This window comes from Phascolarctos cinereus, unplaced genomic scaffold, assembly GCF_003287225.1.
Source record: "Phascolarctos cinereus isolate Bilbo 61053 unplaced genomic scaffold, phaCin_HiC Scaffold_4;HRSCAF=312, whole genome shotgun sequence".
Lineage (NCBI taxonomy): Eukaryota > Metazoa > Chordata > Mammalia > Diprotodontia > Phascolarctidae > Phascolarctos > Phascolarctos cinereus.
In genome coordinates this window covers 715,787,498-715,859,401 of record NW_027555847.1, presented here as the reverse complement: position 1 = coordinate 715,859,401, position 71,904 = coordinate 715,787,498, and positions in this window count along the sequence as shown.

Sequence of the window (71,904 nt, the reverse complement as noted above, 5' to 3'; positions counted from 1 at the left end):
TGAATAAGTGAATGAATGAATGAATGAAAGTGTTTATTAAATGTTTACTATGTGCCAAGTACTGAAGATATAAAGGGAAAAAAACAGCTTATCCTGCCCTCAAGGAGCTTACATTTTAACAGGGAAGATAATATGAATAGGTGAATGTTGAATAGAAAGGAAAGGAATGGAAGGAAACAAGTATTAATTATTTCTTACTATGTATCAGGCATTGTGCTAAGCACTGGGAGTACAGGTACAAGCAAAAAGAAACAGTGCCTACCTTCAAAGAGCTTACATTCAAATGGGGGAAGAATCCATAAAAGGAAGAAAAAAGTTGGGGGTGGCAGGAGAATAGCACACAGTGGGTGGGGTGGGAAGGAAGGTACCCAATGAAACCCAGGAGCCAGAAACAAGGCTAGGGGGAGGAGGAGATGAAGGCCAGTTTGGACCCCTTCCCAAAATGGAAGGAAGTCACCAATGGAAGCTGGAGAAGGGAAAGAATCTTATAGAGGGATACTCCAAGCAGGAAGAATGATTGGATGTTCCAGGGTGAGTTTGGCTGAGTAATTGGCAGAAGTTCCAGGTTGAGATGACAGCAGAGGCATGGAAACCAGGAATGGCATTGGGAGGGGAGTGAAGGCAGTTTGGGCCAGTCCGTAAAATGGAAGCCCCAGGAGCAACTCACCAATGGGAGAAGGGGGTATAAGTTAAGGAGGAATGTTCCAGGCTGAGAAGGTCCCGGGGATGGTGGAATGTTCTAGGGCAAGGAGGCATTCTGTTGCTTGACACATTCTTTCCAGAAGCACAGCGTTATTGCAGAAGAAGCGGAATGGTAATATTGATGATGACAGGTCCTAGAGCTATTGGTCAGCAAGAAGGCAGCCAAGGTGAATGTCTGGAGTCACCTAGATACAGTGGGCAACAGTGAGCTTGAACTTAACGATTCTCTAATCAAGACAGCTGAACACCCCATCCATTTCTAGAGTTGAGTGGAAACAGCTGTAGGTAAGTCATTCACATCCCCCTCACTGAACCTCAGTTTTCTAATCTGTAAAATGGAGATAATAATGCCTGTAGGATCCACATTGCTGTGTGAGGGTCCAATGAGTAAAGAAATACATGTAAACCATTTGGTAGCACTTAAAGTGTGATAAACGTGTCAGCTCTTTTTACCTACTGAGAAAAGAGGATAACAGATGGATGGCCTGGAGAAGAAAAGACACAGGGGGATATGAGAGCTGTCTTCAAGCATTTGGAGGGTGGATGTGGGGAGTTCAGACCAGTTCTGCTTGGCCCCAGAGGGGAGAATGAGAAGTAATGGGGGGAAGGCTGTAAAATGCTCAGGGCAGGATTGAATTCGATTCAAAAAGCAATTATTAAGTATCTCCATGGGAGAGGTGCACTGCACTAGGCACTGGGGATTCAAAGACCAGAAGAAATAAAATGAACAAGAACAGTGAAGTGCTGTCCCTGCTCTCAAGGACCTTACGTTCTCCTGGGGAATACAAGCAAGTAAACAGATAAGTAACTAGCTAGCTAGAGATAGGTAGGTAGGTAGATCAATAGATCAATAGAGAGAGATGGAAAGATCAAAGGATGTGTATATATACATGGAGAGAGAGAGAGAGAAAGAGAGAGAGAGAAATGAATAGATAAGGATGGATAGATGGATCAATAAATAGCTAGAAAGAGATAGGTAAGTAGGTAGATTGATAGAGAGATGGATAAATGAATGGATGGATGGACAGAAAGAGATGGAGAGAGATGGATAGATGGAGAGCTAGACTTAGAGATGGCTACATACAGAGATATGTAGATGGATAGATAGAAATGGTTTCGATGGATGGATGGATGGATGGATGGATGGATAGATAGATATCTGGCTAGATAGATAATGGATAAATAGATGGATAGAGATATAGATAGCTATAGCTAGCTAGCTAGATGATAGAGCATTTATTAAGTGTTTACTATGTGCCAGGTACTATACTAAGCACATGTAATGCACAAATAAACAAATAAGATCATCTCTGCCCTAAAGGAGATTGCATTTTAATGAAGGAAGATAAGACATAAAGGGGAGTTGGAAAGGGAAGAAGGGGCACACAACATGGGAAGATATGGCCCAGCATGATAAAGAGAAAGCTCATCTGGTCATTCCGGGGGTAGCACTCAGATAATTTTTGGAGGCAAGAGAGACAGACAGAGACAGAGACATACAGTGATATCAAGATACAGAGCTATACAGCAGGGGAGAGAGAAAGAGAGACAGAGACAGAGAGACAGAGAGAGACAGAGAAACAGAGAGACAGAAACAAAGAGTCAGAGACAGAAGACAGAAAGAGAGACAGAGAGAGAACAAAGTGGACTACGGTGTCATTCTTGCCCTTGTACTCCAGCACCTGGAACCTAGAAAGCCCTCTGCCTGACATCCTGTCCAGCTCTAAGAGTCTTGGATTCAGTGGTGAGCCAAGCATGGTCCTGGTATTCCCTCAATATTAATATAACCAGAGGGAGGTGTCCTTCCGGTTGGGGAGATCTTCAGTGGAAGATTTATGAAAGGATAGGAGCAAGAGCCGCAGAAGGGGAGAGGGTGTGGATGGGTCTGGGTCCTCCCTGGTGGAGGGAGCGCCCACCTTGACAAGAACTGGGGATGTCTATATCACCTTGAGCAGTTAGTGGGGGGAGAGGATGAGTGTGGGTTGCAACACGGTGGACTTCAGCGCTGGCAGGACATAGCAGTAAAAATATCCCAGAGGAGGTTGGAAATAGGGGGATACTTAGCACCAGGCAACCTGCTCTTGGTCCTGTGCCATTTACCACTTTGGTCCATCTTGAATAAAAGCCTGGAGACCCTGAGCTTGTCACATTTTCAGATGACACAAAGGTATTCTGGGTGAAGTATAGTGAAAAGAACACTGGCTCTGAAGTCAAAGAGGGTGGGTTCAAATCCTGCTCATTTGACCCTGGGCAAATCACTCAATGTCCCAGGACCTCAGTTTCCCCCACTGTAAAAATGAGGATGTTGGAATCGATGGCCTTGGGGTCGTCAGATCTATGTTCCTATGTTCTCAGTCACAGAGTTTTCCTTCAAGATTCGGCTCAAGTCCCATCTTCTGCAGGGAAGCCTCTCTTGGTTTCTCCCTACCCCTACTTGTAGCTGCTGCTAGTGTCTTCCTCCCTTACTTGCCTTCCATCTACTCTGTTTATAACTTGTGTGCTTAGTTTAGTCATTTTCAGACTCTTTGTGACTCCATTTGGGGATTTCTTGGCAGAGATACTAGAGTGGCTTACCATTTCCTTTTCCAGCTCATTCGACAGATGAGAAACTGAGGCAGACAGAGTCAAATGACTTGCCCAAGGTCACACAGCTAGTAAGTGTCTGAGGCCAGATTTGAACTCAAGAAGGTGAGTCTTTCCAACTCCAGGCCCTGCATGCTACCCACTACACTACCTAGCTGCTCTATAACTTGTATATACCTATTTATTTAAATGCTCTTCCCCTTCAACCCACTAGCACCATCATACGGTAAACTTCTTGACTGTCTTTTGCCTATCTTTGTATCTCTAGTACTTAGTACAGTACCTGGCATATAGTAGGTGCTTAATAAATGCTTCTTCTTGTTGTCAGGCAGGATCACTAACACTCTGGGTCCCTGAGTCATGAGCCAACAAGATTTTGATGGACTAGATCATTGTATCTACTAAGATGAAATTCATGAAGGATCAATGTAAAGTCCTACAGGGGTTCAAATAATCAATTTCACAAGTCTGCCTTTTTAGGTAGTAGTTTGTCTAGCACAGAACTGAGAGGCCTACAAATGCAATGTAGGTCAACATATGATATCGTAGTTGGAAGACATCCAGAAGAAGGTGAAAGTTGAAAGTCTTTGCTGTGTGAAAGTTGGTTGAAAGAACTGGGATTGTTTAGCCTCAAGAAGAGAAGACTCAGGGAAATACGATAGCTTCTTGCAAGTATTTGAAAAGTTGTCATTTTGAGGAGAGATGACACTTTTCTGTTTGACTCCAAGAGGAAGAATCAGGATCTGTGGGGGGAAGTCACCAAGAGGCCTGTTTAGGCTAGAACTTCTTGACAATTAAAGCCATCCCAACAAAGAGTATCTGTCTCAGGAGGTAATGAGTTCCCCATCACTAGGGAACTTCACACAGAGAAAGGAAAGAAGCAAGGAGGGAAGGAAGGAAGTAAAGAAAGAAAGATGCAAGGAAGGAAGGGAGGGAGGGAGGAAGGAAAGGCAGGAGGAAAAAAGGAAGGATGGGAGGGAGGGAGGGAGGGAGGAAGGAGAGAAGGGCAGGAGGAAAGAAAGAAGGAAGGAAAGAAGGAAAGATGAGAGGGAAGGAGAGAGGGAGAGAGGAAGGAAGGAAGGAAGGAAGGAAAGAAAGAAGGAAGGAAGGAAGGGAGGAAGGAAAGAAGGGAGGAAGGAAGGATGGGAGGGAGGGAGGAAGGAAGAAAGGAAGAAGGGAGGAAAGAAAGAAGGAAGTAAACAAGCATTTATTAAATGCCTGCTATATGCTAGACACTGGGCTCAGCACTTTACATATATTATTTAATTTGATCCTTGTAACGTTCCTGGGAAGTAGGTGCTATTATTATCCTCATTTTGCAGTTGAGAAAACTGAAGCAAACAGAGGTTAGGTGACTTATCCAGGATTACATAGCTAGTAAGTGTCTAAGGTTGGATTTGAACTCAGTTCTTCCTGACTCCAAGCCATTTCTGACTCCAAGACATTGCACCACCTTGAGGCTGGGGGACCACTTGTTGAAGATTTTGCAGAGGGGATTCTGGGTCAGGTAGGACTGGATGCTGTCTGAGACCCATTCCTACTCTGAGATTCTATAAGCTTAATAGACCCCTTCCCCCACCTCCCCATTTGCTCTTAGGCTGTATAGTAAGGCGGCTAGACACCAGGTGTATGCCCATCATTCCAAATCCCTAGCTTGGTGCTAGGGATTTCTGAGTTTAAATTCAAAGTCGTCCAGACTTAAAAAAATTAAAATAAAAAAAATCCAAACCAAAAAAAGACCAAATCATGACATTCTCCAATGCAAGGATATCGTTTGCTTTCAGAGCAGTTCAAAGAACCATCATCATAGAACTTTAATAAACTTTCCCTGAAATTACCCTGTTCTGCGGAGAAGGAGGAGGAGGAGGCGTTGATGGGAGAAAATTTCGAAGCTTCAACCTCAACGACTTCCTCGTTCTTTCAACTGTTTTGGGGGAGGGCCGTGGGGGGAATTTCATATCTGCAGATTGTGACGAAGTGGCTATTTTTAAAATCCCCCCTTTTTTTGTACTTAAAGTGCGTGAATCTCAAAACTACCACGTTAAAAAAAGTCAGAAATCTCTAAAATTAATACAAACAGGAACAGTGTGAGGCACAGGCCCCCTACTTAATGTCAGGATAGTGTGGGATTAGCACCTGGCACCTGACCCCAAATCTTTTCAGAGGTGGCATGGATGGGGTCAAGGCATTACGATGTTGTTGTGCTGTGTGGTGTGGTGGAGAAAACACTGAACTGGGTATTCCAGAGACTTGTGTTCTAGGTCTGTCTCTTCCCCTGATGTAATGGATTGAACGCAGGGCCTGGAGTCAGGAAGACACATCTTTCTGAGTTCAAATCTGGCCCCAGACATTTCCTAGCTGTGTGACCCTGGGCAGGTCACTTAACCCTGTTTGCCTCAGTTTCCTCATCTGTAAAGTGAACTGGAGAGGGAAATGGCAAACTACTCCAGTATCTTTGCCAAGAAAACACCAAATGGGGTCACAGAGAGTCAGACGCGACTGAAAACAATTAAATAACTTCCCCAGACTTCATGGGGAATGACAGGCAAGACAATTCTCCTTTCTGGGCTTCATTTTTTTATATGTAAAATGAGAAGATTGCTCTACATGACCTTCAAGGTCTCTCTGAGGCCTGGCATTCTATATTCTAAGGTCCCTCCCATTTCTGGCATTCTATGCTTGGAGCTCTGACATTCTATGTTGCACTTCCAAAGGGCCAATCTTGGGGGTGCTATTGAGCCCTTAGTCTGATGTCAAAGGACCTGGCCTCCAACCCCAACTCTGCCAATTACTCTCTGTGTGACTTTAGGCAAGCATGTTTAATCTCTGGGGGCCTCAGTTTCCTCATCTTTAAAATAAGGGGTTTGGGCTAAATGATCTTTGAGAATCCTTCCAACTGTGTGACATTAATCACTGTTTTAAAAGGGATGGTGAGGGAAACTCCATCCCTCAAATTTGCTGGATTGAGGCACTTCCCATGGAGCTGAACGCCAGCCTGGTTGCCACTGGTCAGCAGGTCTCTTGACGTATAACCAGAGGCTTGGGCAGTCTCTTGGTCCTGGTCACTGGGAACTGTGTTGAAGGTGATAGGTGAAAGAACAGAAAGATGCTGATCATGACTCTCTCCCTCCCTCCCCCACTCCTCTTTCTCTCCCTCTGCCTCTATCTCTGTTTTTCTCTGTCTCTTTCTCTCATCACTTGGGACTTAGCATCTCTTCCCTGAGACTTTCCAGTGATGAAATCTTTCTCATCTTCCTCTCTCTCAGAAGCAATGGGGACTGTGAGCCCCATGGCAGTGAGAATATGTTCACCTTGTCTGGGTAATCCTAGACGTGGACTAAAGGCTCCTAACCGTTTTCATCTGAGCATAGGTGACTGAATAGCAACCTTGAGATGGAGGTTTCCAGAGTTGGCTTCAACCTCATGAGCTCAAAAGGTCTGACTCATTAAGAGATCCAGGAGCTATCAGCAGGAGGGCTTCTTGAATCTGCTGCTCTTCTTGGAGGAGATGACCACTGATGTGAGAATGAACCGTGCATAATTGCTTGGACAGAAGAGAAAACCTTGAGTGAATCACTAAGATAATGCATTTGGAGGGGAATGTGAAATATCTGTTTAGGAGCCCTCAACAATTTTCCAATTTTTAAGTAGAAACCTGATACAGTATATAAGGAATGGTGAGTTACTGTTAAATGTTTCAAGCACTTGTTAAAGTGCACTTATGTGTTCTTTTTGTTTTATGTATTTATTCCATAAAGCAAATAGCTGACCCTTACCCAATTTACTTTGCACACTTGGTACCTTTCTAGAAAGAAGACCCTTTTGGGAATACTCTAGATACGAACCATTAGTAAGCTTTGTTTTAGAGATTCTCTCCAGAGTTCTACTCTAAGGTGGGGGCGTAATGAGCCAGGATGCATTTTGATCTCTGTCTTTTAAAGGTCAGATTCCAGCCAGGCCTGAACGTGGTCTTTATTATCCCAGAGCCCTAGTCCCTTGGTGGAAAAAGAACGTACCTCTCCCCTTCCTCTTGGCCCGTGGATCTTTCCATTCTGATCTGACATTTTATATTCTCTAGGTCTGTAGGATTTTACCCAGCTCCCTTACTAATGGAAAGGAAAAAAAAACCCATCCATTAGTTACAAAATCTTGCAATTGAAAGGGACATTGAGGGACATCTAGTTCAATCCATACCTTACCAAGAATCCTTTTTTTTTTAAAAGCACATTCTCATCACTAGAGACCCCATTTTTACTTGAAGGCCTCCAGTGATGGGGTACTCACTACCTCCTTGGGTACCCCATCCATTCCATTTTAATATAGTAGCACAGAGAATGAATGATTTACTCAATCCATTTGACCAAAAATGTGTTGAAAGGTAGAAGCAGCATGTTATAATCCATCAACAGAGGTTACATAAACATAGTAGAAAGATCACTGGATTTGGATGGAGTAAGGGAGTCTGAGATTGACACCTAACTTTGTAAATTTCAACTTGGATGACCTTTAGCAACTCACTTAACCTTGATGAGCCTCATAATTCTCATCTATAAAATGAGGGAGATGGATTAATGTTCCAAGGTCTTGTCAAGCTCCAAGTCCATGCTATTCTGGTCCTCTGGTCCCACCTCATTCTTTCTGAATTTAGCTTCCCCGGGGGGTAGAGAGCAACCCTTGAACCTTACTCTCCTCGTTGGAATTAGTTCAAAGAGGGAAGTATAAATGCACATACACACACAGCCTCAGTTGGGTATAGAAATCTATCTCATTTACCAAAGAAGTAGCAGAGAGGGAGGATAAGAGAAAGGGGGGGGGATAATAATACAAGGGAGGGAGGATTAAGGGAGACAGTGGTCAGAAGCAGAACAGACTTTTGAGAAGGACAAGGCAAAAAGAAGGATGAACAGGAGAAAATAGAATGCTAATTAATAATTATATAATCAAAGTTAATAATCATAAATGTGAATGTGAATGGGATGAACCCACCCATAAAATGGAAGCAGATAGCAGAATGGATTAGAAACCAGAATCCAACAATATGTTGTTTACAAGAGACATTGGAAACAGAAAGACATATAGAGTTAAAATAAGGGACTAGAGCTGAATCTATTATGCTTTAGCTGAAATGAATTTAGCCTCCCCAAGTCAAAGGAAAACAGATTCTGTGAATTTAGTCAATAATGATGGAAAGAACTTCCTGTCAAAGAATCCCCTGGCTCTAGTTAAGGATAACTGAGATACCTTCATTTCTTCTATGCCTATTTTTTTCTGGTCTGCTAGGCTATAGGGAATCTTGACTCAGTTCAATTCAATTCAGTTCAACTCAACAAATTTTAGGTTTTTATTACATAGACATACAGATTTAGAGTTGGAGGGGACCTTAGAGGTCATGGATCTACCCCAGTAGAATGTAAGCTACTTGAAGGAAGAGGCTGTTTCATTTTTGTCTTTGTATCTTCAGGGTTTAGCACGGTGTTAACACACAGAAGTGACTTGTCCAAGGTCATGCAATACTACGTAGTAAAACCAGGATTTGAATCCATGATTTAACGGATTCTCCATGGCTCTCAATGTCTTCATCAGCAAATAAGAGAATAGTACTAGATGGTCTCAGAAATACTTTCCAGCTCTAGAGAAATGATTCTGTGAAGTCCTTTAAGCTTGGAGACTCAGTTTCTTCCTCTTTAAAATGAGGGGGTTAGGCTAGATGACCTCTGAGCCCCTGTTTAGCTAGGCAAGAGCCAGGTTCAAATTTTGATGTTTCATAGCTATGAGACACCTCTGTAAAACGAGGACAACCATACCTGCAGTGATTTTCTCTCAAAGACTTATTTTGAGGATTGAACAAATTGATGTCTTGAAATTGCTTTTTAAATCTTAAAGCCTATAGGAATGTCCATTGTTGCCGTTATTACAATATGCACAGTTTTATGATATGCGTGTTATTTCATTTGCTGCTAAAGTAGCCCTCTGGAGTAGGCAGGTCAAAAGCCATTACCTTAATTTTATAAAAGAGTAAACTGAGGCACAGAGTGATGAGTGTCTTGCTTAGAAGTCTTATGGAAAGTGTCGGTGATGGTTTGCACACTAGAACTTGGCTCTCCAAATTCCAATTCAAAGATCTCTCCCTGGTGCCTCTCAGTAGCCCCCTGGCCCTAACTGTCGACCTCTGGTTCTACCTGAGATCGGTGAAATGGAGTAATAAAGGGCATAGCAGCAGAAACTTGAGGGTGAGTCCCTGGATCCATTATGAATTAGTCAGATGGGTATGATCAAGTCCCTTCTCCCAGAGCCTCAGTTTCCGCATTCTATAAAGATGGCTTAATGGGATCAGCCATTTAGAGCTGGAAAGGAATCCCAGACATCGTTGAATCTGATTCTATCATTTCACAGAGAAGGAAAGAGGCTCAGGCCTTTCTCTCACACACAGCACATCATTTCCCACCCCCATCCCTGGAATCTACTTCTTCGTCGTCACCTCTTGTAATCCCCGGCTTCATCCAAAGCTCAGCTCAGATGCTGCCTTCTACATGAAGCCTTTCCTCATCCCCCCCAGCTGTAAAGGCCCTCTCTCCCCAAACTTTATTCTTCTTCAGTCATTTCAGTCATGCCTGACCCTTCATAACCTCATTTAAGGTTTTCTTGGGAAAGGTTTGCTATTTCCTTCTCCAGCTCATTTTACAGATGAGGAAACTGAGGCAAACAGGGTAAAGTGACTTGCCCAAGGCCACATAGCTAGTCAGTATCTGAATCCGGATTTGAACTCAGGACTTGCTGACTCCAGGCCATATCACTGATGCTCTATCCACTGGGCCACATAGGTCTCCAAACTACTTTGTACTCATTGTAGACGCAGTCTGTATATAATTCTATGGCTATGCAGTTTACACTATTAAAAATTCAGACTCTTTCACTTATGCCTTTGTGTACTCAGTGCCCAGAACAAAGCTTGGCACTTTGCAGGTGCCTAATAAATGCTTACTGATTGATTAAATGACTTGTCCAAGGTCACACCAGTCACAGATTTGAACCAAGGTCCTCTGACCTCAACACCATCCTTTCCATTCTAATCCTTCCCCAACTTCTCTTGCAGTGTTGTTGTGGGGGAAAGATACGGCAAACACGAAATCCCTTTAGCCAGGAAATGCATTTATTAAGCACTTACTGTGCACTAGGCACCATGCTATGTTCCTTTAGAAATAGGAGCACATGTCATTGAGGGCTGGCGAATGGGGAAAGGACCAAGTGAGGCAGTGGGTAGAGTGTCGAGCAATGCTACAGGTCTGTGTAAATGTCAGTTCTTGTTCCCACTGGCTGACGGAAGAATTCCTAGGGAGCCAACTTGGTGGTGTCATTGGCAAGGGTCATCGGATGGTAGGATCTCAGAGATCATCCTCAGCCAACACCCCTCCTTTTGTATAACAAATCAGGCTCAGAGAGTTTCTCTGCATGTCTCACCCAAGGCCACACCAGCAGGAAGTACTAGACCCAGCAGTCTCTCCCATGCTGAAGGCTGTGTCCCTTGAGCTGCTCTGTGTAGCTTGGGTTAAGGTCAAGGGTGGCTGCTCACAGAAGATGCCAGCAGCAGCTAGCTTAGGCACACAAGAGAGGCTGGAAGGGCCACGCTCTTGGGAGTAGTAGGAGGGACGAGGGAGACAGGATTGCAGCATCATTGAGTCTAATTATTCTTGGCTCCTTGCCTGCCCTCATACTTCTTCTATGAGGAGAAATAACAAAGAGCCTTTGAGAGACCAGTCCAAAAGACACCGGATCATTGACGTATTTTTGTTGACTCTCCTCCCGGGTCCCCACTGATGATGTATGAAACATTTGTAATGGGAACTATTAAGACAAGTGCAAAGTCAAAATATTTTAGGTTGAGAGGTCTTCGAAACTGTCCCTGGGACAGAAGCCCCTCCCAATCATGACCCATGACTATGATGGAGATCCTTCCACCAGCATGGTCCAAAGAGTAGGTGGGTTTTCCTTGTAGAAGCTCTGGGAGGCAGTACATCTAGGCCTATTCTATGACTGGTGCCACTAACATCCCTTTTGACTTTAGGCAAGTCACTTCCAGATGACCCCCAGGTCAGCTAGTTGACAAAGAGGATAGAACCCTGCATCTGGAGTCAGGAAGATCTGAGTTCAAATCCAGCCTCAGATGCTAGCTGTGTGTCCCTGGGGAAGTCACTTAACTTCTACTGCCTCAGCTTCTACAACTATGAAATGGGGATAATAATAGTACCTACCTCCCAGAATTGTTGTGAAGGTCAAAGGATATAATATTTCTAAAGTGCTTAGCACTTAGTTGTAAAGCGCCTGGTACACAGAAGGGATTTAATAAATGCTTGCGTCCTACCTTTAATATTTAGTGATGCTAAGATCTCATCTAGTACTGGTAATTATTGTTGTTCTAGTATTCTGTGTTCCAAGTCCCCTTCCAGCCCTGACATTCCACGTTCTAAGGTTCCTCCCAACTTGGATGGCCCATGATTGGCTGTGCCACCATAGCACACGTGGTTTTCTGGCCTCAACCCCTCCTGCTTTGGTCCCTGAAGTGTGGTTTAGGGAATCTCCTTGTGCCACATCATTAAGCCCTGCCTCCACTTTGGGACTCCAACTGGAGAGCCCCTCTCCCTATTTTCTCCTCCGTTCCCTCGGCCCCAAAGAGGTACTTCCTCTGCCCCTCTTGGGTGGGTCAAGCCTCCGCCTTTGTCATTTCAACTTCCTCTTTTCTCTCATTGTCTCTCCTCCCCCATCCCTTTCCTCTGTTTCTGTCAGAAGAAGAAAATGGAAAAAGGTTTTCTTTAGACTTGAGTTAGAGCAGTGTTTGTGGGAGGCTCATTAATTCTGAGCTCCTGTATAACCATGGCTAAAAATACATTGTTCCTCAGCCGGATGCTTTACTGTGCAAAGAAAAGATGGCAGCCATGTGGACTTCCTAATATGGAGACGTGTGGTCTGGGAGGCACTGTGCTGGGACAGGGAAAGGTGAGGTCTCCAGGACTGGTCGAGGGGGGCCACTGTGGCTTGGGATTTGGACTATAATAAGGACTCACACCCATGAGGTCTCAGGGAATGTCCTAACTGTAAAATGAGGGGGTGGGACGTGGGGGGCTCTTGAGTCTCTTCTAGAACAGTCTACGTTCTGTGTTCAAAGGTCCCACGCTATTCTCACATTCTGTGTTCTAATCGCCTGCTCTAAGGTCCTTTTCACCTCTGCCATTTTCAGTTCTAATATCCCTCCCAGCCCCGACATCCCCTGTTCTGAGGCCCCTCCCAGCCCTGACATCTCCTGTTCTGAGGCCCCTCCCAGCCCTGACATCCCCTGTTCTGAAGCCCCTCCCAGCCCTGACATTTCATTTTCTAAAGAACTCTTCTGGCTCTGACATTCTCTGATTCCCAGGATCATAGATTTAAATCTGGGAGGAACCTTGGAAGTTTTCTTCTTCAGCCCCTAGTTTTACAGATGAAGATACTGAAATCCCCCCAGAGCAGGTGGTTTGCCCAAGATCCTGTCTCCTCTCTTGTCAATGATCTAATCGGCTCCTTCTCTTTGAGTTTCTTTTTCTAGTGGGATCTGCCTCCAGCCTTCTCCCTTCTCCCTCTGACCTTCCTCCCATCCTTTTCCTCATCCAAGGAGCATGACCGGATCAGAGATCCAGGTCCGAAGTCCAGATTGTCTCCCCTTCTTGAGGAGTGGGGCTGCCAAACCCACCATCTCGTTTCTATGGAGAAGCTCTGGCTTGAGTTTTCATCCTGGCGGTCGAACTATCCATCTGTAATTGGCAGCATGTGGGCCAAGATCGATAGGACCTCTTAGTAAACGGGTGATAGGAAACATAATTAACAGTGTTGGGAATTTAGTTAATTGCATTGGCTAAGGAGTGTAAACAACCTAATTTGGGGCTTTACTTTTGGGTTTGTTTTGGGCTTAATTGATCGTATTAAGGCTGTAACCAGGACAGTAATAATTTAGAGGTGTGACAGAATTAAGGGCACTCCAAAGGCCAGGTTTATTTATGCTCAGTCCCTGTCACCCTTGAAGGGGATCTGAAGCTTGGCAAGGCTTTCGATCGTGTATGGTCAAGACAGACCGTGGGGGATGTGTACGTGTGAAAAGTCCAAGCAGCAAGACTTCAGTGGAATGTTGTTCTGCTCCCATTCTTCAGTGGCCAGATCTCCTAGGAAGCCTTTGCTGACACCCTCCTCCCACCTTCTAGTTTAGCCCTCACCACACCCTCCACCCCTTCCCCTTTTCCCCCTGCCACCCCCAATATTACTGATGTCTCCTTTCTCTGAATCCTACAGCCCCTATTAGCATCATAGCTTCAGAATAGAAATAGACCTCTGAGGTCATCTTAGAAAACCCACTCATTTTACAGATGAGGAAACTGAGGCTCGGGGAAGTGCCTTGACCAATTTGCTAATGATTGGTCATTTACCTCCCAATTCTGCCCTGATGTCTGTCCTACATGACATAGTGGGAAGAAGGCTGCCCTGGGGGATCAGGGGCAATTTCTGGGTGAATCCTGTCTAGGAGATGTTTTATCAGCATATTCTTGAGTAAATCCCTTTAACTCTCTGATCCATTTGCAGAATGCCCAAGTCATCTACTGCCCTAGGCTGTTAGGAACAATGTGTTTCTGTAAACGTGAACTCATTGACAATCAATCAATCATTCAATAAGCATCTATTTAGTGCCTACTGTATACAGGAGCCTGGAGCAATGTGTGAGAAGACCGGGAAAGTAGGAGGATACCTGAAGAGATTTAAATGCCAGACAGAGGAGTTGATATTTGAACCCATAGTTAATAGGGAGACACATCTGTTCATTGAGTAGATAAGTTTTTTTTTTTTTCCCACAGAGTTAAAACAGTGATCATAGAATCAGAAGAGACCTTATTGGATGATCCAGTCTGTCTCCTTAATTCCTGTAAAAATTTCTTCTCCAACAATTTGGAACTATGCCCAACGGGCTACAAAAATGTGCATACCCTTTGATCCAGCAATAGCACTTCTAGGGCTATATCTGAAAGAGATCAAACAAATGGGAAAAGGACCCACATGTACAAAAATATTCACAGCAGCTCTTTTTGTGGTGGCAAAGAATTGGAAATTGAGAGGATGCCCATCCATTGGGGAATGGCTGAGCAAGTTGTGGTATATGGATGTAATGGAATACTATTGTGCTATAAGAAATGATGAACAGGCTGACTTCAGGAAAACCTGGAAAGACTTATATGGTCTGATGCTGAGTGAAGTGAGCAGAACCCAGAGGACTTTGTATACAATAGCAGCCACGTTATGCAATGACTAAGAATGTTAAACTGAACCCTTCTCAGCATTACGAGGATCTAAGACATGTCCAGAGGCCTCGGGATGTAAAATGCTGTCCACATCCAAAGAAAGAACTATGGAAGTCGAATCACTATCACTTATTTTTACCTTCTGTTGAGTTTTGTTTCATCTTTCTGATGGTTCCTCCTATTGGTTTTAATTTTTATTTACAACTTCACTAATGTGAAAATATGTTTAATGGGTATTTAAATGTCAAACCTATATCAGATTGTGCGCCGTCTTGGGGAGGGTGGGGGGAAGGAAGGGGGAGAAAAATTTTCAACTCAAAAGCATATGGAAGTGATTGTTGATAAATCAAAATAAATTAATAAAAAAAATGGAAAAAAAAGAATTTCTTCTCCAGATGAGGGTTTTTAATATGGGGTCTGTGAACCTGGCTTAACCCCCCCCCAATATTTTGGTAATTTTCTTTACATAATTGGTAACCTTTCTACCCATGTGAAAGTAGGGGATGGGATTTAATGGCAAGTTGGAAGGAAAGTGCTTTGTAAGCTTAAGTGACGTGAAGAGCCCTGGATTTTGAGTCAGAAGACGTGTTCAAATCCTGACTGCCACTGTCTCACTGTGTGACCATGGGGAAGTCACTTCCTTTCTTTATGTGACCTTGAGAAAGCTCTCCCACTTCTCTGGGCTTTGATTTCACTTCTGTAAAATGAAGGGACTTAGCACAGTGCCTGGAATATAGTAAGTGCTTAATAAATGCTTGTTGACTGACTTTAAGGTCCACGAAAGCTTAATGTCTCATGATTCTGAAGGATTGTAGAAATGGAAACCGGCATTTCTCTTTCTTTCCTCTTCTCTGTCTCTCCCTCTGTCTTTCTTTCACTCCCTGACTCTCTGTCTCTGTCTCCCTCCCTCCTCCCCTCTCCTCTTGGCTCTTTCCCTTTTCCCTTTTTTCTTCTTTCTCTTCTCTCTCTCTCTCCTTTTCTCTCTGTCTCTGTCTCCCTCCCTCTCCTCTCCTCTCCTCCTCTCTCTCCTCCTCTCCTCTCCTCTCCTCCCCTCCCCTCCTCCCCTCCCCTCCCCTCCCCGCCTCTCTCTCTCTCTCTCTCTCTCTCCCCCTTTCTTCCTCCTCTCCCTTCTTCTCCTAGCTCCCATCCTCTCTCCTTACTCAGGTCCCATCTGCTTGTCTGCTTTAGATGGGGAAACCCACTGGGTAGGGACAGTGTCCAATCGTTGCTTGTAGCCAGACCCGTCTTTATGGCAGGCACCCAGAATGGGCTCCCAGGGAGTAGGGAGAGGAGAGAAGGGAGGAGGCTGGGGACTGCTCTATGGGCAGAGTACCCAGCCTGCTTTGATAGCTGTTTTCTCTGGTGGCGGATGGGTGTTGGAAGCTGGAGATAAAGCTTAAAAACATCCACTGAAGGCCACAGTCTTTTCACTTGAGAGTCATTTTCCCATAATCCTTCGGATTGGTAAAGTGATGGGAATGTAGGTTTCCAGAAAGGGGAAGGTGTTTTCCTGAGTTATTCACACAGTAGCTGAAACTTCAGTCATTCAGCCAATAAACATTTATTAAGTGCCTACTGTGTGCCAGGCACTATGCTAAGCTCTGGGTCACTTTTCCACTCTAAACTTCATTTTCTTCATCAGTGAAATGGGATCATAGCTCTAAATAGAGATGAAGGGAACTGATGCTGTCTTCTACACCAGCTGCATTTTACTGATCATGAAGCTGCAGCCATACAATTTCAGTGACTTTCCCAAGATACCTCCAGGTAGTAAGTGGTAGAGGCAAGGTTTGAACCCAGGTCCTCTGAGGATTGTTATGAGGATTAATTAAGATACTAGAGGCAATTTTTTTGCTCTGTAGCTTTTCTGTGGTGTCTGACTCTTTGAGGTTTTCTTGGCAGAGACATTGGAGTTTGCTATTTCCTTCTCCAGCTCATTTTACAGATGAGGAAACTAAGGCAATTTTGTTGTTCGGTCATTTTTCAGTTGTGTCTGACTCTTTGGGGTTTTCTCGGCAAAGATTCTGGAGTGGTTTGCTATGTCCTTCTCTAGCTCATTTTACAAATGAGGAAACTGAGGCAAAGAGGGTGTGTGACTTGCTCAGGGTCACGCAGCTGGTAAGTGTCTGAGACTGGATTTGAACAGTCTTCCTGGCTCTAACCACTACACTACCTAGCTGCCCCTTCCTGGAGGCAAAGCATTTGGTAGACCTTAAAGTTCATACCTGTGATTTCATCTGTGTGGAGAGCTCCCAGGACTAATGAATTATTCAGTGATCACTTTGAAAAGCTAAGTGACCCGCCCAGAGTCACACGGCCAATGTGTGTCAGAGGTACTGTTTGAACTTGGGTCTTTGTGATTCAGAGGTTGACTACTCACCCCCACTATGCTGTCTGTTACCATGATCGCCATCATCATTAGCAAATGCTCTTCAGATTACATGTCTAAATCCCTCTGCCCCTAGATTAGGGACAGAGGGAGGAAAGGATGGAGAGATGGAGGGATGGAAGAAGGTGGTAGGGAAAAGACAGTGCCTGGTGGGTTTTCCCCGCAGGAAAAGCTGGCTCCAGGCTTGTCTTTCCCCAAAGATGGACGCTCGGGTTTGTGACAGGACTGGAGGAAGGAGGGGCGGGGCACCAGCCATCAATTCCCAAGAGCCTGGACTTGCGCTAGGTCCCGGCAAAGGGAAGGTGAATGCTGGGGAGTGGGGGGTGGGCAGGATAAATGATGCTCAGGCAGCAGGCCTTCAAGCCTGCCTGGCCACATCGACCTCAGCCCCAGGGGCTTGTGCATCTATCGATCAGAGCCTCACTCTCCTCCTGACGGGGCTGGGAGATCTGTGTCCACTCCCCTTGCCGCCCCCTCTCAAAAGCCCCGGATGGGCAGGTGAGCAGGCCATGGGCAGGCTCCCCAGGGCAGCGGCCACTTCCTGCCCCCCTCTTCCTCCTTCCCTACTTCCTCCCAATCTTTTTCTTTTCTCTTCCTTCTTCCTTCCTTCCCTCCTCTGTCTCTCCAGTTCTCCCTCATTTTCTTCCTCCCTCCTCTGCCTTCCTCTTTTCTCTACCTTCTGCCCCCTTTTCTGGCCTGGGCAGCCTGGCTGGGCCTTGATCAGGTTGTGTGAGTGTGTGTGTGTGTGTGTGGTGTGTGTGTGTGTGTGTGTGGTGGGCTGGAAGTCTCCAGCAATGATCATAGTGTTAATTATTGCCACATCTGGGTTGAGGTTGCCTAAGTACAAGCCAAGTGCTTTGTTTATGGACTTGAATTAAGCCCAGGCACATGTTTCAGGAGAACCCTTTCAACAGCCCAGAGCTTTAAGGAGGGGCTGAGCGGGATGCTGGGCCCTCCAGCCATCAGTCGCCAAGGATTTACCAAGCACCTACTGTGTGCCAGCCTTTGCTGGGGCTTCAGAGAAGGCCTGGGCCCTGTCCTCGGTCTGGTTCCTGCGCTGGCCCTGCCGCCTGCTGGGTGACTTTGGGCCGATTCCTTCCTCTTCGGATCAATTGCCTTGTTTGGAAAATGATGGGATGAGATTCTCTAAGGTCCCTTGGAAGACAGGGTTGGAGGATGTGGCGCTGTAAGGGCCCATGTAGTCTAACCCTCTGAGTTTACCCTTCGGGGTCAATGAAGCTCGGGGAGAGAAAGGGAATTGCCCCGGTCACATGATAGGAAGAGCGGGATTCGCACCCAGGTCCATTGCCCTGAATCCAGTGTTCTTAGAGTGCCCACAGGGTGATGGGTTGCGAGTTGGATTAGTGGCAGAGGGCAAGGGTTGGGTTGCTTTGGGTCCATCCTCTCTTCCCTACTTACTGAGGCCAAAGTCTATCTCCTCCTCTGAGGCCTGTGGGCCTCCTTGGGGCTCTGATCGGCTAATGTCCTTCACCCTCAACCTCAATCTGTCCAGCTCTAGACTGGAAAGAGCTCAGATAGTCCAACCCCTCATTGTCCAGGTGAGAAAACTGAGGTCCAGAGTGGAGTGACTTGTCCAAGGTCATCAGATCATAGGAAACAGAGTCAGGATTTGAACCCACATCCTTGAGGTTTCATGTCCCACTCTTTTTTCCGTTGTGTCAAGGGGTCAGAGTGGACAGATCTCAACTATCAAATGGAGCCAGTAAGATCATTCAATTCCTAGGCTTGTTGTGAGGATCAACTGAGGAAATCTGTAAAGCTCCTACTACAGTGCCGGGCACACAGTAGGTCCTATATGAAGACTTATTCCTTTCGCCTTCCCTGCATTCTTCAAGCATTTATCAAGTAATAAGCACTATGCTGGATATCACGGATGTGAAGACAGAAAGGAAGCCATCTTTGCCTTCAGAGAACTTCCATTCTGCTGTGTTCTAAGGCCTTTTAAATTCTGCTGTTCAAGTTGTCCCTCGGGGCTAATGTTCTGTGTACTAACTTCCCTTTCTCCTCTCAAGTTCTATGTTCTAGAACTTTTCATCTCTAATATTCAAAGTTCCATGTTCTAAGATCCTGCCTAGCTCTGACACTATTGTGTACCAAGATTTCTTCCAGATTTGACATTCTATGTTCTAAGGTACATTCTGGTTCTGGCATTCTCTTTTATCTCTTCTGAGGGTTTTTCCAGCTCTGAATTCTATGTTCTAATGTCCCTCCCAGCTCTGATATTGTTTTTAGTTCTAAGATATCTTTGACATTCTGTATTCTAAGGTCTCTTTCAGTCTGATATTTTCTGTTCTAAGGCCTCTCCCAGCTCTGAATTTCTATGTTCTAATGTTCCTCCCAGCTCTGATATTCTATGTTTTCAGTTCTAGGGTCTCTCTGACATTCTGTGTTCTAAGGTCTCTCCCATTCTACCTTTCCATGTTCTGCGTTCTAAGGTTTCTCCCAGTTCTGACATTCTAGGACTCTACCATGACTGGGAACACCAAATATGGTGCATGTGCTTGGCTCAGTGGACAACAGCTTTTGCTTCTAGTCCTGTGACAGTAATGCCTGGGTTTCCCCACCCAGCCCATCAACTTTACAGACTCAGGCCCTCCCTCCCTCCAGCTCCCCACCTTCCAACAGGGCAGGTTAATTCAAGAAATCTGTCCTTTTGGAGCAGAGGGGCTGGGCTGCCTCATAGACCATAGGATGTGAGAGTCATTTCACTGATGACAAAGATGAGTCTCAGGCAGGGGCCTGTTCACGGTCCCAGGGCTTACACGTAGAGTCTCCATTCATAGATGAATCTTCTCATTTAAACTAAGGGCTTTAAACACCAAAGTGGTCTGGCAGAGGCTTGTTGGGGATGTGCGATGGGGCTTTCTTGTTTTCGTCCAGCCTGGACTCAGTGCTTCTGAGGTCCCTTCCAGTTCTGAGGGTCTGATGTTTCCATCATCACTGGCGAGGGACCCTCCAACTATTCCACTTAACCTCTTAAGGGCTTGTACCTTCTTCTTAGGGCAACAGATCCCATCCTTTCACCTCCCCTGCTGTGAAAAGCAGGAGTCCCTATGTCCTAAAACTACCTTTCTTGAGCTCTCAGCATCTCTGCCAATGGAATATTCTTCCCTGGGGGTGGTGGAGGGCCCCCCTTGGGGCCGATGGGTTGTTTCTGGGAAGGCGGATGGCGGAAGCTGGTAGCCTCATGGAAGCAACTCTCTGAGCAAGCTGTGATTCTCTGCCTTTCTGCCCATTCCTTCCAGAAGGCCTTCAAGCTTGCATGCAAGCTTGGGGAGCAGAATAGGGAGGATGGGGTGTGAGGGAGGAGGAAGAGGAGGAGGAGGAAGAGGACAGCTGCAGCAGTTAGCAAGTCTGTGGGGCTCTTAGCAGCTTCTAAACCATCTGCTCAGTCAACCAACAAACAGCTTTTGGGTTCCCACTCTTGGTCCAGTCCAATATGGAGGCCTGACTTGGGTGCAAGGGCCTCTGCCCTCAAGGAGTTTATCGTCTAGTCCTGAGAGACAGGACATACAACCCTGATTCAGGCGCTCTGCTTAAAACCCTTCACAGACTTTATTTCTTCTGCCAAAAGAAGCCCCGTGTCCATAGCTCAGCCACATGGAGGCAGTTAGACTGGAAGGTCCTTGAGGGCAGGGCCGCCTTTGTTTTCACTTGTATTTGCATCCCTAGTGCTTAGCACAGTGCCTGGCGCATAGTAGGCACTTAATAAATGCTTAGTGATTGATTCTGTAACTGGTTCCAGTTTGCTACCTGAATAGGTGAGTCAAGTGGTTTGGACCTCCTTTTATTCACCTGCAAACTTCATTTCCTGACTTCATATAGATTTTGAATTGGATGGGGACTTAGAAATGATCCAGACAGTGATTTATCATCTGGGTCTCATGGACCTCTTTGTCAGTCCGGTGAATCCATGATAATAACTGATGTCTATACAGCTCCTACTATGTGCCAGGCATTGTGCTAAGCACTATTATCTCATTTGATCTTCACAAGAACCCTGGGAGGTAGGAATTATTATTTTCCCCATTTTATAGATGAGGAAACTGAGGCAAACAGAAGTTAAGTGACTTGCCTAGGATCACACAGCTAGTTTATTACTCAGGCAGGCCTTGAGATGAGCCTTCTGGGGATACTGTCTTTAAGCCAAGATTAACCTTAATGTCAGACTTTCAGGCACCTTCGTGGTCTGGTTCAGATAGAGGCATTCTGGTGCCTGGCCCCCCATACCATGTGGGTAGGCACCTAGTTCATCCATGTTTAGGGAAGCAGACTGGCCCAGTTTTTAGCCCTTGAGACCCTTCCCTGGAGCTGAGTACCCTGGTGGATTTCAGTAAAGAATGATGGAATGAGTGAATTCTAAGAGGAGAGGTAGCTTAGAGGGCTCTGGGCAAACAAGCCCGTGGGTGAGGGCCGGGCAAGGGGAATTTGATGGTCAGCACTTACAGTTTAATAGACCCTTTGCTCTGCAGTATTAATTTTATTGAGTTTGCGGGCCTAGCTCCAGGATGCTTTTCAGCCTGTGGAATTCTCATAGGCTGCTTTCCCTACTGCCTGGAAATCCCATTTCCTCCTTGCAGTGTTCTGGGAGAAAAGGCAGGCTTTGGGGTAGAAGGAAGCATTGGGAAACTGAGGCTAGAGGAGACCCAGGCTCCAGGTCTGTGCAGGGAGATTGGATGACCATCAAAACCTTTGAGGGGGGTCAGGTGTGTTTCTAGGTCTGTCAAAATGGGTTCAGAACGGGCAGGTTTGGTGAAGAGCCAGTGGTGAGGAGAGGGTATAGACTGAGACTCTGGTCCTGACTTAGAGAGGGTGTAGACTGAGCCTCTGGCCCTGGCTTAGAGAGGGTGAAGACTGAGCCTCTGGCCCTGGCTTAGGATGGGACTGCCGTAGCTGGTCTTGAAACACAGAGGAAAGTCTAAGGATTCATGTCAAAACCAAAACAAATGAGACAGGGTCCCAGCCATTGGTGGCTCACAGTCTGGTCAGGGAATCAGCACTCAGCGTTCATTGTGATAGGAGGCATTCAACCAAACAACAATAATCACCACCAGGAGCATTTCTACAGTGTTTTAAGTTCTGCAAATCACTTGATGTACGTTATCTCAGTTTATGCTTACAACAACCTTGGGAGGCAGGTTGTTACTGTTATCCTCATCTTACAGATGGGGATACTGAGGCTGAGAGGGCCTAAGTAACTTGGCCAAGGTCAGAGGGCTAGTGTGATAGTCACAGAGCCTCAGGGCAGGAGGGGTCCTTGGAGGCCATTTTACAATTCAGATGTTAAATTCGATCTGTGACATCTGTGACAAGTGGTCATTTGCTCCAAGTAGGGCCCTAATAAAGGAGACCTTCATCCTCTCAGCCCATTCCTCTTTTGGAGGGATCTCATTGAGAAGAAGCTTTTCCTAACATCCAGCCCAAATCTGTCTCTGCTGCTTCTGCTCCTGCTCCTGTTCTCTGAGGCCATCAGAGTAAGCCCCTATAGTGAAACAGTCCACTGGACTTGGGGGCCCGAAGTACTGGGGTAAAATCCTGTCTAGGAGGAGCCTTAGAACAGGGAATGTCAGGGCTGGGAGGGACCTTAGAACAAAAGGACTCTCAGGGCTGGGAGGGGCCTTAGAATAGGGAATGACAGAGAGGGGAGGGGACTTAGAATAGGGAGTGACAGAGAAGGGAGGGGACTTAGAATAGGGAAGGTAAGGGCTATGAAGGGGCCTTAGAACAGGCGATGGAGCCATGAGGGGTCTTAGAACATATCATGATCAATATCACAGCAGGAAGAGACCTTAGAAATTGTTTAGGCAACCTATCATTTTACAGTTGAGGAAATTGAGGCCAACAGTGGTCGAATAGATTGTCCTAGGTCACATATTAGTTAATGGCTGAGTGAGACTTGTATCTAGAAGTGGGCCAGGTTGGGGAGGCCCTTGGCTTCTGGGTTTGGGGGCTCAACTTGAGCTGGCAGGTGGTGGGAGCGGAAAGGCGATAGGAAGGGAGCTTCATCCTGGCTCTCGTCGGAAAGTTGGCTGGAAGGAGCAGGGAAGTCCATCTAAGCAGGTCAGTCGAGGGGTCAATGCATTGGAATGGACTCCTTGTCCTGAGTTCTCCGTGGTTCCATTTCAAAATTCTTTCCTGAGCTGATAAATATAGATAGATAATAAGTTACTGAACCATAGCAGAGGTTTATGAGCCAGACATGCAAGAATGGTTGAAAGTTAGAGAAAATGTATTTATTACAACACTTTTCATGGGCAAGTTATCATTTTGTCAAACTTTATTAGAGAAGGTAATTAATGCGCTATAAAAGGTGGTAGAGCATGGCCGGGGAAAGAGCGGGCCCTTGCAAATCGGCAGCTAGTGGATTTATGGCCCCTCGGTTTCTCATTTATTCATCTGGAGAATGCGCACAGAGTGCGTTATATATGAGCTTGGTGGAATAGACCTCTCCCCTGCTCTTCCACCTCCTTTCCCTCCTTCTTCCCCCTCGGCCCCATCATCCAAGGGGCCAGGGTGCTGCCTGCCCACCCATGGGCCCAGGGAACCAGGAGCCCACCGCTTTATCTGAGTGGCAGAGGCAGCCAGAGCTGGGGCCATTAGTCTTAGCTAGTCTCAGGAGTCCACCATCTTGGCCATCCCAGTTGTCTGCATGGGGAGACCTGTGATGGGTTATGAAGTGGGGAGAGGTCCCTGCTACAGGGCTTGGCTTAGCACATCATGGAGGAAAAAGCCCTGGGCTGTCAGTGAGGTGAGTTGGAATCTTGTTGTGACCCCGACATTGAGTCATCGGTGAATCTGGGTAACTCTTTTCCCCTCTTTAGGTGCTCATCTGAAAAATGATGGGGCTGGGCTACACTGTCTCTAGCGTCCTTTTCAGCTTCAAAATCCTGTGACTAGATTATTTTTAAAGTCCCTTCATAGAATTATAGGCAGAGATGAGACGTGTGATTATACTGGTAGAGGGAAGTCCCAAGTGAGGAAATGCCTTCTACCTATGCAGACCAGGGCATTCTCTGTACATTATAATCCTGTGGGTCTGTGCTTTGTCCTTCTCAAAGAAGGTCATGACATCAGGAAGATGTTGCCATGACCTGCAAGTAAATTGGATTTAAATGAGGGAGGGCTGTGCAAAATCACCAGCCTCACTCACTTTCTCCTCCAGAGCCATCTTGGTCCAGTGGCCAGATATAGAGCAGGACCACTGGAGATGGCCCCATGGTAGTCCTAAGAGTTGTCTAGAACACTAAGAGATCAAGGGACTTGTCCAGGGTCACACAGCCAATATGATGATGGAACTTGACCCCAAGTCTTCTTGGCTTCAAGGCTAAGTTACCATTTTCACAGAACAAATCCCCTTAATAAAAGGATTTGTTCTGTGAGGTTTGGTTTCAATGAAAGGGCCGCACTTGAGGGCATAGAGGGCCACATGTGGCCTTGAGGCCACAGATTCCTCACCCCTGACTTAGACCATTGGACTTGGAGTCCAAGGTCTCAGGAAGATCTGAATTCAAGTCCTGATTTAGACACATACTAACTATGTGACCCTGGACAAGTCATTTAACCTCAGTTTGCCTCAGTTTCCTCAATTATAAAATGGGGATCATAATAGCATCTATCTTACAGGGTTGTTTCGAGGATCAAATGAGACAATATTTGTACAAAGCACTTAGCACAGTGCCCCACACATAGTAGGAGCTATAGAAATGCTTCTTCTCTCCCCTCATTAGAAGAATAATTTTGGCCTTGTAGAAAACCATTAAAAGAGATCTCAGGGACCACATGCTTTGAGAACAGCGGCTCTACTGCTTGGTATTTCTGTTGAATTATATATTTTTTCAAGCTTTGCCTGGATTTTTTTACCTTCCTCCCCCGGCCCCCACCCCACCCTTCTCTAGTGCTTAGCCAGTTCTTTGAGACCTGGATCTATTTCGATTCTGGCTTTGTTTTTTTTTTCACCACAGATCATAGTGCATGGCAAACAGTTGGTGCTTAATAAAAGCTTGAGTTGAGTTAAACTTAGAAAGGACTTGACTTCTAGAGCTAGAAGCATCCTTAGAATGTCGATTGGTGAAGAGTAGAGCTGAAAGGGTTAGACCTTCAGACCTAGGGAGGATTCTTCAGCACAGTAGAGAGACGGTGAAACCTGGAGTCAGGAAGACCTGAGTTCAAATCCAGCTCCAGACCTAGAAATAGCTATGTGATAACAGCTGAGTGACCTTGGGCAAGTCACTTAACTTCCATCTGCCTCAATTTCCTCATTGGTAAAAAGGGGATAGTAATAGCACTGACCTCCCAGGGCTGTTGTGAGGGTCAAAGGAGATAATCTTTGCAAACATTAAAGTGCTGTATGGATACTAGCTTTTATTATTAACTATTATTAGAATATAGAGTGTCAGTCAGAAATTTAGCTAGATTTTAGAGTTGGGGAGGGCCTTAGAACACAGACTATAGATAGAATGTCAGAGCTTTGGGGAACCTTAGAACACAAAATGTTAGAGCTGGGAAGGGCCTTAGAACAGGGAATGTCAGAGCTGGGGAAGGCCTTAAATTAGCCAGCATGACTTGATCATTTTACAGATGAGGAAACAGGCTCAAAAGGCAGGAAAGCCTTGACCAAGATCCTCCATTAAGTCGGTGGTGTTTCTCATGGCCAGAATCTTGATTACTGGGTTGGTGGGGGGGAGCACAGGTATGCATAGAGCTTGGCTGCGAGTACACCCTGGGGAAGTATTCCCATTGGCCCCTTAGGGCCAATGCCTATGGGTGGGAGGTGGGGTTTGGCAGATCCTCTTATTTCCAAGCAACCTCTCTCTTCTACCTACCCCTTGGACCTGGAGCCCCAGAGGAGGAAACTCTGCCTTCTGTCTGGAGCCCTGGGCCCCGAGCTTTTCTCTAAGCAGGGAAGGACCCATCTTGGATGCCATAAGTGGCTTGCTTGGTCTTTCCCATCCAAGGTCTCAGGGCACATGCCAAGAACTAGTGGTTGAGGTTGTCAGTGTGTTCACAACCCAGATCATCTCTGAGCGATCCCACGGCTGACACCGGGCATCCGGACGTGCCAGCGTGATGCCGTGGTGGAACCTGGGAGCCTTCTGGGTTTCCCATTTCACCTGAGCTGGGGCCTTGTGATTTCTGGGAGGCCAGCGCACTGAGGAGAGCAAGCTTCTGGCGCCTGGTCGAGGCCTCATGACCCAAGGAGCCTGACCTGCATGGAATGAGGTTTGAGGTTTCCTGCAGAGATGCCCACTGAGTTCAGGCTGCTGGCTTTCAGTGAATCAGAGCCTCTCCCACAAACACGGTTACTGCTCACTCTTACTTCAAAATGATTGTTTGCATCCTCCAAGTATGGAGGCCCCGCTGTTGATGTGGTTAGGTGTAGTGAAATCTGCATGGGTTTTGGAGTCCAAAGAGCTGAGTTCGATTCTTTGATATTTACTATGTATGTGTCCGTACCCTCTCTCTGAGCCTCAGTTTCTCCATCTTTAAAATGAGAAAGTCATACTTTTTTCCCTTTGGGGTGGGGAACCAGACCTGGTATTTCATTGGGAATTCCAAGTCCCCCTCCCAGCTCTGGTTCCCTATAACTCTAGAATCCCACGTTCCATGTTCTGAGGCCCTTCCCAGCTCTCATCGTACAATTGTATTGTAGAATTCTCTATCTCCTGCCCTTCCAAACCACAGACCAGCAGCCCGGTCCCCTCTCTCGAGGACCCAACAAGCCTCCTTATGTCACTCCTGAGGAATTTGCTCTTGGAAGGAGTCCAGACACCTGGCACTCCCTCCCCCACGGCACCACAGTGCTCCTGGCCAGGTCGGAGCGCTATACGTGCTTCTCTGTGTGTCTTGTCTCCCCGGATGGCATCCGATGCACTTGTAATATGTGACACCTCGTTATTTTTATGATATCAGATTACACATGCTATATTAATCTTCACAGCTTCCCCAGGGGGCTGGGCACAGGCATCCAATTATGCTGTCCCTGAGCCTGCTCACGCAGTCGGGTCCCTGCCCTAGAAGGGGTAGAACAAGTCAGTCCACTTGGGGCGATACCCTGTTAAGATCCCAGAAACTGATGACTTGAGGGGGGTCCTCCCCCTTTCCTCTCTCAGTGGTTAATTCATAGTATTGCACAATGTCAGGCCTGGGAGGGAGGTAGCTGAATGTAATGGAATGAGTGCCGAGTTTATAGTTAACAACCTGGGTTCAAATCTCGGCATAAATGAGTAAATGAATAAAAAAAGCATTTATTCAGCCCTTACTATGTGCCCAGCACTGGGGACACAAATACAAAGGTGATACTTGCTAGCTGTGTGACCCTGGGCAACTCACTTAACCACTCTGTGCGTCAGTTTCCACATCTGTAAAATGGAAGTAATAGCATCTACCTTCCTAGGTTATTTTGAGGTCAAATAAGATAACATTTGTAAGGTACTCTGCAAATCTTACAGCACTACATAAATATTGTCATCATTATTATTAATTATAGTTCCTGCTTCTCAGATACTTCCATGCTCATGTAATGTCACTCCTCTACTTAATAAACTCCACTGGGTCTCTATTGCTTTTAGAATCAAATATAAACTCTGCTTGGCTTTTAAAGCCCTCCACAAAATGACTCCCACCTATTTCTCATTGAACATTACTCCCCCTGCCACCCTGATCCAGACATATTTGCCTTCTATATTCTTCACATACAATGCTACATCTCCCATCGCCATGACTTTGCCCTGGAAGCGCCCCATGCCTGGAATGCTGTTCCTTCTCACCGCTGCCTTATAGAATCCCTTTCTGATGCTGAGTGGAGCGAGCAGAACCAGGAGAACATTGTTAACACAGTAACAGCCACGTTGCGCGATGGCTGACTTTGAGAGACTTAGCCCTTCTCAGCAATGCAAGGGTCTCCAAAAGTCTGGTGATGGAAAATGCTATCCACATCCAGAGAAAGAACTATGGAGGCTGAATGTAGATCGAAGCAGACTGTTTGCTCTTTTTTTCCTTCTGTTTTGTTTTGTTTTGTTTCCTCTTCCTTGTGGTTCCTTCTATTGGTTCTAATTCTTCCTTACAACATGACTATAATGTGAAAATATGCTTAGTAGGAATGTATATATAGAACCTATATCAGATTGCCTGTGGAGAGGGAGGGGGAGAAAAATTTAAAGCTCAAAAGTGTACAGAAGTGATTGTTGAAAACTAAAAATAAATTAAGAAAAAAGAAAAAAAAGAAGAATCCCTTTCTTGCTTTTAGGAAGTAGCTCAGACTCCACCTTCTTCATGAAGCCTTTCCTGATTGCCTCCCCCACCAGCTGCTAGGGCCCTCCTGCCCTAACTACCTTCTGTGGGTTCTATATATACTTATAGATACATCTACCATCTTCCTTGATAGAATGTAATCTTCTTGAGGGCAACGACTGCTTCATGTTTGCCTTCGTGTTCTCAGCACCTAGCACAGTGCCTGGAACATGGTAGGTGCTTAATAAGTACTTGCAGATTGGTTTGTGATTTGACCTTGGTCCGGTCCTTTCCCCTGATTCTGTTTGAGTTTTCCTCTCAGTAAAATTAGGGGGTTGACTGGAAGGCTCTAAATCCTGTGACCTTAGAGGACATTCAGCCTGACCTTGGGCTGTCCCCTCCCCCCTCCACTCCTTTCAGGTCATGGACTACAGCCTTCTTGTGCCCGCCATGCTCTACCTCCCAACCTTGGGGTTGACCTCACTATGGGCACTTGTGGTGCGCTGTGATCCAGAGCCCTCTAGCATCACTAAAGGAATCTGGGAACAGAAAGATGGTTTGGGACTTGGGAAGGAGGTCGAGGGTGTTGAAGAGATTGTTGACTTTCCCACAGGTGGAATTTCCCAGCTCCCTCTCATCCTCCTGATTCTTTCCATTTCCAGTCCATTGTCCATCTACTCTATGGGACAGATCACCGGCCCTAGAGCCAGAGGACCTGGATTCGAGTTCTGTTTCTAAAGCTTAGCACCTGCATGACCTTGAGCAAGTTAGTTCATTTCTCCAGGCCTCAGTTTCTCCATCTGCAAAATGAGAGGTGAAGCAGTTGGTTCTTCATCTGGTACCATGGATCTCTCAGTGCCCAAGGGTTCAAACAAACACTCTCTTTTTACTAAGAACATATTCCAGTACCTCCAGGTGGAAGGCATTTCCAGGACAATTACAAAGCAATTCAGCAGAATCAAAACAGATAAAAAACATGGGAAAGAAGGTCAAAAGTAATCAGCCAGAAAGTTCCCTGGGGTCTTAGGAGTGCTTCTTGAAGGCCTAAAGACTATTTTAATTTTCTGTCACCCAAAGGATACGCAGCTGGTTCCAGATCAATTCACCTTGGGGCAGAGTTAACTCTGTGTGCCCCAGGTCTATAGGATGACTTCCTTGCTTGAAACAGCCCCAGATGGTATAATTGGAACATGAAAGGCTAACTCATGCTTCCTTCCCCTAACTCTACTTGTAGGCTTGCGTACAACAAGGAGATTGGAATAGATTGCTTTTGAGGTTCTTTCTAGCTCTAGAACCTCAAGATCTCTCTCTCTCAACACACACACACACACACACACACACATAGGTTGTCCATCTAACAGTATGTAACCTTCTAGATGGTAGTCATTGTTCATCCACTTAGTTTTTCCAATGTGGATTGAGAATTCATCATGGTATAAGAAGCTATCGGCAGCAAGATGGTGCAGTAGATAGAGTGCTGGGCCTGGAGTTAGGAAGACTTGTCTTCCTGAGTTCAAATCTGACCTCAGACACTTACTGTGTGACCCTGAGCAAGTCACTCAACTCTGTTTGCCTCAGTTTCCTCATCTGTCAAATGAGATAGAGAAGTATCTTCACCAAGAAAACCCCAAATGGGGCCACAAAGAGTCAGACATGACTGCACAACAACACATAAGCTGTTATAAACTTAAGAATCAGAAAGATCTGGATTCGCATCTACCTTGGACACTTCTTAGTGCTACGATCTCAGGCAAGTCATGTAATCTCTCTGGGCCTCAGTTTCCCCATCTGTAAAACAAGGCGGTTGGTCTTAAAAGACATTTGAAACCCCTTACATCTCTAAATCTGTGATCCTGCGACCGTCAGTCAACGAGCATTTATTAAGTGACTGCTGTATGCCAAGCACTGGACTAAATGTTGAGGACACAAAGAAAGCATACCCTTCTCACTAAGTTTTGGAAAATATTATGTTATTATCAAAATGTGCCAATTATGTTAATATGTAGTAAGTTAATTACTGTTGTTATCAACTAAATTGGTAAATCAATTTCAAAATTTTCTATCAGTTTAATTTCTAACATGGTAAATACTGATAGATACAACCCACGTAAATACAAGCTCTTTTTGAAATTTTTATTTTTTTTAGGATCTTTTTTAAAAAAAAATTTAAGAGTGAAAAGTGATCCTGAAACCAGGAAGTCTGAGAACAGCTAAGCTAGTAAACCTTTTCCTTCCATGGCAGAAGCTAATGCCTCTAGAGGCTAAACCATTCAACCAAGAATCACTCAAGGGTTGCCCCACGCAGACCCTCTAAGCTCTTTTAAGTGACTGGAGAATGATGTGATAATTGCAGTACAAGCTAATGAACTAATTTGAGGCTTAAACCTGACCAAAGTTACCAGGGATTCCTTAATTACCAAACCTAGTGGCTATTCTCAGTTTTCATCCTATTCAATCCCTCTGCAGCATCCACTTCCCTCCTCTCTGGGGAGACCACATCTGAAGTACTGTGCTTGGGTTTGGAGATCTCAGTTTAGGGGAAGAGGACCCTGCTATGTGCCAGGCACTGTGCTGAGATGCATTTTTACCAATGTTACCTTATGGGATCCTCACAGCAACCCTGTGAAGTAGGTGGTGTTACTATTATCTCCCTTTTACAGATAAGGAAACTGAGGCAGACAGAGGTGAAGTGACCTTCCCAAGGTCATCCAGCTAGTGGCTATCTGAGGCCAGATTTGAATTGAGGTCCTCCTGACTGCAGGCCTGGTACTTCAGCCACTGTACCACCTTTGCTGCCTCTGTTTAGGAAGCAAGAAGAGGACCACCAGTGGGCTTTGGGTCCATATCCTCTGTTTTAGGTGAAGGAGCTGGGGATGCTTAGCACAGCTGAGAACACTCAAGCATTTGATTGGCTGTGGCAGAGGGATTAACCATGTTCAGCTCTGCCTTCAAAGGAAAGAACCAGAAACAATGGAGAAGGTACAAAGTGGCAAATTCAAAACTGATATCAGGAGGGGAAAGGGGGAGAACTTCCTAACAATGAGAGGCGTCCCAGTGTGGGATGGGCTGCCTTGAGAGGCTATGAGTTCCCCTCCTTGCAAGTCCCCAAGCAGAGGTTGGAGGACAACTTGTAAGGGATGTGTTCTGGGGGATCCTTGGTCTGGTAGGGGTTGGGCTCGGTGGCACCGAGATCCCATCCAGCTCTGAGATTCTGCAACACTGGGACATAGCCATCAGGCCTCTGCTTGGATACCACCCAGGATGGGGACCTCACTACTTCCAAGTAAGATCATTCTACTTAGGGTTAGTTATCACTGTTAGGAGACTCCCCCCTTGTTTCCAGGGGTCCTTCTGAATGTTCTCATGGCTTCTGGTTCTATTTTCTGTGCCCGTGTAGAAAGAGTGCACTTCTCTTTAATTTGACAACCCTTCAAAGAACAGATTCATGGGATCATAGATCTGGAGCTTCTCATTTAACAGAGGAGGGAAACTGAGGCACAGAGTGACTTAAGGAGCTGTATAAGGTCATGAGCTTATTGCTTGTGAGGCACCTCAGAGATCATCTAGTCCAGGGATGGCGGCCCTTTGGCTGAATCCAAACCGCACAATAAATCCCCTTCATAAAAGGATTTGTTCTGTAAAGCTTGGACTCAGTCAAAAGGCCACACCTGAGGACTTAGAGGGCCCCATGTGACCTCGAGGCCACAGATTCCCCACACCTGAGTCCAAACCCATCTTTTTATAGAGGGGGAAACTGAGTCCTGGGAAAGCTAAGGAACTCACCCAAACTTAGCGAGATAGTAAGAGGTATGGCTGAGATTCAAACCCAGCACCTTTGGCCCTAAATCCAGGCACAGCTGTCTCTCCTCTGTTTCATTAGCCCCATCAAACATTTATTAGGCACTTCCTGTGCTCAGGCCTGTGCCAACAGCTGTAGAGGAGAGAAGAGAAAGAGAAGATGGGATGTCACGTCTGCCCTCCAGTTCACAGTAAAAGATGACATCAGGGTAGCAGAAGATGAGAAAGAAAAGGATAGGCAGGGAGGTTGTGCCAAAAGGAATCTATTCAAAGGAGAGAGGAGGAAGCATGGGAGAAGGACCTGGTTAGGGGTCGGGAGACTTGGGTTCATGTCTTGGCTCAGCTGTGTGACTTTGGCCAAACCTCAGCCTTAGTATTGTCATCTGTAAAATGGGCATAATGATATTATTACCTTGCCCATGTTACAGGGTTACGGATGCAAGGTAGACATGCTTCAAAAGAGAAAAAAAGGAGCTAAAAGTACTTTTAAAATGTTCAGTAGTATTAGTAAGGGAGGTGCAGTGATGGGGGTAGAGAATGATACCACACACCCCGCCTCTGCCAGTGGGTACTAACTCCCTTATTGAGAGACAGAGAGACAGAGACAGAGAGACAGAGAGAGACAGAGACAGAGAGAGAGAGAGAGAGAGAGAGAGAGAGAGAGAGAGAGAGAGAGAGAGAGAGAGAGAGAGAGAGAGAGCTCCTTTAACCAAAGTTCTAAGAAGTCACCCGAACTCTATTGATGGTTGGGTAGAAATAGCATCATCCCACGAAAGATGCCACATGAGGTCTATGCTTTAGAACCCATCTGGATGGTTTTTAGATCAGGGAAAGGCTGTCACTGGATTACTGTGTGACCTGGGGTGAGTCTGCTGTCCGTCTCTGAGCCTCAGATTCCTCCTCAGCTACTTGTGCCTGTGAGCTTGGACAGACTGGAGAGAATGTGGAGGAGAGAAAGGTCTGGGGTGTTGTCGTCTGTGGGGTCACCAAGAGTCGACCGTGACTGACCAGCTTGGCCTTAGCCTAGGCAGTGTGGGAAGAGCATGGGAAGCGTCCAGGGCTAGATGAGCTGGGGCTGTCCCGCCTTCCCCACCAGGCTTTCCCAGCTGTCCGCAGCTGCTTCCAAGTCCTCAGCCTTCTGCAAATTTCATTCCTATTTTGATAACATTTACATCTAATAAACTCCTTTATGCTCCCGGTGGCTGCGTAGGTGACAGATGATTTGCACGTTGTGTGAGAAGCACAGAGTGAGCAGAGCCATGAGCTTGGAGGATTAGTGCCTGGCAAGAGACAATAAGGGGAAGGAGCTAGTCATGGACTTGGGCAGGGTGGGGCAAGAGATCTGGGGTCTAGCTGGGCCTCTGCTGTCCAAACCAGGGAACAACATTTTCTCTTTGGATCTCATGTCAATCTTCTTTTAAAGGAAAGGTGTAGACTAGGTGACTTCTAAGGGCTTTTGGATTACTGATACTCTGTGGCCTGGTTCTAACTTCCTTTTCAGTTCTGACATTTCCTGTTCTAAAGTCCTTCCCAGCTGGTGGTGCAGCAGACAGAGTGCTGGGCCTGGAATCAGGAAGATCCGAGTTCAAATCTTGCTTCAGACACTTACTAGCTGGGTGACCATAGGCAAATCACTTAAACTCTGCTTGTCTTAATTTCCTCATCTGTAAAAGGAGGATAATAATGGCACTAATCTTGTTGTGAAGCTCAAAGGAGAAAATATTTGAAAAAAAAGGTGTTTAGTGTCGTACCTGACACCTAGTAGGTGCCATATTGTTGTTGGGTTGTGTTGCCTCTTTTCCATTTCCTTCTGCAGCTCGTTTGACAGATGAGGAAACTGAGGCAGACAAGGTTAAGTGACTTGCCCAGGGTCACACAACTAGTAAGTATCTGAGGCTAGATTTGAACTCGAGTCCGTCCTGATTCCAAGCCCCATGCTTTATTCACTGTGCCATCTAGATACCGCCAAGTAGATGCTATGTAAATGCTCAATGCCTTTCCTTCCTCTCCCCAAGCTAACATTCTGTGTTCTAAGGTCCACCATGCTTGGTTCTATGGTTCCTTCCCAGCTCTGACCTTCACTATTCTAAGATCCATCCCAAAGCTAACATTTCATGATCTATGGTCTCTGTTCTAGGGTTCTTGTCCAGTTCTGACCTTCTCTTTCGTGAAGACCATCTCAGTTCTGATATTCTTTATTCTAAGGGCCACCCTACCCCAGCTGATTTTTCACCTTTTGTGTTCTAACATGGTTGGAGGGAGCAGAGAAGGGACTATAACCAGCCCCTATCCCAATTTTATGGAGAAGGAAAGAGTGGTTCAAAGAGGTTGAGGCTAATTTTCACTTCATCCTTAAATCAGAATCTATGACTATCTTTACTGACCTTTGTATGTCCTATAGAAAACCCTCTTGACCCACTGTCACCAAGACACAGGCTTCGTGTAGACCCCTTAGTAGACACAAGGGCCATTTTTTTTTTTGTCTCTGTATCCCGGGCACCTAGCACAGTGCCCGACACAAAACAGGTGCTTAATAAACACTAGTTGGATCAGATCATGGGTCCTGGGGGCAAGTCCCCGAATGAACTTCAGGGGCGGGGGACCTTCAGCCTCCAGGCCACATGTGGCCTTGAGGCTGCCGTTTCCCCACCCCTGGACTAGATGTTCGCTGAGGTCTCTTCCAGTTCTAAATCCTCCATGAAACGGTCTTCTCCTTGGGGAGCCCAGGATTTCCCTCACACTGTGGGTGGGGAGCCTATTCCTGGGTCCCTGCCAGGCTGTTTTCCTGGGCTGTGCCCTGTTTCTCTCCATAATGGCACTAGCAAAATCAATCTGGCTGCAGAGGTCTTATTGGGAGATGCTGTAGCATCATTTATTGATGAAAAATATCGGCGTCAGGAATGGTATGGGGGGAGGAGTGGCGAGGCTTAACGCTTTTCCTGCTGGGAATGAAGTGTCCCTTGCAAAGACCAGACCTAATCAATGCTGCTACCCTCCAGGGGAGAAAGAGAGGGAATGGTAGTGAGGTCCTCTGGAAGCTGGTCTGGGGGTGAGAGAGACAGTGGTCTCTAGCGCACAGAGGGTCTAGATCCAGGACTGGAGGGAGGAGACGGGAGCCCAGGGCTTTCTGGGAACCTGGAGCCTTGGGTCTGAGAGCTGGTTTTGTCTCTACTTAGCTGAATAGTGCTGTGGGGCAGCTTGGGGGCAGTGGGGAGGGATCCGTGTTTGGCATCAGAAAATCCCAGTATCCCAGGATCGTGGAATCCTAGAATTTGAGAGCTGGAAGGGGACTGAGCCAGCTGGTCCAATACATTCCTGAAAGGAAACCCTGTTATGATGTAATAATCAATCAATTAACAAGCATACGTTAAGTACCTACTGTGCTCCAGGCACTGTGCTTGGCACTGGAGATACGAGTCCAAAGAATGAAAGAATCCCTACCCCTGCAGGACTTTATATTAAATAATAATAATTATTATTAATAATAATAATAATATATCTCATAACATTATAATACATTATATTATAATATGATGTGATATAATATATAATAATATTATATATTTTCTACATATACCTTCCTGCCAAGTTCTCCAGCAGTCTGTGTTCGAATGCCTCCAAGGAAGGGGACACACCACCTCAGCAAGCAGCCCATTATACCTGAGGACAGCCCTCATGTTTGGGGAGTGGGTCCTGGTGTCCAGTCTCTGTTGGCTGCTGGACCTTCCACACATTGCTTCAGGCTGACAACTTTGGGCAACTCTGCCTCTATTAAATCTGATTCATGTGCAAGTCAAGACATCACCCTGGGATAAAACTGATCCTCTTCAGAAACGAAGGAACAATCTGCTTCAGTCTTCCAGGTCTAAGGAGAACACAGCTAATTCGTCCTCCGAAGGAAAACCCCTCACGTGTTTAGCAATTACATCCCCATTTGTCTTTTCTTCTCCAGGCTAAACACTTCAGTTTCTTTCAATCCACCCTCAGATGACTGAATTCAAGGCTCAAGCCAGTGGATCTGGGTTCAAACCCTGCCTCTTTTGCTTACTACCTGTTTGACTTTGAACAGGTGATACAGTGGAAATTGTGCAGATCGATTTTTTATGCATGATCTGGATACATTTGGAGAAGGCACCAAGCTTGGAGGGATAGAGTGGATAACAGAGTCAGGATCCAGAAAGACTGAGAGAACGCAGAACACTAGTCTGCACTGAATAAGATAAAGTTTTATAGGAGCAAATGTAAAGTCTTACATTTGGGTATAAGAAGTCAACTTCACAAGTATATGGTAGGGGGAGGCATGAACAAGTTTTTCTGGAAAAAGATCTGGTGGTTTTAGTGACCCACAAGTTCCATAGGAATCATTGGTATAATATTGCAGCCAAAAAGGCTAATGTAGTCTTGGACTGCACTCAGAGAGGCAAAGCTTCCGGGAATAGTCCCTAGACTTCATCTGTCATGTTGTGTTCAGTTCTGGGCATCATGGTTTAAGAGGTGATAGGATGGAGAGTATCCAGAGGAGGACAGTCAGGATGGCAAAGGGCATTGGGTCCATGACGTAGGAGGACTGGCTGAAGGAACTGGGTATGTGTAATCTGGAGAACAGAAGACTCAAGGGGAATGGGATAGCTGCCTTCAAATATTGGAAGGGCATTAGATTCCTTCCCTTTGGTCTCAGAGGGCAGAATTGGGACCAACGGTTGTGAGTTACAAAGAAGTCAATTCAGGCACCATGTTAGGAAGAGCTTCCTAGCGATGAGAGCCAGGCCAAAGTAGGGGATGGCAGTGGGCTCCCCATCACTGGAGGTCTTCAGGCAGAGCATGAACCTCCTTCGATATTGGAGTGGGGATTCCTCCAGGCATAATTCAGATTACATAGCCGAGGAAGTCCTCCTCCAACCTTTAAATTCTATGATTATGACTTCGAGGTGACCATGGATTCTGGATTCTGTTGTCTAATAATCTTCCAGAGAAAGTAGAGATGTTTAACCTAGAAAAAGATAGGATTGTTGGGGAACAGGCTGTCTCTTCCCTGGACCTGATGGCTTCTCCTTCTTCCTGGTACATTGTTTCTTCTCCAGAATCTTCTATACCCACACCCAGCCATGTTCAAAGCCTCACTGGACTCTGATTAGCACCCCCTCTGCTGCAACAGAAGAGGAGGGAAGCTCACCACTTGTACCTCAGTAAGGCACCATCCTCCTCCTTACCTCCCGCTCCTCCCTATAATGCCCTTGTCGGTTTTGCTGTGGCTCTGCTGGGCCAGCCATCCTGGTGAGGGCAGACTGCCCTAGATAACGAATTACAGAATCAGGTATTGGAAAGACCGTTATGTGGAAGAGGGCATTCAGCTTGGTTGGCCCCAATGGGCAGAACTAGAAATAGCCCAAGCACCTGGTGCATGACAACTGGGTTTGGGTGTTCTTAAGGGGATGCCTTCATAGGTCCTTGTCTGCTGCCTTAAATTGCCTTTACACCCTTTCCAACTCTGAGATCCTCTGCCTCTGTGACATTCCCACTGTCCTCAGTTTCCTTGACTGTTAAGTGGGAATTCTAGTACTGGTGGTGCCCACCTCACAAAGCTATTGTAAGAATAAAATGGGTTAATGAATGCTAATTTGCTCTGTAAACAATAAAGCTTTATGTAAATGTCAGTTAGTATTAGGTTGCCTTCTGTAAAGAAAGGGTTTCCTAAGCAGATGGATATTGCAGGGGGCATGTTTAACCTACTTAAGAGAATAAAGCGTGATTTAAAGGTTTTGGCACATTAATCGTTCGCAGGCAAATGGATGCTGCTAATTGCATATGAGTCTCAGCTATTCATTAAAGCAGCCCCTGAGGACCTCTATGTGGAAGCACTTTGTTATAAGTCTGAGTGCTTGTATGTGCTTGCTAAACAGTCAGCTGTTTCTGTAAATATAGGCTGTAATTGTGACTTGTCGGTAATGTAGATAGGCCTTTCTCCGCTTTGGTTCCGATGGGTGAGAACTGGGTCTCAGATGGCGAAGTCACAGAGAAGTAGGTTTCTCCTCAATGTGTTGAACTTCCTAATATTTGAAGCTGTGTGATAATGTGATGGAATCTGTAGTCACTGGAAGTGTCAGACATTGCCTTCTCATGGACGTTTTTGCCAAAGGGATTCATGATTCCATAGGAGTAGGAAGTCAAAGGGGATCCCCTAATTCCATGACTCTTTGAAAACAGTGAGATGGAAAGGCTACGGCCCCACTGTTTGGAAACAGGCAGGTGTTTGTTTCCTTCTCAGAGCAAGAGGAGTCTCCATGACTGGATCTGCACCAATAAACCTCAAATGAGCCCCCACTAGAGATGCATGGACCAATATGGCAGCTAGATGGCAGAGTGGATAGAGTGCTGGGCTCAGAGTCAGGAAGACCTGGGTTCAAATTTGGCCTCAGACAGTTCATAGCAGTGTGACCCTGAGCAAGTCACTTCACTCTGTTTGCCTTGGTTTCCTCATCTGTCAAATGAGCTGGAGAAGGAAATGGCAAACCACTCCAGTATTTGCCAAGAAAACCCCATAAGGGGTTGCCATGACTGAACAACACGTAGAGGAATACAAAGGTGAATGAGAGCTCCTGTCTCTGTCGTTTAGACTCTAAAGCAATATAATAATACTTATACCTCTGGGTTTTAGTGAACTCAGACTTTTAGTTTACAAAGCCCTGTCTTCACAACTTTTTAGTCTAAGTATTATTATTTTTTATGTTTTACAGATAAGGAAACAGACTCAGGGAGTTCTCTCATTCATAGTGAAACCATGAGTAAGTGGAAGAATTGGGAGCAGGACACTTAGGTCAGGGGCCACCTCCAACAGGAAGCCTTTCCTGATTCCCCCAGGACTCTCTCCTTCCTCAAATTATCTTGTATTTACTTATCCATATGAGTAATGCCTGTGTACTACTGCATCCTTGAAATAGAATTTAAGCTCTCTCAGTACCTAGAACAGTGCCTTGCATATACCACGTGCTTAATAAATGCTGTTGTTGAATTGAACCCGTCTCCTCTGATTCTAAGACTGTTTGACTTCTAAAAGGGAAGAAAGCTCGGGGAGCCATGGAACTGTAACAGAAGGTAGAATGTCATCTGGACATCAGAGAAATCAAGGCTTACACCTGAATTGCAGATGTGGGGAAAACCTTCCAGGACATCTATTCTAGTCTCCTATCCTGTGAAAGAAGGAAGGAGTCCTTTATTTGATGTTCCAGACCATGGTCATCAGCTTTCCCTGGAACAAGTCCAGGAATGGCATTGATGGGCTAGTAAATGTTTAACAATTGGCTCTCTGAAATGAAAAAAAAGTACACATGCCATACTCTTAATTTTAATTTGCGTCTTATCATTTTTTTCTATCACTTTTAAAAGACTGTCTAAACAATCAAGTCAAGAAATCGAGCTCTGTCTGATTTGTCACATTGGGTGATTTCTGAGGTATAAATGCTCACATGGAAAATTTAACAATGGGCTTTCAGGAGCCAGTTTGAGCTGGTTCCAGCACACCCTTGAATAACAGGGAGCTCACTGCCTCCCTCTTTCTGCTCTCCCATACTTATAATTGTTATGAAATTCTTTCTCTCATTGGGTTGAAACCTTCCTTAGCATGAGGGAAGTGGAATTCATAAATCAGGAGGGAACACGGCTAGTGAGTGATTCCACTGCTGTTACACAGGTGTCAACAACGCGTCAAACAGCCCCTAGCCTGGCGATTTGCTCCTCGTGCCAAAGAGCTCTCAGTTCTCCTGCCGCCTTCTCCCCCTGCGCAAAGGGGAGGGAGGGAGGGCGGGCGGGGAACGAGGTTGGAACTGCGATGGGCGGGGCATAGACCTTCTAATATGCTCCCTTTTTCCTTTCTTGTCTCCTTCCTTTCTCTTCTCTTTCTCCTCCGTTCTTCCATTTTCTCCTCACTTTTGTTTCCCTCCCTTACTCCCTTCTTCCCTCTCTTACTCTCTCTCTTCCTTTATTCTTTCCTCCCTCCCTTTTTTCTTTTTTCCTTCCCTTTCCCCTTCCTCCCTTCTTCTCTTTCTTTTTCTCCTTTCCCCTCCCTCCCTCCCTTCTTCCTTCTTTCCTTCCTTCCTTCTCTCCTCCCTCCCTCCCTCCCTCCCTCCCTTCTCTCCTCCCTCCCTCCTCCTTCTCTCCTCCCTCCCTCCCTTCCTTCCTTCCCTCCCTCCCTCCCTTCCTTCCTTCCTTCCCTCCCTCCCTCCCTCCCTCCCTTCCTTCCTTCCTTCCTTCCTTCCTTCCTTCCTTCCTTCCTTCCTTCCTTCCTTCCTTCCTTCCTTCCTCCCTCCCTCCCTCCCCCCCCCCCTCCCTCTCCTCCCTCCCTCCTCCCTCCCTCCCTCCCTCCCTCCCTTCCTTCCTTCCTTCCTTCCTTCCTTCCTTCCTTCCTTCCTTCCTTCCTTCCTTCCTTCCCTCTTTCCTCTCTTCCTCCCCTCTTTCCTCTCTTCCTCCCTCCCTCCCTCCCACTAGTTCCTCTTTCTCCTTTTTCTTTTTTTCATCTTTTTTTTCTTTCTTTCTCCTCTCTCCACCCCTCCCTCTATCACATTGTGTCACAAAATGGGAGATTTGACCCTTGCTTCGTTCTTAGCTTTCCCATTGCCTATAGTGACCTTGGTCTCTACTTCTCTGTGACTAAGTTCCCTCATCTATAAGCTGAAAGTCTTAGAGATCACTTGGGTCATTCAGGTGGTCAGGGGCTGAGCCAGGATGTTACTGTGGAGGCCTTTTCTTTCTCTCTGGTCCTTTGTCTATCTCTCTGACAAGGAGACATGTAATATGATTGCCACACACACACACACACACACACACACACACACAATTACATGTAAATATTTCCCTTTCCTCTGCATCTTTTTTTTTTTTCTGGAGGGAAAGATATCTTGATTACATGGTAATTAAAGCTGTTTTGGACTACGCTAGGCAGTAACGTCCTCCCAGGTGCTTAATGAGAGCCAAGATTGCCGAGTGAGGAATTTATTTAGCGTCTTTACAGGCACTACCTACTGCCAAGTTTACCTAAAGCTGTGTCTCTGTAAAACTGGTTAACGTGAGCAGCTTCAGAGCATCAACACAAGCTCCTGCACTAATGGAGAAGTGACTGGGGGACTTTGCTACTGAGAAATGCGATTTCTACCTGTTGGCTTCTCCTGTCTGTCTGTCTGTCTTCTCCTTGCTTCTTCCACTTCTGGGTGACACGTAGAGCATTAGGAGTCAAGGTCTTGACCCTGCTGAGTAAGAATGGTCTTTTGCATTGGTGAAAGAGGTGGCCACCCCCCTGTGTGATCACTTGCAAACTTTACTGTCTCTGTTCATCAAACCACTTCAGCTTGCTTGCTCACCCACTCAGCCTGGAGCCAGTCTTGTTACAGAGTAGGGCAGTTTTTAGCCTGATGTGCCTTTGAATTGGCAGCAAATTCTGGGACCTGGGGCCTGTCTAGAGTGACGAAGACATTCACAGAATGTCAGAGGAAGGAAGAGCCACCTGGAAGGCCCAGCCTATATCTGAAGAAGAATTCCTCCTACAACATCCTCAACAAACATTGCCTGCCAGTGATGGGGAGCCCTCCCATTCTGGGATCATTGCTAGGCAGTTTGCCCTTATCTAAGAGGGTGAAGCAGGGATGTCCTTGGTCAACCCAATGAGTCCCCAGATGAAACATTGGGCATACGGCTTCCCCTTTCTGAGTCTCCATTCTTTAATCTAGTAAATGAGATGGTTGGGTTTGGGTTCCTTCCAGCTGTAGAACTCTTGTGTTCTGGCAGTCAGTCAACCAAGATTATTTGTAACTTATCCACCACGTGCCAAGCACTGTGCTAGGGCTAGACTGGAAGGAGATTACAGTCTATTGAGGGAGACAAAGTAAACTTGTATATAAGCACACACAGAATAGATAGGAACAATTCTGAGATAATTTTGGGAGGGAGGGCACTATGAACTGGAGGTAGGAGGCTGGGGATCATGAAGATGACACTGTGGGAGCCGTGTGCACAAGGAAGCCGTGGATCTAAGAGATGGAGGTCACTCTGAGGTCCCGGTCAGCTGCCGTGTGCCATGCTCTATGAGGCTAAGATGCCCTTCTCATTCCTAACATTACATAGCCTATCATTCTAAGGTCTCACCCAGTTCTAACATACCATGTTCTATAGTACCTCCAAACTCTTACACTCTATATTCCAAGGCTCCTCCAAGCTCTGGAATTATGTGCTCTGAGGTCCCTTCCAGTTCTGACATTTCCTGTTCTAAGGTTCCTTCCATCTCAAACATTCTGCGTTCTAAGGACCTTCTTGGATCTGACATTTTGTGTTCTAAGGTCCCTCCCACCTCTGATGTTTCCTGTCTTGAGGTCCCTTCCTAACTCTGACACTCTTTGTTCTAAGGCCCCTCCCACCTCTGACATCCCCTGTTCTAAGTCCCTTCCATCTGTAACGTGCTGTGTTCTAAGGGCCTTACCAGATCTGACATCTCCTCTTCTAAGGTCCCTTCCATCTCTGACATACTGTGTTCTAATGACCCTCACAGCTCTGACATTCTGCACACATCTAGGGCTCTGCAAAGACCATGGAAGCAGTCTGATTCACCCTCCAGAGAGAGCCCAAGAAGGGAGGTGAGAGAGAAGGGATGCCGTCAGCTCCAAAGCAAGAGATCCGACTGAGGAAAGACGGTGCAGGATGAAAGTTCTCAGAGAAGTGGATGGAAAATCAAGGCAGGATCATGGGATTCAGGAAGTCAGTTCATGCTGCATGTAGCTCAGCACCCCAGGAAGGAGAGTTGGAGGCTCCTTGGAAGTGAGGGCAAACCCTGCCCAGTAGGGTCTCCCACTCTACAAGGAGCTGGGGGCGCTCTCCCCTCCTCCCCATTAGATATGGCCACCTCTGCATTTTCAGGGTTAAAGGATGAAGAAGGAGGCCCGCTTGGGACTACTGACATTATTTTTCCCCAAAGATGTTGTTTGTATTGATAGATTTTCGGATGATGCTCAGGCTCCCCGCTCTCCCCTTCCCCCCTTCTCCTCCCGCCAAAATCAATACCCCACTGATTGTACCAGGAAGGGCAAGTCGATTGGTGGAAAAGCTGCAGAAGGCGTATTGGGGAATAGATTTTTCTGCCCTCTAGACATTAGCTTGAAATTCTTTGAAATGAGGAGAGAGCAGGCTTTGTCAGAAATGAAAGATGAAGGAGGTTAATATGCTGTGCCTCTTTCTGTCCCCCCTCCTTTTGCTAAATGTCCTCATTCCAGAATGCCCTTGGCCCTTTGTAGCAGGTCCAGATGCCCTCCTAGAATTCTGACCCCTGCTCTCTGCTTCTCCCCACAGCCATCCTATGGCCATCCAGGTGTTCTTTTAGAATGAGGGAGAGAGAGGGATGGGGTGGTAGAAGCAGGATTTGTTCTTTCCCCAGGAAGACCTGGAGGAAAAGCGGTTTGGGATCCTAAGAAGGATCTAGAATCAGCTGACAGGTGGGCCAGCGGCCTGCAGCTTTAATCTTCTTCCTTCAAGCTCCTTCACTCACCTGTCTCTAATTCTATCCCAGTGACATCTAGGGAGGCCAAGTGACCTGGCCATATGTGAGGATGCTAGGCAGAGGATGGCTTAGAAAACAGTCCTCTTGACATCTTGTCATGGAGAACAGTCTTTGGCACAGACAATGTTAGAGTCTGGAGGGGCTCTAGAACATGGAATGTCAGAGCTGGGAGGGGCCTTAGAACAGGGCAATGTCAGGGCTGGGAGGAAGCTTACAGCAGGGGATGTTGGAGGTGGGAGGGGCCTTAGAGATTGCCTGCCCAGTCTCCTTTCACAGATGATGAACCCAAGGCTCAGGTGAGGAAGTGAACTGCCCATAGTCCCATCATGCCCCCGATTCCTAATCGAGCCCCCCTCTTTTTCCCCCACTGACTGAGGGCTCTCAGGACAAAGCCTCCTGTTCCGTGGACCACTTTCAAATCCCTCTCTCTCCTTTCCTTCCACCTCTTCTCCTAAGGTAGGCTTTCTCCCTAGGCCTCGCTAAAATCGCTTTGGGCACAGGAGTCCTTGGAGGGTCACTGATTCTAGGTCTTCTCTCTCCTACTAATGTTTTAGCCCTCTAGGGACCTAGTTGGCCAGTGTTTTCTGCTCTTTCTTTCTCCCACTGCGTTTCTTTCTTTCTTTCTGTTCACCTCAGTGACCTTTGTTGTCTAGAACTTTGGATTTCAGTCTAGTTTGGAGATGTGTGGAGGTATGGCAGTACATGCCCCTCCCAGGACCAGGAAGAATCCCCACCAAGAGGGAAGAAGACTGGAGGGCAAACTGGGATGAGGAAAGCTGTCTGGACTGTGCTGGTAGTTGGGAGGCCTCTATCAGCTCCTCCAGGTGGGCACCCCTTGAAGCTGCTGAGGGTGTCTAACCTGGAGGGGAGAAGATCGATGGGGAACATGGCAAGTGATTGACCAAGTAATTATTAAAGGCCCACAAGAAGGAAATAATCCCTATTCAGCAGGTCCATACAGTTCTCCTGAGAGGGACAAGCATCTATACAAACTCAGACAGAATAAAAGCCGACTAAATCAATAAAAATACATGCAAAATAGTTAAATACTGTGTAGTTGGAGGAAGGGAGAACACAGGAAACTGGAGGAGTCTGGAAAAGTTTCGTGAAGAAGATGGTGTTTGAACAACGTCTTACAGGCTCTCATAGAAAAGAGGCAGGAACTCTATCTACCCAGTCATTCACTTATTTATCTATTTACTTATCTATTTGTCTATGTATTCACTCACTCATTCATTTGTTCATTCATTTGTTTGTCCATCTTTCTGTTAATTCATTTATTTATCTATTTACTTACCTATTCATTCATTTATCTATCTTGATGTCTATTCATTAACTTATCTATTTACTTATTTATCTATTCATTCATTCATTATTTATTTTTATCTGTTTATTAACTTCTGCATCTATTCACTTATCTATTCATTCATTTATTTACTTATTTATCTGTTTGTTCATTCATTCTTTATTTTTCTGTCGTCTGCCAGCCTACCTGTCAGTTTGTCTGTCTGCCTGTCTGTCTGTCTGTCCATCCATCTATCTGCCTGCCTGTCAGTTAGTCTGAATGTCTATCAGTCTCTGTCTGCCTGCCTTTCAGTCTGTCTGTCTATCTGTCTGCCTGCCTGTCAGTCAGTCTGAATGTCTATCTATCAGTCTGTCTGTCTGCCTGCCTATTTGTCTACCTGTCTGTCCATCTGTCCGTCTGTCTGCCTGCTTGTCAGTCTGTCTGTCTATCTATCTATCTGTCTGTCTGCCTGCCTGTCTATCTGTCTGTTTCTTTGTGGCCCTGGAGGCCAGAAATAGTATTGATGAATGGAAATTACTGGGAAGGAAGGCCTGGGAGAAGGGCAGATTCTGCCTTACTCTAAAGACTTCCTAATGATTGGGACTGTCTAAAGGCGAAATGGGTTTCCCAGGTAGGTAGTGAGTTCTCCATCTCAGGAAGAATGTAAATGGTGATGAGATGATCTCTCAGATGAAGAAGAGCTGAGCTGGCCCGGGTGTCTGAAGGACAGATGACTGGGGAGGGGGGAGGGGTAGAGAATCATAGTTGCCTTCATGTATCTGAAAGGCTTTCAGGTGGAGAAGGTAAGATTGGCCCTATGGGGCTTGACTCCCGAGAGCAGATGAAGAACGCTGGGCAGAAGTTGCAAAGAGGTTGATGTAAGCTTGATGTTGGAATGACCTTCCTACTGATGAGAGCTGCCCCACAGCAGAGGCTGGATGGCTCCTGCCAGCGAGGTTAGGGAAGGCATCGTTATTCAGACACGGGTAGGATCAGATGCCTCTGGGTCCCTTTCAGCTCTGAAACGATTTTATGAAAATGAAATGAGAGTAAGCTGGCCGAGGGCAGGTATCCCGGTGCTTAGGACAGCGCCTGTCACGTGGCAGGGGGTTAATAAATGTTGATTGGCTGGTTGGCGGGGAGGGACTTCCAGAAGTCACGCCCCAGTTTCTTTCTTGGTCCCCATGCTGCTAGCGCCTCGCTCGCTAGGCTTACCTTCTCTGTATGCATCTCCAATGGGCCCGGTGGTTCGCATCTTGCTCCTCCCAGTAGACTGTGAGCACCTGGAAACCAAGGCCTGTCTTTCACCTTTTTGCATCCCGGGCGCTCACTTAGCCCAGCCGGCCCACAGTAGGCTCCTGATACATGCTGGTGGATTGATTGACACCATTACGGGTCCCACTGGGCTTTTGGCCAGTCTCGGTCACCCTGCAAAAGCCTGGAGGGCTATCATGTAGCTCGTTGGGGACAGCAGGGAAGCCCATCACCTCACTTTCTCTAAAAGCCGCTTTGTGGATGCCATAGGAATTGTCAGTTTAAAAAAAAAGTGGTGGTGGCTGGATGGCAGTGGGTCTTCTAGAGAATGGAACCCATAACCAGGAGAACTGGCTTCCAGTTTTTGCTTGGCTGGCTGACTATTAATGTGACCTTAAGCCAGTCACCTATCTTTCTTCCTTTCACTATATACCTTTCTCTCCCTCTGTCTCTCTCCCTCTGTCTCTCTGTCTCTCTCCCTTAGTCTCTCTCCCTCAGTCTCTGTCTCTCTCCCTCTGTCTCTGTCTCTGTCTCTCTGTCTCTTTCCCTCTGTCTCTCTCTGTCTCTCTCCCTCTGCCTCTCTCCCTCTGTCTCTCTCCCTCTGTCTCTTTCCCTCTGTCTCTCTGTCTCTCTCCCTTGGTCTCTCTCCATCTCTGTCTATCTGTCTCTGTCTCTCTATCTTTCTCCCTCTGCCTCTCTCCCTCTGTCTCCCTCCCTTTGTCTCTCTCTGTTCTTCCTCCTATCATTCCTCTCTTTCCCTTCTCCTTTCCCCCTCTCCTATTTCTGTCTTTTTCTCCATTCTCTCATTCCCTTCCTTGCTGCCTCTCCCCTTTCTTCCTTCTCTTACTTTCTCCCTTCCCTCCTTACTGTCCCCTCCCCTCCTTTTCCTCCTCCCTCCACCCAGCTCTGGTCTAATTGTGCTCTAACAGTTATACAAAGTTCTACCCTTTACTTGCTGCCCTGTTCAACAAAGTTTTCCTGATCCGTTTTTCCTGGAAGCACTGTCCTCTCTCTAGTCAGAGAGAATTATAGAGTTTCCAGCTCCCAGGGCTTAGGCCAATGTGGGATCCTTCCAAGAGGAAGGGGGTGTGTTAGCTGGTCAGTCAGGGAACATTTGGTGGGCACCTGCTGTGAGCAGAACACTAAGCTGGGCCTGGGGAGTGGGGCAGGGAGCTGAGCATGGAGTTTTGCAAGTAGGGGAAAAGAGCGAGGTCATCTTGAGTGGCGATAATTGAAGAAGACTTCATAAAGCAAACGGTGCTTGCAGAGGAATAGAATTAGTGTTGTTTGTTCTGTATTTTCTGAAGAGGACCAATGATATCATGGGCAATGCCTTGACTCATGTGTGAATTGGATTTAAGTGAGGCAGAGTTGCATAAAGTCATCAGCCTCCCTGTCTTTTCCAGACAATTTTCCATTCAAATCCAATAGCAGGACAAAAGTCAGGATGGCTGGTGACAGCCCAGGATATAGTGGATGGCTTCGGCATATTCCATGTCTGACTAAGCTCTAAGCGCCCCACAGCACCTGCTTCAGCTGCCTTCATGGCCATTGAAACAGGTTGTTTTCATCCACCCATTCCACGGGGGAAGTCTTCACATGCTTGAGATAGACACTCCCCTAAATCTCTAATGGGTTTGAGGCTTGTCAGTAACTGTCAACCTGGTTTAGCCAGTGATGGGCAGAGAAGGATTAGTATGGGCAGAGGGGAGGAGGAAGGATCTCCTAGGTAGGCAGAACATCTTGAACAAAGGTGAGGAGATGGAAGTGAATTGAATTGACCTGTGAACATTGAAGGGGCTCACTGGACTTGACAAAGGAGGGGATAGAGGAAGACCAGGAAAGACGTTTGGATAGGGAAGGTGGAGTGGCTCCTTTGGAACTGAGAAGTAAGAATTGAGGAGTGGGCAGTAGGGAGTCATGGAACGTTCCTGGGGCTTGAAAGGAGGGAAAATGAATTTGTTTTAGGGAGACAAGAATCAGAGAATGTTAGAGCTAGAAGATGTCTCTTAGAACATAGATTAAGAGCTGGAGGAGGGAACAATATTAGAACACAAAATGTTAGAACTAGAAGAAATCTTAGAATATAAAATGGCAGAGGTGGGAGAAGCGGAGAATAGACCTGTAGTTCCATTTGTATGGGCAACTTCCAGGGGAGGAAACTCCCTTTACCAATGGAGTATGGCACCTTCTGTGTGACACGCTGCCTAGTGCACCAAGAGGCTGACTTCCTCAGAGTCCCATGGCCAGCCGGTGTCAGAGGTGGAGCTTGAACCTGGATCACCCCGGCTTCTAGACAGATCCTCTAGCCATTACTACCAAGTGGCTTCCCAGTAAGGAACTCTAGACTGTAGTATGTAGAATACCAAGTACTGCTAAAACAGCTTGATATAGTGGAAAGATTGCTCTATTTGGAATTGATGAATTGACTTCAAAGTCCATCCGTGCTGCTTATTACCAACCTGACCTTGGGTAAGTCACTTCCTTTCTCCCAGCCTCAGTTTCCCCATATATCAAATGAAGGGATTGGACCAGATAGTCCTTTCTAGTTCTAGGTCTATCATCCTATGACATCGCCTCCTCTCTCTGGGCCTCAGTTTCCTCCTTTGTAAAAGGAAGGGTTTGGACCAGAGGTCCTCTGCAGTTCCTTCCAGCTCCTAATGATCCCATGAACATAGAACGTTAAGGCTGGCTGAGGTCCCAACAGGGGGAATCTCTGAGGCAAGGCTCCTCAGTGAGGGAGCAGAAGAGCCATTGCCTGACATCTCTCACCAGGTTCTCACCCATTGCTCCAGGTGGCCCCTGGAGATGGAAGTCAGAGGTTCTCTTTGTCCTTCAGGGGTCCCTCTGGAGGACCAGCAAGTAGAGTTCCACCAGTGAGTCCCTGTGCAGAGAAGACCATATTTATGTGGACAAGGGGACAAAGCCATAGATTGGCAGATGGGACTGAACAGTCCTCTCAAGAGAAACAAATAGGAGAGAGAGAGAGAGAGAGAGAGAGAGAGAGAGAGAGAGAGAGAGAGAGAGAGAGAGAGAGACAGAGAGAGACAGAGAGAGACAGAGACAGAGAGACAGAGAGAGACAGAGACAGAGACAGAGAGAAGAGAAGAGAAGAGAAGAGAGAGAAGAGAAGAGAAGAGAAGAGAAGAGAAGAGAAGAGAAGAGAAGAGAAGAGAAGAGAAGAGAAGAAGGGAATACAATTATGGGGAGAAAAGAGAGAGAAGCAGGGGACAGGGAAAGGAGGAGGGAAGAGAAAAAGGAGAGACAGAAGGAGAAAGGTTTATAGTAGAAGAAGGAAGAAGGGGAAGTGACTTGTTCAAGGTCACAGTCAACCAGTGAGTCAGAAAGATTATACAGTCAAGCCAAGAAGCATTCATTAAGTACCTCCTGTGTACCAGTGAGATGTGCAAATTTAGAGACCTCTCCGCTCCAAATGTTTGTCTGGACTCTTGGTGCCTGACCTGCAGTAGAACCTTCTGAGTCTGTACTGGTCTGATCAATCCCAGTCAGAGGCACGGGACCTTGGCTCAAATACGGTGATGCCATTTGGGTTGTCTTTGAGAACCAGCTGTGTACCAAGCTCCGGGCTAAGCCCTCGGGATACAGAGAAAGGCAAAAAGCAGTCTCTGCTCTCAAGAAGCTCACTGTGTAATTAGTAAGAGCTTAATCAATGCTTGTTGCCTGACTGGGATCATCAAAATATTTTTTTTTCCTCAGTCAAGTCCTACAAATGACAAGTGTATCTTACAGTGCCCTGTCAACACCAATTACGTCCAGTTCTCTGGTTCCTTCTCCGTAGGCCACAGCAGCTGCTGATCTTCTGATTCCGTGTGACTCTGGAGGTCAGGGCACCTTAAATACTCGCCATCTCAAGGTATTGATGCCCTGATCCGATCTGATCTTCATCTCATCCAGGTTGGGGTTCCTGCCAGTGGAGAGAGCCCCCATCTGCTTCTGGGGGATGCCCTCCAGGGAGAAAGCCACATCCAGGAAGGGCAGGCCATGGAGTGTGTGTGTGTGTGTGTGTGTGTGTGTGTGTGTGTGTATGTGTGTGTGTATGTGAACATGTGAGTGAATGCATTGTGAGTGTGTGTGCATGTGTGTGTGAACATGTGTGTGAGTGTATGTACATGTGAGTGTGTGTGAATGTGTGTGTTAGTGAATGTGAGTGTGTAGGTGTGGTTGTGTGTGTATGTGAGTGTGTGAGAGTTTGAGTGTATGTGTGTGAGTGTGAGTTTTGTGAATGTGTGTGAGTTGTGTGATTGTGAGTGTATGTGTGTGTGAATGTGTGTGAGTGTATATGAGTGTGTATGCATGAGAGTATGTATATGAATGGATGTGAGTGTGAATGTGTGTGCGTGTGAGTGTCTATGCATGTGAGTGTCTGAGGAGGGCAGAAGCTGGATCTGTGTGCCCGTGAAATACTGTGGCTTGGAAGATTTGGAGGAGTGGGCCAGGCCTCCTAACCCTTCCCCTTTGGTAAGCAGGGTTGCTAACGTGCCATGTCTGAGGAAGTGCAAGGATAGCATTGCTGGGTCTCTGAATGGGGCATGTGTGGATAAGAACACTGGAGAGGAAAGAAGCAGCTGATCTGAAGACCTTTAAATGCCAAATGGAGGTGTTCATAATTGAGCCTAGAGGTAATAGGGAGACACTTGCACTCACTGCTCAAGGAGTGGGCATGGTCAGACCTGTGCTTTAGAATGACCACCTTGGCAGCATGAGGAGAAACTGAGGCAGGAAGAGCAAGGGTCCACAGGTCATGGGGGTGTACTAGGGTGGCAGCTGGGAGTGGGGAGAAGAACTCAGATAAGTGAGGGGGCAGGAAATGACTAGATGTGATGATGATATTTGCTCAATGAGGTGAATGAGTGTGAGGAAGAAGGTTATGAATGTAAGAGCCTGGCTGACTGGCAGAATGGTGGTGTCCTCAGTACTGTGAGGGCTGTGGGATTTGGGAGGACAGATGGGTTTTGAGGGAAAGAATAATGATGTTTGTTCTGGTCATACTGAGTTAGAAATGCCGAAGGGACATCCGGGTCAAGACAGCAGAGCCTGAGGGGGTCCTAGGAGAGAGAATGTCAGAGCTGGGAGAGGCCTCAGAACAGGGGATGTCAGGGCTGGAGGGTCCTTAGAGATCACCAGGTCCACTATCTTGTTTGAAAGAGGATAAGTCTGAGTTCCACAGAGGGTGAATGTTTGGCCCAGAGTCACACAGCAGTTGAGAGCCACAGCCCACACATTCTGGCCTGAGCATTTCACAGCATCCTCTCCAGGCAGCTGAATGCTCCACCCCACCTCCAGAACGTGCCCGTTCAGCTTGTCCTTTGGAGTTGCTCCTGGGCACCGGGGCAAGGGAGAAGATGGGACAGGGATGGAGCGGGGGGCACATGGTAGCTAACGGCAAGGCAGGAGCAAAACAGCGGAGGCCATATGGGGCTGGTTGGGAAGCAGATGGGCCGGCCGACTAAACCACATCCTACAAGTTTATGAGTCAGGCAGGTGCGCTCCCCTGCTGCTTTATGGCCAGGGCTTAAGGATTTCCCTTTTGATATATGAGGGAGACTCCGCGGCTGAGGCCTTCTCCACTGGAGGATGAGGCGAGCGGAGATCACTATAAAGCAGCAGGGGGCTGGGGGGGCGGCGCACACTTGTGAGGTTCCCGCTGTACATATATCCTTTTGTTGTAAATCATCAGCATAAGGCTCCGAAGAGATCGCGCCAGAGAAAGAAAACAATATGAAGAGGTCAGGAGCAGACAGTAAAGATGAAAGAAGTGGTTGCCTCCCTCTGGACACGGGAGACCTGTAGCTGAAACCTGGTAGCGCATCTCTGGGTGATGATGACCCCCTTGGATGGAGGTCGAAGCAGTGGCAGAGGAGTTTGTGAAGGGGAGTGTGGATACACACAGGGAAAGCAGCCTTCCACCTGAGACATTCCCTGCTCTAAGAGCCCTCCCAACCTTGATATTCCATGTTCTAAGGCCCCTCCCAGCCCTGCCATCCCCTGTTCTAAGGTCCTTCCCAACCTTGACATCCCCTGTTCTAAGGCCCCTCCCAACTCTGACATCCCCTGCTCTGAGGCCCCTCCCAGCCCTGACATCCCCTGCTCTAAGGCCCCTCCCAGCCCTGCCATCCCCTGTTCTAAGGTCCTTCCCAACCTTGACATCCCCTGTTCTAAGGCCCCTCCCAACTCTGACATCCCTTGCTCTGAAGCCCCTCCCAGCCCTGACATCCCCTGCTCTAAGGCCCCTCCCAGCCCTGACATCCCCTGTTCTAAGGCCTTTCCCAGGCCTGCCATCCCCTGTTATAAGGTCCTTCCCAACCTTGATATTCCCTGTTCTAAGGGCACTCCCAGCTCTGACATCCTCTGTTCTAAGGTCCTTCCCAACCTTGACATCCCCTGTTCTAAGGCCCCTCCCAACTCTGACATCCCCTGCTCTGAGGCCCCTCCCAGCCCTGACATCCCCTGCTCTAAGGCCCCTCCCAGCCCTGACATCCCCTGTTCTAAGGCCTTTCCCAGGCCTGCCATCCCCTGTTATAAGGTCCTTCCCAACCTTGATATTCCCTGTTCTAAGGGCACTCCCAGCTCTGACATCCTCTGTTCTAAAGCTGTGTGTGTAGAAGCTCTCTCTACAAATTCACAGCAATTCATCCGCAACTGAGAGTCCTGGGGAGCTGCCATGGACACTGGAGTGAAGTGACCTGCCAGGTTCACAAACTAATATGTGTCAGAGGTAGGACTCGAACCCAGATTTTCCTGCTTCTGTGGTTCATCCACTACCATTAGGCCATACTGCCTCTCCAACTTCTCTTATGGATAAAAAGCTACCGCTTTGTGTCCTTCCCCTTCCCCCATCAGGTGGTCAGACATCTCCAAGCTGGGCCAGGCTGGTCCTTGGATGATGGGTGCTGGCTGGTGGGAAGCCTTGACCCCTTGTCAGTACCACCTGCCAAAGCCACATACCTGTGTACTGCTGTGGGGCAAGCAGGAGGCCCACCAGCGCCATCGTCACTGGCTTCACTACCATTGAGGCATTGTCCTGCTGGTGCCATCACTGTCTTGTCATTTTCACCACCGTCATCATCATCTTCATCCTCCTTGTCAGCTCCACCATCGTCACCATCACTTCTACCACTTTTGTCCTCATCACAAGTATTATGGTCACCACTCTCTTCACCATCACCATGATCACCATCTTAGTCGTTACCCTCCAGTCATGACTTCCCTTTTCAGCTGAGGTGTTTAAGGGCAGCTAGGTTGTGCGGTGGATAGAGTCAAGAAGACTTCTCTTCCTGAGTTCAAATCCGGCCTCAGACACTAACTAGCTCTGTGACTCTGGGAGAGTCTCTTCACCCAGCTTGCCTCAGTTTCCTCATCTGTACAATGAGTTCAGAAGGAGATGGCAAACCACTCCAGTGTCTCTGCCAGGAAAACCCCAAGTGGGGTCATGAAGAGTCAGACACAGCTGAAATGACTCACCAGCCACAATGGTGACAAAAAGCCTTCTTCACTACAGTCCTGGGCAGAGGGTGAGGCAGATACTTCCTGTTCTCATTTTACACATGAAGAAATCAAGGCTCAGAGAAGACAGACATCTTGCCTGATCAGAGTCATTCATGACGTGATCTGAGCCAGGATTCTCTTTGTTCCACCATGCTAGAATGCACTATGCTTTTTTTTTTTTGGTTAGGCAATAGGGTTAAGTGACTTGCCCAGGGTCACACAGCTAGTAAGTGTTATGTGTCTGAGGCTGGATTTGAACTCAGGTCCTTCTAAATCCAGGGCCGGTGCCTCATTCTTTTCTATATTACAGAATTATGTCCCTGTGCTAGAATGGGGCGTGCTAGAATGGGGCTCTCGGGTGCTTGTAATGGACAGTCATATCCTGGATGTTGTCTCGCTTGTTAGGGGTAGTGGTTAAGAGGAATGAGTGTGAGGCAGGGGCAGCTTGACTAAGAGAAGGAGATTGAGTGACAGGGATGAAAGGGGTTGGTGTGGGTACCTGGGAGTGGGAGAGTTTGGTATCTGAAGGTGAGTAAGGCAGATCCTCCTGGCAAGCCACCCCCAGGGCAGTGGCAGAGTGGAACGTCAGTGTAAACACTATGGGAAAGGGAGCATCTCTGCTGCTAAAGCAGAGAACAGACTGATTTCTCGCACTCGAGGAGTGCCCACTTGGTAAGCTGATTGTCAGCTAAGCTTGCCTGTTCATTAAAGTGGGTACCTTAAGGACTTCTCCTAAGTAACACTGTGTTCGTCTGGTTCCAATTTGTTGTATGTACTTGACAGTAATCAGGCTGAATTTAGGATAAATATAAGTCACAGAATGTCAGAGCTGGGAGGAGCCTTAGAAAATGTAATCTTAGAGTTGGGAGGGCTTTTGGAACAGAGGACGTCAAAAGTGGAAGAGACTTTGTCCAAACAGAGATCATCATCGCCTTCCTTCCCCCAAACTGACCCCTCTTTGGCACTACCCTCCTTTTGATTAACAATATTTTTGATGTTGGTGTCAGCCTCAGTGCTCTCTCTCTCTCTCTCCCTCTCTCTCTCCCTCTCCCTCTCTCTCTCTCTCTCTCTCTCTCTCTCTCTCTCTCTCTCTCTCTCTCTCTCTCTCCTGTCTCCCTCCCTCTCTCTCTTTCTCTCCTGTCTCTCTCTCTCTCTCTCTCTCTCTCTCTCTCTCTCTCTCTCTCTCTCTCTCCTGTCTCCTTCCCTCTCTCTCTCTCTCTCTCTCTCTCTCTCTCTCTCTCTCTCTCTCTCTCTCTCTCTCTCTCTCTCTCTCTCTCTCTCTCTCCCTCTCCCATCCCCATAACCATTCAATTGCCAAAGCTTTTCCTTTCTTTATTGTTGTTCAGTCATGTCCGACTCTTTGTAACCATAGCATGCCAGGCCCTTCTGTCCTCCACTCTCTCTGGAACTTTGTCCAACCTCGTGTTCATTGCTTCCGTGACACTATCTCTCCATCTCATCCTCTGCTGTTCCCTTCTCCTTTTGCCATCAATCTTTCACAACAGCAGAGTCTTTTCCAATAAGTCCCGTCTTCTCACTATGTGGCCAAAGTATTTAAGTGTAAGCTTGAGTATTTGTCCTTCCAATGAGAAATCTGAATTGATTTCTTTAAGTATTGACTGAGTTGATCTCCTTGCTGTCTAAGGGCCTCTCAAAAGTCTTCTCCAGCACCACGATTCCACAGCACTGTTCCTGTGGTGCTCAGCTTTCCTTAGAGTCCAGCTGTTTTCTTGTCAAAGATGCTGAAGTGGTTTGCCATTTCCTTCTCCAGTGAATCACCTTTTCTCAGAACGCTCCACTCTGACCTGTCAGTCTTGGGTCTGCTTTAAGCCACACAAGCCCCTCCGCCTTGATGACACAGTGATCCAGGGTCATTTCTGCCCCCACCCTACCCCTTGAATAGTTTCCTTCTCTCCACTCACTCAGTCACTACCCCAGTTCAGTCCCTCATTGCTACTCATATGGACTATTGCAATTGACTCCTTTTTTTTTTTTACAATTGACTTTTATCTCCCTGCCTCCAGTGTCTCTCTCTCTCTCTCTCTCTCTCTCTCTCTCTCTCTCTCTCTCTCTCTCTCTCTCTCTCTCTCTCTCTCTCTCTCTCTCTTTCTCTCTCTCTCTCCCTCTCTCTCTCTCTCTCTCCAGTCAGTTCTTCATTCAGCTGCCAAATAGATTTTCTAAAGGGCTGGGACCATGTCAGTCCCCTACTCAAAAAGCTCCCCATCACCTCCAGGATGAAATATAAAATTCTCTGATGTTTAAAGAGCTTTAAAACCTGGATCCTCTTATATTTTTATTTGTTTTCCATACTATCCCCCTCCATGCTCTCTATGATGGATGCATGAGTGGTTGAGCATTTATTAAATGCTTACTGTATGCCTGGCACCCTGCTGAGAGCTGGGCAAATGGACACAAGTGAGCTGATCAGCCCCTGCCTTCAAGGAGCATACAGCTTAATAGAGGAAGGCAAATCCATTTAGGGCATCAAGAAGTAGAAGGCAAGGGTATGGCGTGGCGCGGTTCTGGGAGGAGGCTGGAGAGGAGGCAGTGTGGCATGGAGATGACTGGGGAGTAGCTATATATGCTGGTGTCATTGTGTTCCTTACTCACAGTTGTCCAGTTCCTGTCTCCAGGCCTTTGTATCAGTGGTTCCATCTTTCTGGAATCTTCTCCCTTCGTTCCTTTGACTCCTGGAATCCATGTTTCTTCAAGACTCTGGTCAAGTACCTCCTTCTTTCTACATTAGCTTCTCTTTGTCTGCCCTGTGGCTGGTTCCTTCCTCTCTCAATTATCCTGAATTCGTATATGCATACCATCCCCTCCATCCCACTGTGTCCCAGTTATACATATTGTATGATTCCTTGAATGTAAGTGCCCTTGAGGGCAGGTACTTTTACATATCTCTGATATTTAGCACAGTGCCAAGCACATAGTTGTTTAATAAATGGTTATTGATTTGACTGACTTCAGAACACAGAATGTTAGAGTTGGGTGGGCTCTCTCTGTCTCTCTGTCTCTCCCTCCCTCTCTCCATTAGGAACTTTCCCTACCAGTGCCGTCGCATACCTGTTCTGTGCCTCATATTCTTCTTTTTTTTTTTTGGCAATTGGGGTTAAGTGACTTGCCCAGGGTCACACAGCTAGTAAGTGTCAAGTATGTGGTTGGAGGCCAGATTTGAATTCAGGTCCTCCTGACTTCAGGGCCAGTGCTCTATCCACTGTGCCACCTAGCTGCCCCTCTGTGCCTCATATTCTGAGAGTTGTTGGGGGTCGCTGAAAATTGAAGTGCCTTGCCCAGGGTCATACATACATGCAGAGGACTTGAACACATTCTTCCTGACTGAGAAGCCAGTGCACATCCTTTACACTTCTTTGGAAGGGCCCTAAGGACATAGGAGTTAGAAGAGTGGTTTATACTCACTTTTAAACTCTCGTTTCTGTGAAACTTTGGGTTGGGCCCTGTCCAACCTAAAGTTAAGCCTAGTTTCTTTCTATGTAGCACTCATCCCAGAGGGGCTGTTCTGAGGATTGAATGAGATAACAGGGACCAAGCGCCCTGTAGTTGAAACTCTGTTAGTGTGGGGGAGGGGGGGAGGTGAAGGCGCGGCAGCCTTGGCCAAGGTTACCCAAGGAATTGGGGGCTAAGTGGAGGCCAGGCCTGATGCCTCCCGAGGTTCTCTTCACCCCAGACGCTGCTCTCTGAGCTAATCCCAGGCTTTCATTTCTGTCCCTGCCCGAAGCCTGCGATAACCTTCTGCCTTCCCCCTCAGTGACGCTGACCTTCATGACAAGACAGAAGCAGCCTTCCCCGGGGCAGTACGGGGTGCCCCTTCCCTCCCTCCCTCCTTCCCTCTGTGAGCTCCTAGGCTTGGCAGCTGGTTCCAGGCGGGGAGCGGGCACGATGCTTCTCCCACTCCCTCTGCCCCGCTTAGTGTCACCTCCGATCAGTGGCCGTATCTTTCTTGTTGGAACACGACCGTGAACTTCCCTGCAATTAGAGTGAGGCCGTTGGCTGTCCCCAACACGGAATCAGATTAGGGGCCCCCCATGCTGACACGCTGACAGGTCGGCCTCGTTTGGTATCAAGTTAAGTGTGCAATTCATCAGAGCCCGAAAGCAGCCAACTGCGGCCATGGCTGCGGGGGCGGCCATGGAGGCATTGCTTGGCAACCCTGCCAGGGTCTGCTCTGGGAAATCTCAACTTTGCCTGTATTTATGGAAGAGCTGAAAAGTGGAAGATAACTATGAGGTCCTTTAGTACAAGCCCCCCACTCCCACTCTCCACGAGGGAAAGTGACAGCATAGTGTAAGGCAGGGGAAGAGAACACAGAACTGGGGGGCCCATCAGGTGGAGTCAAACCCCTCACCTCCCTCCCAACATATGAGATTGTAGACTTGGGGAACCATGGAATCTGAATTACAGAGAATTACAGAGATTGAGACTCAGACTCTCAGCATCTTATAATCCTAGACTCTTAGAGTCAAAGATTATTAGACTCCCAATCAGAATCTGAGCATCTTTGAATCAGGGGATCCTGGGCTTAGATACTGAACATGACAATGTCTTAGAACTATTGACTTCTAAAGCCTTAGACAAAAATCATAGCAGCTTAGAGCACTACCTCTTAATCCTTTAAACCTGGAATCTTAAAACCATGGACCAGGGGTGGGGAACCTAGAGCCTCGAGGCCACATGTGACCCTCTAGGTCCTCAGGTATGGCTCTTTGACTGAATCCAAACTTCACAGAACAAATTCCCTTAATAAAAGGCATGGACTCTTAACCCATGAATTCTGAATCATAGCATTTTAGCATCCTGAAATCATAAGATATCAGATATCAACTTTTTAGCATATTGTAATCATCAACTCAAACCTTGGAATCAGAATCTTAGAATATCAAAGTCTCCAACTCCTAGGAGCACATGACGACGCATGCTTAGAATGACCGGCTCCAATTCTCAGACTGAGAATCATAGAATCTAGAAAGCATAGGCTCTTCATACTGACTCAGAAAAGAGTTTTAGAATTTTAGACTTTTAAAACACTTAGGTTCAGGGCCATAGAGTCTTAAAACCATGGACTTATATTCTTAGATTCAGAATTCCACAATCTTCAAGTTGTAAAATCATAGTTCCTTAGACCCATAGACTCAAACTATTAGATTCAGGATCCAAGAATCTTTTTTTTTTTTCTGGGGTATGGATCACAGAATCTTAAAACCATGGACTTAAATTCTTAGATTCAAAATTCAAGAATCCTTGAATCTCAAAATCATAGAATCAAACTCATAGACTTAGAATCATGGAATCTTAGGATTAGTGAATCTTAAACTCTTATAGAATCATGGAATCTTAAACAAAAGATCATGGAATCTTAGAATCATAGAATCTTGGACTCTTAGACAGAGGATCATGGGATCTTAAACCTATGGAAAGAATCATTGAATTACATAATTTGAGAATCATAGACTCATAGGATCATAGGCTTAGCCATAGAGACTCTTCAGCTCAGGTTCAGAGTCATAGAATCTTGGAGTTTTTCACTTAGACTGTTGTGATCTTAGAATAATTTAATTTTAAACCTTAGACTCATTCTGAGAATCACAGAATCTCGACCTTAAGCACTTCAACATCTTAGAATCATAGAATCTTACATAGTTTGAGACTTAGAGGATTTTAGAATCTTTGGAGCACATATGCTTGGAGACTTGGAGACCTATGGAGGTCTTGGGTTCATAGATGGTTAGAGCCGGAAGGGGCTTGTGAATCATTAAGTCATAAATGTCAGATGTGGAAAGGTCTTAGGAGATCTTTTAGCTTAATCTCCCAAAGAGGGAAAATGAATCAGCATAGTGAAACAAAACAATCAGAAGACTCAGCTTACCATCTGTATGACTTTGGGCAAATCACGTCCCTTCTCTGGGCTCATCTGTAAAACGAGCGGGTCAAAAGAATTGATCTCTAACGTCCTTTTCAGCTCTGATAGTCTATGAGTCCTATGACTTCTCCAAGGCCACAGAGCAAGTTGGAGACAATTATTTAACTGACCTTATTAACAGTTTGATTAATTAATATGTAATTGTGCAGAGTTCTGTGGTACTTGCTTAGGGAGATGTAAAGAAGAATAAGTCTTTGAGCTCAAGGAATTCATAGTCTAGTGAAAAAGATAAGAGGTTCTCAGAATTACTGTACAAATAAAGGGCATGGTCAAGGAACCTGAGAGAGTGCCATGGGGTGCTGGGAAAAGATGACACCTAAGACTCAGGGAATCAGAGGAAAAAAACTTTACTTTGGGTCTTGATGAATAAATAAGATTCCAACTAATAGACATGGGAGTAAGGAGGGCATCCTATAATTGTGGTCATCTTGTGGGAGTCTCATGTATGTGTTCCTAGAATAGTCCCACAGACTTGTTGAAGACAAGGTTTGAACCCAGATTCTTACTGGATGTAATTTTTCTGTTGTTCAGTCTTTTTTTTTTCAGTCATGATTGACTCTTTGGGGTTTTCTTGGCAAAGATAATGAGTGGTTTTCCATTTCCTCCTCCAGCTCATTTTGCCGACGAGCAGACAGTGGCAAATGAAGTTAAGTTACTTAGCTAGTAAATGTCTGAGGCCAGATTTGAAGTCAGGAAGAAGAGTTTTCCTGACTCCACGCCTGGCACTCTATCCACTGCATGACTTAGTCACCCACATCCACAATTAGGGGCTGTAATCTGGATAATGATCCAGAAAAGGAGACTGGGAAGGAACAAGTAGGACGACCAAGGTGAAAAACGTCCCCAAAATCCAGAGAGGAGAAGAGTATTGGGGGGGCAGGGCATGGTTCTGAACGCTGCAGAGGGGATGAGAAGGATGAGAAGGATGAGAATTGAAAATGGCCACTAGCTTTGACAATTAAGGGATCCCTGGCAACTTTGGTCAGATCTAAGCCCCAAATTGATTAATTAGCCCATACTGTACCTTATTCTCCACTCACCCACAAGGGCTCAGAGGGTCTGCATAGTGTAGTCAAAAGTGTGCTGGACTTGGGGTTAGTAAACAGATTTAAGGTGAGACTCTAACGCTTAATACTTTTGTAAACCTAGGCCTTTCAGACCTCAGTTTCCTCATCTAGAAAATGGGGATGATAATAATATACTTTCTATTTAACAGTATTGTTGTGAGAAACATTCTTTGTGAGTTGTAAAGTACTGTGTTGAAACAGGCTGTTTTTGTTACAGGTTGTATAAGTTTTGATGGGGAACAAGGGAAGGCAGAGGACTGAAGCACAGGGCAACGTCACAATGTTGCCAGAGCAGAGATGGCAGGAAGGCAGCAGTTGCTGGCAAAAGCTGTGATGAGGGCACCAGCTTCTTCCTACTCTGAAGCTGACTCTGGCTTTCAGATCAAAGCAAGGGAGAGCCTGGGCTTTGGGGCTGCTTTCAAGGCCATCCATTATCCTGGGGTACATTTTGGGAGGATGGAGAACAAAAAAGCCAGACAAGTTTTTTTTTTTGTTTGTTTGTTTTGTTCTTTTCTCTGACAGAGCAGTATAGCTTTGGGTACTGTAGTTACTGGCATGGCTGTGCCCAGGCACTGGTGTTTGTGTTTCCCTGTGTTGGGTGTGTCTCCCAGGAAGGAGTATGTTCTGAGGTCATGCTGTGAGTTGCCTAAAAGACACTTTAGATATGATCTAGTTCAACATTCTCCTTATATGGAGGAAGCAAATGAGGCCAATATAGGTTAAATTACTTAGCCAAGAATTATTCAAGGGGTAAATAGTTGAGGTAGGATTTGCATTCACACCCTCTGATCCCAAATATAGCACTCAATCACCATGGCTTAAAATAATGCCATGCCCAGATGACAAATATTCTAGTCTGTGAGATTACAGAAGCTGCTTGGTAGAGTGAACAGGAGTCAGGATGATCTGAATTTGAATTCTGTGTTACTGACTGGGAGCTACCTAACCTCCCCTGAGCTTCACTTTCTCACCTAGCAAATGGGACGGTAATACTGGTAGTACTTACCCCTCAAGATTGTTGTCAGGACAAAATGAAATAACGTATTAAAATGCTTTGGAAATCCTAAAATGCCATGTAAATGCCAGTAGTAGTTGCTGTCATTCTAATTAGTTGTATGACCTTGAGTAAATCATTAATTTCTCTGAGCCTCAGTTTCCTCATCTGTAAAATGAGCAGGTTGGACCTCATGGCCTCTGAGGTCCCTTCCAGATCTAAATTTGCCCCTTTCTCTCCCAAAGCACTGGAATTTATCCTAAAAAGTGGATTTAGAGGCCCTTTTCATGAGGCTAGCTTTGGGCAACTGAATGCCATTTGGCATTTATGAAAGTTCTGTAATCCAGGGCAAAACATAACACCTCTCTGTAAAATTGAGATAACTGGTTACAGCATCTCTCTCAGGGGGTTGTTGGGATGGCAGTGTTCTGTCCAATCACGATAATGATTTATAATCAATAATTATTAATAATAATACAAATTACTATTATTATAACCAACAATATATTGAGCTCATGAAAGATGTCTGTGCATCACTTCATTGGCAGTCAGAGTGTTTGGCTGTTCTCCTATGGCTTTGTATTGGGGGAGATGGACCCTCTGATCTCTTTCTGCTAAGTCTAGCTCTGCTGATGTGCCAGGGATTGGACTTCATCATTTTCCGTTCTTATTCCCATGGTGTCATTTTTCAGGGAGGAAGGCTTGGAACCCAAGCTTACCGGTGTCTGGCTGAACATCCTCATGGAGGTCGTAAATCACAGTGGCCCCCACAGGTGTGTCTGAGCCTGTCCACCCAGGTGGGGCTGGGAAATGGTGCTAGGCTTACTTCCCCTCATCTCTAGTCCGCTGAAGTGCCTGGGGTCTGGAGAATTGTTGTCAGCTGTGTCTACACCCACACAAATCAGGCAAAAGAAGAGAACAAGTAGAAAAAGTCAGCCAATGAACCAGATGTTTAGGATACAATGGATTAAATGTTGTAGTTCAACTGGCTGTCTCTAAAGCCATCAGTGAGTCAATTGGATTTGGCCAGCTGTTTTCAAAACACCTATTACTTGGCCAAATTCAACTGGTGGTTTTCAGAATTTAACCAGCTGTTTAAGAAATTCGCTATTGTTTATATGAATTCAGTCTTTTTTTTCTTTAAAGATTCAACCCCCCCCTTGGCTAAATCCAATTAGTTCTTTCAAAAAATCACATGAATCAACAAGCATTTTATTTCATACCTACTCTGTACCATGCACTGTGCTAAAGGCTGATGTTACAAATACAATGAATGAAACAATTCTTAGCCTGACAGAACTTAATTTATTGAGAGGAAACAAACAGTTGACCACAAGCATTGTTGCTTGTGATTGGCAGCCTTCTAGGGCTGGAGATTCAGAGATAAAAGTGATATAGTTTCTGACCTCAAGCAGCTTTCATTCCTTCGATTGACAAGCATTCATTAAATACCTACTATGTACTGGGGATACAAAGACAAAAACAACAAAAAAGAAAGTCCCTGCCCTCAAGGAGCTTACCTTCTATCTGGGGAGACGAAATATGTAGATATAAACAAATGCTGTTCCGTTCCATCGTTTCAGACTCTTCATGGTCCCGTTTGGGGTTTTCTTGGCAACGATACCGGAGTGGTTTGCCATCTCCTTCTCCAGTTCATTTTCCATATGAGGAAACTGAGGCAAACAGGGTTAAGTGACTTGTCCAGGGTCACACAGATACTAAGTGTCTGAGGCTGGATTTGAACTCATAAAGATGTCTTCTTGATTCTAAGTGCAGTGTTCTATTCGTTGTGTCATGTAGCTGCCCCATATACAAATACGTGCCAAATAAATGTATTTGCGGTTAGGGAGGGCACTAGTAGCTGGAGGCTTTAGCAATAAAGGCTTTAGGAGAAACTATTTACACATAGAAAATGTGTATAGTGTAAATTCAGGGTAACTCATCTATTCATTCATTCATTCATCTACTTATTCATTAATTCACCATTCACTAAGTCATTTATTTGGGAGAAGGGTGAGGACCTAGCAGCTAGAAGGGATTAGGATAAGTCTTCTCCGATGTGGCAGTGGAACTAAGCATTGAAGGTAGCTTAGAATGGAATAACAATATCAGTTGGAAGGGGTCCTTTCATAAGATCCCTCATTTTACAGAAGGGTAAACTGAGTCCCTGAGAGGGAAAGTAATTTGCCCAAGGTCATTCTGGAAGTAACTGGCAGATCTGGGATTCAAACTTACATCCTCTGATGCCAAATTTCCCATGCACCATAACTAATTTCTGTTTTTGAAGACTTTCTTGTCTCAGTAAAAAAAATCACAAAATCCACAGAATCTCACAGTTGGAAGGACTTCACGGGCCATCTAGTTCAACCTATACCTAAAGAAGTAGCCCTCACACAACATCCCAGACACGTGGTCCTCCAGCCTCTGTTAGAAGACCCCTGCATCTGTAGGGAGCTCACCACCTTCCAGAGCAGCTCATTTCACTTCTTGGACAGCAGCTCTGATTGTTTGAAAATATGACCTGATCTCACACCTAAACTGACCTCTTTGTGACCCCCCTCCCCACCATTGCCCTCTGGGGTCAAGTAGAACCTAGCCAATCCCTTTTCTTGACTTGCCTCTCAAATACTTGAAGACAGGTATCATGTCCTCTTCTCCCCCCCCATTATCCACAAGTCTTCTCTTCTCCAGGTTAATTGGTCCTCAGATGACATGAACTTTTGGCCCACCCTACTTGTGTCCTCTAGATGCTCCCACATGATCAATATCCTTTCTAAAACATGGTGCCAACAAATGGATGTGATACCATAGATTTGGTCTGACCAGGGCAGAGTGTAGCAGGATTATTGATCACTCCCCTCTTTGGGGGGAGACATGAGTCTCTTAATATGATCCAAGATCATACTGCCTTTTTTCCTCTGTCCCATCACATCAACAACTCACATGGATCTTGTAGTTCACTGAAACCCCCAGATCTTTTTCAGAAAATTCAGCTGGTTGTTGTTGTTGTTTAAACAATCCATTGTCTGGCTGAATTCAACCAGTTTCCAAAATTCTACCAGCTCTTTTTCCAAAGACCTCATTGTTTGGGTGAATTCAGCCAGTTGCTTTCAAATACTCGTGTTTTGCTGAATTCAGCTGGTGGTTTTCTAAAATTGATCAGCTGGTTCCAAAACACCCTGTTTTGGTAAATTCCAGCATTTGTTTCAGTAAATACCCCCCATTTTGCAGACTTCAGCCTGTTGTTGTTAAAAGACACCATTGTCCTGTTGAGCTGCAGCAGTTTTCAAATGATCCCACTCTACAGCTGAGTGGAGCTAGGTGTTTTTGAAATCCAACCAGCTGTTTTCAAAATCCCCATTGTTTGAGTGAAACCAACCAGTTGTTTTAAGAACTGGCCTCTTGTTTGTGTGAGTCCAACCAGCTGTTTTCAAAATCCACCCAGCTGTTTTCAAACACCCTATTGGATGACTGAATTCAGCTATTTTTGTCTAAAAATACCCACTGGTTTGGCTAAATCCAACCAGTTGTTTTCAAAGTCCAACCAGCTGCTTTAGAAATATCTGATTTTTCCGGTGAATTCAACCAACTTCCACCCCCTGACCCCCAGGCCATAGTCCAGTTGGATCCAATCAATTTTTTTTTTAATTAATCAAGTGTTTTTATTATTTATTTGTTTTTTAAATTTTATATAAATATTTTACTTTTTATTTTATTTATGTATATTTTTTACTGCTGGAGTGAATTCAACCATTAGTTTAAAAAAAATACCCTCCTTGTTTGGTTGTATCTAGCCAGTTGTTTTCCATACTCAACCAGCTGTTTTCAAAGGACGTCATTGTTCAGTTAAATCCAATCACTGGATTCCAAACTCCCTGATTATTTGATAGAATCCACTCACTAAGGCAGGGAGGTTTAGTGAGAAGAGCACTATACTTGGAGTCAGAGGACCAGGGCTTAGGTATCTAGGTGATGCTGTGCATAGAGTGCTGTACTCAGAGTCAGGAGGTCCTGAATTCAAATCCCATCTCAGACACTTAATAGCTGGGTGACTCTAGGTAAACCACTTAAACTCTGCCTCAGTTTCTTCAACTATAAAATAGGGATAAGAAGAGGACCTACCTCCTGGTACTATTGGGAGGAACAATATTTGTAAAGCACTCTGCAAACTTTAAAGTATTATGTTAATGCTAGCTACTACCTGGGTGACCTTGGACAGATCTCACTGATGAAACCACAGCTTCCCATCTCCTTCCCCTCTTCCCCCTGTGCCCTCCAGAATGGGGACAGGCTATTTATTCTCTTTCTGCTTTGAGTACTATTGTGACTACCTGGCATTTCTATGTTGGGGTGCTTTCTATTCCACTGGGGAAAATGAGAGGGGACACAATCCTATCCAAAAAGCATTTGTTCAGCACCTACTGTGTGCTAGGCACTGGTTATACAAAGACAAAAGTAAGGAAGTCCCTGCCCTCAAGGAGCTTAAATTCTATTGGCTGCCCTGGTGTAGTGAAAAGAAGAATGGCTTGGGAATGAGGAGACTTGGGTTCTAGTTGAAGGTCAGCTAGTGACTTCCTGTGTTGGGGGGTGGGTGGGAAATGTTCTTCTTCTAGCAAGTACTCTGTCTTCACTATCCCAGAGCAAGGCTGTCTACCTCTCCCCTGGTAGAATTCTGGGGGGGGTTATTCTTGAAGGGTTGGGGGTGTCTTTCTCTAACGCTTTAGGCTTGAGCACCCATTCTGGTATTCCCCCTTCACTGTTAGCTGCCAATGATTAATGCCCCAGTTCCAGTTAACCAATAAACATCAATTAGCTTTTACAAAAGATTTGAAAATACAGCAAGAACAGAAATCCAAACATCCCCCTTTCTCAGCACTTTATTATTCTCAGCACTTACCTATTCTACCTGGGAGAGTGGGTTCAGGCTTAATGAAGTTTGTCCCACCATGCATGGTCATATCTGAATGCAGCATGATTGCTGGATGAATTCTTGTCTTGGCTGGGTCCAGAAGGCTGCTCCTCACTTTTTTGGGGGCATCATTGCTGGACTGGCTGCACAACCCTGGCATGGACTCCACTCCTGGACCTCCTGCTGGTTTATGTTCCTGACCTTTTGAAACTTACAAGGTCAGCCTTCAATTGCCTTCACCTAGAATAAAAGAACCGACATTGAGGAAAAGAAAGGAAGCCCATGTTCATCGGTAACATGTTTCCTTTGGATGAGGAAGACCCAAGGATTCCCTCCTTACAGCATTATCTTTTCTCTCATTGGAGTGCCAGCAGGCAGCAAGAAGTCCCCTGAAAGAGGGAGACCAAAGGGGAAAAAAAGGAAAGTTATAGTCCTCTGGTACCCTTTGAATGCCAGCCAATCCAAAAAAGAGCTCCTCTTTGTTGTGGGATAAACAGACCAGAATCAATTACAGATTATCTGCATGTGTTCCACTTGGGGAACTGCATCAGAGGCACTCTGTGCATGCCTATGAGGACTGGGCTCGTTGGCCAGTCTCTTGTTATACTTCCAACCTTTGAAGAGTGAAGATCTTTTAGAACGCCTGGAATCTGTGTTCCCACTTTGGTAAGCTCCAGTCTGATTGGCTCTCCTTCTGGCTCTCCAAGGATCTTGAAGGATCTTTGGATCACTCTTCTGAACATCTCGTCTTACTATGTATCATGTCCTTCCTCTAAACCTCAGTTTTATTTATCACTACTCCAAAGGCATCAAATGAGGTGAGCTCCCAAGCTTCTAATATTCTATTATCTATGATTCAGAAGGTCCCTGACAGTTTGTTCCAAGGGTCTCCTCAGTTCTAGCATTCTATCCTTCAAAATCCCTTTCAGTGCTATGGTTTTGGGTTCTTGGGGACTAGCTGTGACTGCAGACAGTATATGGGACTCTGTGTAGTGTACAGAGCCCAGGATGAACCCTCTGGAAGTGGTTTACCTTTCAAATTCATGATCTCAGGTGATTTTGCCTTCATCTGTATCTTTGCCCTGCACATGAATAGCACAAGTAAACATCTGGGATTGTGGAAAGAGAACTGGTTTGGGAGTCAGAGGACCTGAGTTCAAATGCCACTTCATATATGTGGACTTTAGAGAAGCCATGTCACCCTTCTCGGGCCTCAGTTTCCTCATATGTAAAATGAGGTGGTTGGGATAGATGGCCCTTGAGATCCTTTCCACTTCAAGTTTCATGATCTCATTAATTAAATAATCTTACCATCTCATTAAGTAATTCATTAGAGTGTCTGGGTCTGTTGGGTCCTTCACCTACTTAAATCCTGACTCTGCTCTAAGTCTTGGGTGAGGTTTCACCTGGCCCTTGGCTTACATTGCTGTGTTCTGGGTTTGTGTTCTGGGCCATGTCTGACTCAGAGAGTTCAGGCTTGGCATGGAAACAAAAGGAGATCCTCATAGACCACAGGTGGGGAACCTGTGGCCTTGAGGCCACACGTGGCCCTCTAGGTCCTCAAGTGTGGCCCTTTGACTGAATCCAAACTTCACAGAGCAAATCCCCTTCATGAAAGGATGTATTTTGTAAGACTTGGACTCAGTCAAAAGACTAAATCCTAGGATCTAGAAGGCCATGTGTGGCCTCGAGGCTGCAGGTTCCCCACCCCTGTCATAGACCATCAAACATGCAACGAAAAGTTGACTTAACAGTAGCGTGGAAAGGATATTCAGCAAGGACACAGTATCACTTCAGTTGGACACAGCTCCCCTACCTCCACCATTATGATGGCAGCACACCTGGCAAACAGTGTGTGTCAAGCCTGTTGAACCCAACTTCTCCAGCATTGGGCTTTTATGTAAACAGGAAGCTATGTTAATGGTTTAAACCTCAGTTTCCTGAACCAATTACATCTCAAGGCTAATGTTATTGGCTTTTATGGAAAACTTGTCTAGTTTACATGGCAGTGAACTTGGGGTTTGGGTTTGGGGGGGGGTGTCTCTCTATATACTCCCTATGGCTCACAGAAACGCCAACACAGGTTTCCTTTGAAAACATTAGAATTTGGCTTTTCTTGTCCAAGATTTCCCCTGAATTGTCAGAATTTGACTTGCATTTAAAAGGATCCTAAAGCTTCTATGCAAGCCTCCAGGGCTAACAAAGCACCAGATATAGGACAGATATCATTTAATCCAACAGAAAACACAAAGAGCTCAAACCCAAGCACATAAATAGTCCAGTCAGCCTTAAATAATCAAGACAGCTCCCCTTTCCTACCTAGTGGGACTGTGACTTCTTCAGGGACCTGTAATATCCTTCAGACTTGTAGTACTACCCTGGATTAGGACCTCTCACGTGGGGAAAGAACTTGGGTTACTAGTCAAGCTATCACCCTCGTAGGCTTCTGACTCTCTCAGACTTATAGCACTTTTCTGAAGGACCCCCTTGAGAGGAAAGAACTTGGAGTTGCTGAACAACCTTTCTTTCTAAGAAGTCTGCCCTTCCCTTAGGGTCTATACAGTCCACATGACTCACAGTACTGAATTAGGTGGATTTTGATTGCTTTTCCTCCAGGGCTCAGCTATTCTCTCCTGCGGAGGACACACAGGCATCTTTGCAGGGAGCCAAGTCCGTGACTCTACATATAGCTTCCCCTCTCCCCTGTTTCCTTTTTTTGGGGGGAGGGTCTGGCATCCTCTCTCTTTCCTCACTTCTTTCCCTGTTGTCAAGTCAAGGCAGCTGGTAACCCAGAGTCTTTACCTTAAAACCGAGTTCCTAGTTCTGTACCAGTATCTATGAGTCCTCCTCTTCCCCACAGAGGTGGCCATAATGTTGACAGCTCACATTTCTAGAGCGCATTACGGCTTCAAAGGCGTTTTTCTTACAAACAACTGTGTGAGGTAGATACCTCGCGGGTACCCCATCCTATAGATGCAAAGCCTAAAACTCAGAGAAGTCTGACATACTAGGTCAGGCAACTGGAAAGCAGCCAAGCAGGACCTTAAACCCATCTCACAAATGAAAAAACTGAGACTCAGACTTTCCCAAGGTCACATGCATAGGAAGTGTTTGATTAGGGACTCAAATTTACCTTCTCTGGAGTGAAAGTACTGTGTGTTCTTCGTCTTCTGCTGCTCCTGCAGGGCTGGACACATAGATGGCACCCAGTCAACGCAGAGAGAACCATAATGAACTGAACTGTGTGTAGAACCAGGAGCAAAGTGGGAGGGGGGTGGGGATAGTAGGGTTCTGGCTCCATATAAGGAAGTCCGCTCTCAAGGATCAGAGCTGTCCAACAATGTAATGCTCTGTCTTGTAAGGTAGTGAGCCCCCTGCCACTAAAAGTCTTCAGGGAGAAATTAGGCTGCTCAGGGGCAAGGGCAGCACCATTTAAAAATCTTCATATCTCAGGGGCAGCTAGATGGCACTGTGGATAGAGCATTGGCCCTGGAGTCAGAAGGACCTGAGTTCAAATCCAGCCTTAGACACTTACTAGCTGTGTGCCCCTGGGCAAGTCACTTAACCCCATTGCCTCGGAAACGAACAAAACTTCCTATCTCCAGCAACTCACATATTTCCTCACACCTAGTAGGCAGTTTGCTGAATTTAATTGTTAGTTAAATTCATGAAGATCATCTGTTGTGGATTCTGGAGAAGACATGTAGTACTAGCTGGCCTCTAGGTCCTTTTCAGCTTTGAGATTCCAGGAATCTCAGATTAGGGAGAAACTTCAGAAACTTCTCTCTTCAACATCCCTGCGAAGTGGTCATCCTGTTACTTGGAATTCCAAAATCCATGGTTCCAAGGATGGGCTCGTGTCTTTGATCTTGAGAGGCTGGGGTCCCACAATAACACACAGGTCCTAAGCTGTTGGGGGAGCCCTACATGGAGAAGCTATGGACGCATTGCCTGGGAATTATTTCCCCAGAAGGCTCTAGGAGGCCAGCAGCTCAATGCAGTATTAAAGAACCGTCAAGGACCTGGGTTCTAATGCTGGTTCTGTTGCTTACTGCGTGACCTTTATGTGACTTCCTCCTAGTGGCGGCTAGGTGGTGCAGAGCCTTGTATACTTACTAGCTGTGTGACCCTGGGCAAGTCACTTACCCTCTGTTTGCCTCAGTTTCCTCAACTGTGAAATAGGGATCATAATAACACCTGCCTCCCAGTGTTGTTTTGAGAATCAAATGAGATAATATTTGTAAAAAGTGCTTGGCACAGTGCCTGGGACAAAGTGGGCATTTAATAAATGCTTATCCCTTCTCCCTTTCCCTTCTTGGGCAAAATGAAGGAGATCATAGGGCTAGCCCTACAGAGGGCCCTCAGGAACATTCTAGTCTGACCCCTTCATTTTGCAAATCCAGAGGGATGATAGGTTCAGGGGTTGTGAGTTGGAAAGAACCTCCCTGGTCATCCGGTTCAATCCTCTCCTTTGATATGTGAGGACCCCAGATGAGGACAAGAGGACAAGAGAGTCCCAGGCCGGGACCAGGATTCCAGCCCAGTTCTCTGGATGACCTCTGTCGTGCCTTCCAGCTTGAAATCTCAAACCTGAAGGCTGGGGGTGGTGCCCTTTGCTTGAGATCTCCCTTTTTCTCCCTAGAGAATTGGGGGGTGGCTCCTGAGGGGGTGGACAAGGAGAAGGGGAGCTTTTCACCCTGAGCTCCTCGGCTCTCACCTGGGTGGAGGATGAAAGGGCCAGAACCTGGGCCTAAGGTTACCTACAAGAACAAGTCTTTATTGTTCCCTGGCAGAGAAAGGAAATGTCTTTGTTCCTAGAGGCATAGGCCCTGGATGGTGATTTATCAGGCCTAGGTGTAGCCCACTGTCGGTGCTGGGAGGATTAGAATTTCTCCTGTGGGGGTCCCTCCCCCCCTCACCAACAGGGTCTGTCCATCAACATGGGGGAAGGGAGGAGAGATACGGCCAGGCCTCCTTCTCAGAGGGACCGGAGGCCTGTTTTCCCGAGGGAGGTCCCTCTCCCAGCATCCCCCCCAGCACGCATACACACACTCACACATACACTCTCCCTTCCCCTGCCCAGCAGTTCCATGGAGTGGATTTCCCAGCTGGGAGGAGCCCAGTTCCTCCCCACCACAGCAGGGGCTGGAGGGGCGTGGGAAGGTGATAAACTGGTTTGGGGCCGGCCCCTTTTCCTGCCCAGTAGAGGGGGGGGGCTCCCTCTCTTTGTCTTGCATGTCACTGAAGAATGTTGATAAGTTTTGGGATAAAGGATGCTTTGTTTCCTCTGGCTCAGGCCGGGGAGAGGAGGGGAGGTGCAGGAAGGGGTTAATGTGGGCTTCCCTGCACATCCCCCTCTCCTCCGTGCCCTCACTCCCCGGTCTAGG